Consider the following 71,028-nt stretch of genomic DNA (forward strand, 5'->3'; position numbering starts at 1 on the left):
CAAATCTCTGGTACCAAAAATACCTGGATGACCAGCCAACGCGGAGCAATGAATTTCAGACATCATTCTCTTCCTCCATTGATCAGGAACATACAATTTTCCCATAGGGCAACGTTCAGGTTTGTCCTCCTGAAATTCCTCCAGGGCACATCTCAAATCGGGTGAGATGGCGGAAAGAACTACACCCTCATTTAGAATGGTAGTAGGCTCGGTCACAATAAGAGAATCCGCAAAGAAACTCCTAGAAAAGGTGTCCGCCTTGACATTCTTAGTGCCAGGAAGAAAAGAGACCACAAAATTTAACCGCGTGAAAAACAAGGCCCACCTAGCCTGTCTAGGATTCAAGCGTTTGGCTGATTCATGATAAATCAAATTCTTGTGGTCGGTGAGAACCACAACTTGATGTCTAGCTCCCTCCAACCAATGTCTCCACTCTTCAAATGCCCATTTCATGGCCAACAATTCCCGATTCCCCACGTCATAATTACGTTCAGATGGGGAGAATTTTCGAGAAAAGAAGACACAGTGATTCATTTTAGAAGTCACCGGATCTTTTTGGGACAAAACGGCTCCTGCACCAATCTCAGAAGCATCTACCTCCACCTGAAATGGGAGTGAGACATCAGGTTGCCGTAGAACCGGAGCAGAAGTGAATCTCCGCTTAAGCTCCTGAAATGCCGAGACTGCCTCTGGAGACCAATTCACCACATCAGTGCCCTTCTTGGTCAGATCCGTCAGTGGTTTGACAATACCAGAAAAATTACTTATAAATTTACGATAGAAATTAGCAAAACCCAAAAACTTCTGGTGAGCCTACAAAGAAGTGGGCTCAACCCAATCATAAATGGCTTGTACCTTGGCCGGGTCCATTTCAACAGCCGACGGGGACAAAATAAATCCCAAAAATGAAATCCTCTGTACACCAAAGAGGCACTTCGATCCCTTAACATACAGGGAATTTTCCCTCAAAATCCAGGACACAATCCAGACATGTTCCACATGAGATTCCCAATCACTGGAAAAGATCAAAATATCATCCAGATAAATGATCAAAAACTTATTCACAAAGTCCCTGAAAATATCGTTCATAAAAGATTGGAAGACAGAAGGGGCATTAGTGAGACCAAAAGGCATCACCAGGTATTCAAAATGTCCCTCCGGAGTATTAAACGCAGTCTTCCATTCATCTCCGTGCTTGATGCGAATAAGATTATATGCCCTCCTGAGGTCAAGCTTGGTAAACCAGCAGGCACTTTTAACTCTGGAAAATAAATCAGAAATCAGGGGTAAAGGGTACTGATATTTAACAGTGATTTTGTTAACCCTTTCGCGCCTGAGCCTGTTTTTGCCTTCGTGACCAGGCCAATTTTTTCAATTCTGACCAGTGTCACTTTATGAAGCCATAACTCTAGAACGCTTCAACGGATCCTGCTGATTCTGACATTGTTTTCTCATGACATATTGTACTTCAGGATAGTGGTAAAATTTCTTAGATATGAACTGCGCTTATATGTTAAAAAAATCGAAATTTGGCAAAAATGTTGAAAATTTTGCAATTTTCAAACTTTTAATTTTTATGCCCTTAAATCAGAGAGTGATATCGTACAAAATAGTTAATAAAGAACATTTCCCACATGTCTACTTTACATCTGCACAATTTTGGAAACATAATTTTTTTTTTTTTAGGAAGTTATAAGGGTTAAAATTTGACCAGCGATTTCTCATTTTTACAACAAAATTTACAACACCATTTTTTTTAGGGACCACCTCACATTTGAAGTGAGTTTGGGGGGTCAATATGACAGAAAATACCCAAAAGTGACACCATTCTAAAAACTGCACCTCTCAATGTACTCAAAACCACATTCAAGAAGTTTATTAACTCTTCAGGTGCTTCACATGAATGAATGGAATGTGGAAGGAAAAAATAAACATTTAACTTTTTTTCACAAACATTTTACTTCAGAACCATTTTTTTTATTTTCACAAGTGTAAAAACAGAAAATGAACCACAAAATTTTTTGTGCAATTTCTCCCAAATACGCCGATACCCCGTATGTGGGGCTAAACCACTGTTTGAGCACACGGCAGAGCTCAGAAAGGAAGGAGCGCCGTTTGACTTTTTCAATGCAGAATTGGCTGGAATTGAGATAGGACGCCATGTCGCATTTGGAGAGCCCCTAATGTGCCTAAACAGTGGAAACCCCCACAAGTGACCCCATTTTGGAAACTAGACCCCTTAAAGAACTTATCTAGATGTGTCGTGAGCACTTTGAACCCCCAAGTGCTTCACAGAAGTTTATAACGTAGAGCCATGAAAATAAAAAATCATTTTTGTTCCACAAACATGATCTTTTAGCCCCCAATTTTTTATTTTCACAAGGGTAACAGGAGAAATTGGACCCCAAAAGTTGTTGTCCAATTTGTCCTGAGTACACTGGTACCCCATATGTGGAAGAAAACTACTGTTTGGGCACACGGTGGGGATCGGAAGGGAAGTAGTGACGTTTTGGAATGCAGACTTTGATGGAATGGTCTGCGGGTGTCATGTCGCGTTTGCAGAGCCCCTGATGTGCCTAAACAGTGGAAATCCTCCACAAGTGACCCCTTTTTGGAAACTAGACCCCCCCAAGGAACTTATCTAGATGTGTGGTGAGCACTTTGAACCCCCAAGTGTTTCACTAAAATTTATAATGTAGAGCCGTGAAAATAAAAAAATCATTTTTTTTCCACAAAAATTATCTTTTAGCTCCCAATTTTTATTTTCACAAGGGTAACAGGAGAAATTGGACCCTAAGAGTTGTTGTCCAATTTGTCCTGAGTACGCTGGTACCCCACATGTGGGGGGGGACCACTGTTTGGGCACACGGTGGGGCTCGGAAGGGAAGTAGGGACGTTCTGGAATGCAGACTTTGATGGAATGGTCTGCGGGCGTCATATTGCATTTACAGAGCCCCTGATGTACCTAAACAGTGGAAACCCCCAATTCGAATTCCAACCCTAACCCCAACACACCCCTAACCCTAGCCCTAACCCTAGCTCTAACCCTAGCCCTAACCCTAGCCCTAACCCTAGACCTAGCCCCTAGCCTGCCTACCTGCTTTTTTTTTCTTTACTTTTTTTTTTATTTTTGTGTTTTTTATTTTTTGTATTTTTGACTCATAGTAACGCCACTTCTCCTCTGATCTCACACAGGCAGATGATCAGAGGAGAAGCAGCGTTACTATGTGACAAGATCGTTGCCCGGCACATAGTAATGCCACTTCTCCTCTGATCTCACACTGACAGATGAGCAGAGGTGAAGCAGCGTTACTGTGTGACAAGATCGCTGCCTGACACAGCTGTGCCAGGCAGCGATCTAGTCACACTGTAACGCTGCTTCACCTCTGCTCATCTGTCAGCATGAGCTCAGAGGAGAAGTCACGTTATAATGAGGGAGATCGCCGGGAAACAAGCAGCTTTCCCAGCGAGCTCTCTCATTGGCTGCTGTGACGCGACGTCATCAGGACCTGAACCAATCAGGTCTCGATGACGTCGGGGGTCCCAGCATGCATTGTGCACCGGGATCCCCGCGTTATAAGGTATGAGGGGGTCCCGGGGGGGCACAAAACTGCCGACAGTAGATAAATGTCGGCGCTGCACAAAGCCCAGCAAGCGCCAACGTTTATCTACTGTGGGCGGTCGCGAAGAGGTTAAGGAAACGATAGTCAATACAAGGCCTTAATGAACCATCTTTCTTGGCCATAAAAAAACCCAGCACCTAAAGGTGAAGAGGATGGTCTAATATGACCCTTCTCCAACGACTCCTTGATATAAGATCGCATAGCATCATGTTCAGGTACCGATAAGTTGAAAAGCCGACCCTTGGGAAATTTACACCTGGGCATTAACTCAATTGCACAGTCATAACTCCTATGAGGAGGCAAAGATGCAGGCTTACTCTCACTAAATACATCAGAAAAATCAGCCAAATAATCAGGAATATCATGAGACTGGGGAGAGGTGGAGAAAACAGGAGTGTCACTAAGAACACACTGACAACCCCAACTCACCACAGACACAGATTTCCAATCCAAAACAGGATTATGAGTTTGCAATCAGGGAAAACCCAGAACAATAGTATCATGCAAATTATGCAACACCAAAAATTTACAATTTTCTTGGCGGTCCGGGGTGACCCGCATTATCACCTGGGTCCAAAACTGGGGTTCATTCTCCGCCAAAGGAGTAGCATCAATACCCCTCAAAGGAATATGAGTCCGCAGGGGTATCATGGGAAAACCACAGCGTTTAGCAAAGTCTAAATCCATCAGATTCAAAGCTGCTCCTGAATCTTTAATAGCCTTAGCGGAAAATGTAGACAAGGAGCAGATCAGAGTAATTGCCAAAAGGAACTTAGGTTGTACACTGCCCACAGCAAATGTGTGCGCAAAACGTTTTTCTCATTTAGGGCAGACAGAAATAGTATGAGAGGCGTCTCCACAGAAAAAACACAGCTTATTGCGCCTTCTAAACTCCTGACGTTGTGCTCTAGACAAAACCCCATCACATTGCATGGGTTCAGACGTTCGTTGAAAAGGCGGCAACGCCTCTCGGGTAGTTTTATGCTCACGTAAATGCTGATCAACTTGAATGGCTAACGACATAGAATCATCAAGACCAGAGGGAACAGGAAATCCCACCATAACATCTTTTACGGTTTCTGCCAAACTCTTCCGAAAGAGCGCTGCTAAGGCACCATCATTCCATGTAGTAAAGACCGCCCACTTTCGGAATATTTGACAGTATAACTCTGCAGAATCCTGACCCTGGTTCAATGCCAATAGGGTTTTCTCAGCTTGATCAATAGCATTAGGTTCATCATACAACAACCCCAAGGCTTGAACAAGTGCATCCACATTAGTCAGAATAGGGTCTTCAGGTGTCAGAGAAAAAGCCCAGCTAGGAGATGACAATTTTAACCTGCTGCACAGAGATCCCCTACGGGTAAGGCTTCAAGGCAAGAAATAGTTTACAATTATTCTTAAAATTCAAAAATTTAGACCGATCCCCAGAAAACACATCAGGAGTAGGGATTTTTGGTTCAACAGCAGATGATTGAGCGAGATAGGCGGAAAATCCCCGCACTTCAGCAGTGAGCTGCTCAACACGATCAGATAATTGCTTAATCTCCATTAAAGAAAAAATCCTCCTACGTCCCCATAGAAAAAGAGGAAAAATTATATATAAAAAAAAAAATTCTGACACTTTTTTTTTTTCTTTTTACAATTCTCTCCTGCTTTTGAGTACCCTAGAATCTGCGGTTTAGGCTGGTGATTATGTTATGATTGGGTCACCGAAGAGGAAAGCAAGACCAAGCTAAGCCACAGAAAACCAGAGAGGTTGGTAACTAAGCGGATTGCAGACCCCTGATCCTATCCACACAACTAGCAGTAGCCGTGGAGTGTACCTACGATGATCCTAGATGCCTCGACACAGCCGGAGAACTAAATAAGCCTAAAGCAAGAAAGGGGAAATCTAAACTGCTCCAGAGCAGACCCCAAAGGAATAGATAGCCCCCAAACATATATTGTCGGTGAGACAAGATGAAAACACAAACGCAGATAGGAAAATACACTGAGCAAACGATGGGGCCCACACTAACTAGACAGGACAGGAAAGGAAAGACTCTGTCTGCAATCACGCAAAAAAACCTGCAAAAAATGCCCAACACGTCTGATAGAAAAATACTGAAGTCACTACACTTCGCCCACTATATCAGCACTCTGGTATATTCTGAAAGCAGAGCAAAAAGAGGCCAATCTAATAAGGGACAAAAACAAACTGGCACAAGCAGTAACATAAGGATGGAAATTCAGCACAGCCCCAGCCAGAGCTGGCTGAACACAGAAAACTGAAATAGACAAAACCAAATCAAATGTGAACAATAGCAAAAGAACATTTAGCTGAGCATGCAGGGACTGAGCTGGAAACTAAGACCTCAGGAGGCAGGAAAAAATCACCAGCAGGGATAGAGGGAGTCGGCTGTCTTAAATCCAGTCAGAAACTCCAGATCTCCAGTCATCCTCCTCATTATCAGTTGGCAGGCCTCTGTTAATTAGATCCGCTCCATTACCTCCAGCAACCACCAGAGGGAGCCCGGAAAGAGAACTCGCGACCCCTCTGTCAATATAACCAGCTCCACTACCTTCACTAGTAAACAGAGGTAGGCCAGAAAGCGAATTCACAACAGAGAGCGCTGACGTGGTGAATTGGTCTCCAGAGGCAGACGCGGCATTTCAGCAGCTTAAGCAGAGATTCACCTCTGCTCCAGTTCTACGGCAACCCGATGTTTCACTCCCATTTCAGGTGGAAATAGATGCTTCTGAGATTGGTGCAGGAGCCGTTTTGTCTCAGAGATCCTGTAACCTCTAAGATGAATCCCTGTGCCTTCTTTTCTCGAAAATTTTCTCCATCTGAACTTAACTATGATGTGGGGAATCGGGAATTATTGGCCATGAAGTGGGCATTTGAAGAGTGGAGACATTGGTTGGAGGGAGCTAGACATCAAATTGTGGTCCTCACCGATCACAAGAATTTGATTTATCTTGAACCAGCCAAACGCTTGAATCCTAGACAGGCTAGGTGGGCCTTGTTTTTCACACGTTTTAATTTTGTGGTCTCCTTTCTTCCGGGCACTAACAATGTTAAGGCGGACGCCCTTTCTAGGAGTTTCTTTGCGGATTCTCTTGACGTGACCGAGCCTACGACCATTCTAAATGAGGGTGTAGTTCTTTCCGCCATCTCCTGATTTGAGACGTGCCCTGGAGGAATTTCAGGAGGATAAACCTGAACGTTGCCTTATGGGAAAATTGTATGTCCCTGACCCGTGGAGGAAAAGAGTAATGTCTGAAATTCATTGCTCCGCGTTGGCTGGTCATCCAGGTATCTTTGGTACCAGAGATTTGGTGAGTCGGTCTTTTTGGTTTCCTGCCTTATCTCGTGATGTCAGGAATTTTGTGCAGTCCTGTGGGACTTGTTCTCGGTCTAAACCCTGTTCTCGTGCTAGTGGTTTGTTGATGCCCCTGCCGGTGTCCAAGAGGCCATGGACCCATATCTCAATGGATTTTATCTCTGATCTCCCTGTCTCTCAGAGAATTACTGTTATTTGGGTGATCTGTGATAGATTTTCTAAGATGGTCCATCTTGTACCACTCCCAAACTTGCCATCTTCTTCAGAGTTGGTGCCCTTGTTTTTACAACAAGTGGTTCATTTGCACGGGATTCCTGAGAACATTATGTCGGACAGAGGGGTCCAGTTTGTTTCCAGATTTTGGAGGGCTTTTTGTTCCAAACTGGGGATTCAGTTGTCTTTCTCCTCTGCATTTCATCCTCAGACCAATGGGCAGACTGAGAGAACAAACTAGACTTTGGAGTCTTATTTGAGATATTTCATATCTGCTGATCAGGATGATTGGGTCTCATTTTTGCCCTTGACTAAATTCGCGCTAAACAATAGGGCTAGCTCTGCCACTTTGATGTCTCCATTCTTTTGTAACTTTGGGTTTCATCCTTGATTTTCTTCAGGGCAGGTAGAATCTTCTACCTGCTCAAGTGTGGATTCTGTGGTAGAGAGAATGCAGCAGATTTGGGACCAAGCAGTGGATAAGTTGTCCAACTCTCAGGAAAAGGCCCAACGGTTTTCCAACCGGCATAGGACCATTGGTCCCCGGTTTAAAGTGGGTGTTATGGTTTGGTTGTCCTCAAGAAATATTCCCATGAATATTCCCATCTCCAAAGCGAAGGTTTATTGGACCTTATAAGATTTTGGAAATCCTTAACACCGTTTCTTTCCGTTTGGCTCTTCCAGTTACGTTTAAGATTCATAACGTCTTTCATAAATCTTTGTTGAAAAGGTTTGTGAAGCCAGTCATTCCCATGGCAGCACCCCCTGACCCTGTACTGTTTAAGGGTAATTTGGAGTATGAGGTAGAGAAGACTTCAGTACTTGGTCAAATGGAAGGGTTATGGCCAGGAGGATAATTCTTGGGTCTCTGCTTCTGACATCCATGCCAAGAGATTGATTTGTGCCTTTCACCGGGCCCATCCTGATCGGCCTGGTGGCGTGGATGAGGGTTCGGTGATCCCTTCTCAAGGGGGGTACTGTTGTGAATTCCCTTGCTCGAAGTTCTGAGCTGAAGTTCCCTCTGCTCCCTCTGGTGGTTACTGAGAGTAGTGGAGCTGGCCAGGTGGATGGAAGTTCTCCACCTGACGACAATAATTGGGAACCTGGGATTCCTGGCTGGGAGCATATAATTGAGCTGGCTGCACTTGGAGGTTGCTTGTGATTTTCTCCATGTGCATTTGGAGTTCTTTTGTCCCCTGCCTGATCTTCATGGTTCAGCTAAGTGATTCTTTTGCTAATCCTTTGCATCTAATCTGATTGTGCCAGTGTTTTGCTTTCTGCTTGGTTGCTAGGGTTCAACGTGCTCCCTCCTGGGGGCAGCGCTGGGCCCTGCTTCATATGTTACAGCTTGTTCAGTCCCCTGTTATGTTAGTATCTTTTTGCTTTGCTTCCAGTTTATACCAGAGTGCTGATCTAGTGGGGGTGAGGTCGTGTGACCTCAGTTTTTTTTGTATATCAGAAGTGTTGGACTTTTTCAGGGTTTTGTGCGTGATTGCTGACAGTATCTTTTCTGTCCTGTCCTGTCTAGACAACTTGGGCCCCACCATTTTCTGTCTGTTCTCTGTCTGTGTTTGTGTCTCATCGACAATATATGTTTGGAGGCTGTCTATTCTTTTGGGGATCTGCTCCGGGGCAGTTTAGATTTCACCTTTCTGTCTTTAGGCTTAGTTAGTTCTCCGACTGTGACGAAGCGTCTAGGGCATCGTAGGAATGCTCCACGGCTACTGCTAGTTGTGTGAATAGGATCAGGGGTTTGCAATCCGCTTAGTTACCAACCTGTCTTGTCTTCGGGTGGCTTAGCCTGTTCCTGCCATCCTCCTCAGTGACCCATTCATAACATCATACCTTCTGGGAGCATCACACAACACAGAACCAGACCCCAATCAGAGGACAATAAAGCTTTCACACTCCTTATCTATGAACTGTTCCAATATTTATGTTTATCCCTCTCCCATAATGACAATTCTGCTTCATGTCACTTGTCTTATCTATTGCGTTTTTTCTGTGTGGTTTTGTGCATAAATATGATTCTTCAGATGTTGTATTAGTCTTTGCCTGATGAAGAGACCTGAGTAGTCTCGAAAGCTTGCAATTTGTTACCATCTTTTGAATTAGCCATTAAAAGGTATCAACCACTGAGGAGTCTCAATTCTAAATATTTTTCTATCTACTGGCTAACACGGTACAAAGATATTTATCTTTCCTGTGTCAGTGTAGTCCTTGTTGTGCCTTTATCGGCCCTAATTAATGAGTCCCTGATGTTGGGTTCCTGCTTGAAACAAGGTAAAAGGGGTTGTTGGAACTCTGGTATATCCGGGTGTGCTGTCTGTAATAAATCCCAATGTCTCCTGATGGTTCTGTGAATGATATAGGAGTATGTTGTGAGTTCATGCTCACCAGTTGTGAGTTCCCCTTCTGGACTCCCTCTGGTGGTGACGGGAGGTGGTGCGGCTGGTTTGATCGGTGGAGATCTGCCACCTGAGAATGAGGATGACGATTGGATCTCAGGATTCTCAGATTGGATTTAAGACAGCCGACGCCCTATTCAGTTGCTGGTGATTCCTTCTGGCTTGTCAGCTCTTGGTTTTCAGCTCTGTTCAGTCATCTAAAGCTAAGTTTTTCTGCTAATGTTCACACTTGATTTTGTTGGTCTATTCAGTTTTTTGTGTGGTCTGCCAGCCCCGGCTGGGGGCTGAGCTGAATTTCCACTCTTATTTATCAGTATTTTGCCAATTGGCTTTTTGTCCCTTACTAGTTCGGTCTCTTTTTGCTCTGTCTCAGAATATTCCAGAGTGCTGATATATAGTGGGAGAAGTCTAGTGACTTCAGGGTTAATTTTGCTATCAGAAGTGTTGGACATTATTTTTGTAGGGTTTTTTGCAGGTTGCAGACAGTGACTTGCCTTTCCTTTCCTGTCTAGTTAGCTTGGGCCCCATCATTTGCTCAGCCTATTTTCCTGCCTGTGTTTGTGCCTTCATCTTGTTTCACCGTCAATACATGTGTGGGGGCTATCTATTCCTTTGGGGTCTGCTCTGGGGCAGTTAGTTTTCCCTTTTCTTGCTTTAGGCTTATGTAGTCCTCCGGCCGTGACGAGGTGTCTAGGAACATCGTAGGCACGCTCCACGGCTACTGCTAATTGTGTGGTAAGATCAGGGATCTGCAATCTGCATAGTTTCCAACTTCTCTGGTTTTCTGTGGCTTAGCTTGTTTTGTTTTTCTCCTCGGTGACCCATTCAAAACAGGAGTAGTTGTGATATTTATGAACGAATGGTATCCATTTTAGCTTCTCTTTAGGTGTCGGGGTAGTAGTGGTAATTCTTTATTTAGTACAAATGATGGATAGCCCCGTTCTTCAAATTTTTGCTACATTTTGTTAAGTCTTTGTTGCTGTAATGTAGGATTATGAACTATTCTATGGACTCTCCCAAACTGTGACTTCGGAATAGAATTTTTCATATTGGTTGGATATGCACTTGTGTAGTACAACAGGCTTTTACGATCTGTTGATTTCGTATACACGTCAGTGTTCAGAGATTCCTGTGTGTCCTTCAGTACCGTAGTATCTAAAATGTTGACCTGATGAAAATCCCTTGTCATAGTAAAGTGGAGGCCTTGCCAGGATGAATTGAGTCGAAATATATTGAGGGATTCAGGTGAGCTGCCCCACATGCAAAAAATATTGTCATTGAAGCACTTCCAAGTGATTGCATTGTCTTTGAAAAGGGATCATTATAGACCACGGTGTCCTCAAAGTGCACCATAAAACAAATGACATATGGAGGAGCCACATTAGAACCCATGGCCGTGCCCTTATTATTATTTATTTACACTCACTGGCCACTTTATTAGGTACACCATGCTAGTAAGGGGTTGGACCCCCTTTTGCCTTCAGAACTGCCTCAATTCTTCGTGGCAGAGATTCAACAAGGTGCTGGAAGCATTCCTCAGAGATTTTGGACCATATTGACATGATGGCATCACACAGTTGGCGCAGATTTGTCGGCTGCACATCCCTGATGCGAATCTCCCGTTCCACCACATCCCAAAGATGCTCTATTGGATTGAGATCTGGTGACTGAGGAGGCCATTTGAGTACAGTAAACTCATTGTCATGTTCAAGAAACCAATCTGAGATGATTCGAGCTTTATGACATGGCGCATTATCCTGCTGAAAGTAGCCATCAGATGTTGGGTACATTGTGGTCATAAAGGGATGGACATGGTCAGCAACAATACTCAGGTAGGCTGTGGCGTTGCAACGATGCTCAATTGGTACCAAGGGGCCCAAAGAGTGCCCAGAAAAAATTCCCCACACCATGACACCACCACCACCAGCCTGAACCGTTGATACAAGGCAGGATGGATCCATGCTTTCATGTTGTTTACGCCAAATTCTGACCCTACCATCCGAATGTCGCAGCAGAAATCGAGACTCATCAGACCAGGCAACGTTTTTCCAATCTTCTACTGTCCAATTTCGATGAGCTTGTGCAAATTGTAGCCTCAGTTTCCTGTTCTTAGCTGAGAGGAGTGGTACCCAGTGTGGTCTTCTGCTGCTGTAGCCCATCTGCCTCAAAGTTCGACGCACTGTGCGTTCAGAGATGCTCTTCTGCCTACCTTGGTTGTAACGGGTGGCAATTTGAGTCACTGTTGCCTTTCTATCAGCTCGAACCAGTCTGCCCATTCTCCTCTGACCTCTGGCATCAACATGGCATTTCCGGCCACAGAACTGCCGCTCACTGGATTTTTTTTCTTTTTCGGACCATTCTCTGTAAACCCTAGAGATGGTTGTGCGTGAAAATCCCAGTAGATCAGCAGTTTCTGAAATTCTCAGACCAGCCCTTCTGGCACCAACAATCATGCCACGTTCAAAGGCACTCAAATCACCTTTCTTCCCCATACTGATGCTCGGTTTGAACTGCAGGAGATTGTCTTGACCATGTCTACATGCCTAAATGCACTGAGTTGCCGCCATGTGATTGGCTGATTAGAAATTAAGTCTTAACACACAGTTGGACAGGTGTACCTAATAAAGTGGCCAGTGAGTGTATATAGCACCATTGATTCCATGGTGCTGCACATAAGGGGTTACATACAAATTACAGATATCACTTACAGTAAACAAACTTACAATGACAGACTGATACAGAGGGGAGAGGACCCTGCCCTTTCGGGCTTATATGCTACAGGATCGTGAGGAAGGAGACAGTAGGTTTGGGGGTTGCAGCAGTTCCCGTGTTTGTTGAGGTGATATCTCCAGTAGTGGTGAGGAGGTAGTGGGGTCATTGCAGGCTGTAGGCTTTCTTGAAGAGGTGGGTTTTCAGGTTCCGTCTGAAGGATCCGAATGTGGTTGATAGTCGGACATGTTGGGGCAAAGAATTCCAGAGGATGGGGGCTATTCGGGAGAAGTCTTGGAGGCGGTTGGGTGAGGAGCGAATAAGTGTGGAGGAGAGAAGGAGGTCTTCGGAGGATCGGAGATTACGTGAGGGAAGGTATCGGAAGATTACTTCAGAGACATATGGGGGAGACAGGTTATAGATGGCCTTGCACTGTAGGTCAGTATTAGTAATTTGAACTGGATACGCTGAGGGAATGGAAGCCAGTGAAGTGATTTGCAGAGGGGAGAAGCGGAGGAGTATCGAGGACAGAGATGGATTACTCGGGCAGCAGAGTTAAGGATGGACTGGAGAGGTGCGAGGGTGTTAGCAGGGAGACCACAGAAAAGGATGTTGCAGTAGTCGAAGCGGGAGATGATGAGGGTGTGCACAAGCATTTTAGTAGATTGACGGTTGAGGAAAGGACGGATTCTGAAAATATTTTTGAGCTGGAGGCAACAGGAGGTAGAAAGAGCTTGGATGTGTGGTTTGAAGGACAGGGCAGAGTCAAGGGTTACTCTGAGGCAGTGGACTTCCGGTACTGGGGAAAGCGTGATGTCAATAATTGTGATAGATAGGTCAGGTAAGGAAGATCTGTGAGATGGAGGAAAGATGTTGAGTTCGGATTTGTCCACATTGAGCTTGAGGAAACGAGAGGAGAAGAAGGAGGATATGGCTGATAGAGACTCCGGGATTCTGGACAGCAGAGAGGTGATGTCTGGCCAGAGAAGTAGATCTGAGTGTCGTCAGCATAAAGGTGGTACTGGAATCCATGTGACTTTGAGTTGACCTGGGCCAAGGGTATAAATTGAGAAGAGTAGGGGTCCTAGAACAGAGCCTTGGGGGACTCCAACAGAGAGAGGGTGGGATGAAGAGGTGGTGTGGGAGTGGGAGACGCTGAATGTGCGGTTTGAGAGGTATGAGGAGATCCAGGATAGGGCGAGGTCTTTGATGCCAAAGGAGGAGAGGATCTGTAGTAGGAGGCAGTGGTCAATAGTGTCGAATGCAGAGGACAGGTCTAGAAGCAGGAGTATAGAGTATTGTCCGTGTGCTTTGGCTGTAAGTAGGTCATTAGTAATTTTGGTCAGGGCTGTCTCAGTGGAGTGATGGGGGTGGAAACCAGATTGTAGATTGTCAAAGAGCAAGTTAGATGAGAGGTGGGAGGAAAGTTCAGCGTGGACGTGCAGCTCCAGGAGTTTGGAAGCGAATGGGAGCAGTGATATCGGGCGATAGCTGGACATAGCGGTTGGGTTGAGGGTTGGCTTTTTAAGGATAGGCGTGATTCTGGCATCTTTAGAAGCAGAAGAGAAGGTACTGGATGTTAGAGATAGGTTAAAGAAGTGGGTTAGGGATGGTATAAGTGTGGTGGTGCGGTTGGGGAGGAGGTGGGATGGGGTCAAGTGCACAGGTTGTGAGGTGCGATTTGGAGAAGAGGCGATTAAACTCCCCTTCAGTGATGTTGGAGAGGAAGGTTATGGGGTTTGGGCATTGGTCTGGTATACAAAGGGGTTGTGGTAGTTGAACAATGAAGACTTGCCTTGTTTGGTACATCTTATTTTTGAAGTGTGTGGCAAAGTCTTCAGCAGAGATGAGGGAGGTTGGAGGGGTTAGTGGTGGGCGGAGGAGGAAGTTGAAAGTTGTGAAAAACTGTTTGGGATTGTAGGATAGGGAAGATACGAGGGTTGTGAAGTAGGCCTGTTTAGCAGAGGTGAGGGCAGATTTGAAAGTGAGTGTTGCCAGTTTGAATGCAGTGAAGTCGTCTTGCGAATTTGTTTTCTTCCAACGCCCTGGACACTTGTCTGAGCTTTTTAGTGGTGTTATTGTGCCAGGGTTGTCTGTTGGTACGTCGCATTCTGCCATGAACGAGAGGGGCGACCGTGTCAATAGCTGATGCGAGAGTGGCATTGTAGAAAGCAGTGGCACTGTCTGTGTCTTGAAGTGAGGATGTGGATGCCAGTGGTAGAATAAAGTCAGAGAGCGCGTGGGTGTCTAGGTGTGCAAGGTTTCTGCGGGGGTGCGCATGTTGCTGGACATGGGCGCCAGGAGAGGAGGACAGGGATGAGAAAGTGAGTAGATGGTGGTCAGATAGAGGGAGAGGGGAGGTGGTGAAGTTAGATAGCGAGCAGAGGCGGGTGAAGACCAGGTCTAATGTATGTCCATCTGTATGGGTGGCTGAGGAGAACCACTGAGTAAGTCCAAAGGATGAAGTAAGGGACAGGAGTTTGGAGGCTGCTGACTGAAGGGTATCAGTGGGGATGATGAAGTCACCCATGAAAATTTGTAGATAAAACAAATCTTCAAATAGGAAATAATTCCTAGTGAGAACCAATGTAATAAGTTCTAAACAGAACTCTATTTTCTCTGGATCCATCAATAGATGTCGTACCCATTCAATCCCTTGTGTGTGTGGAATAGAAGTGTAAAGATCTTTTACATCAGGGTCACTAGAATTGAGATCTTGGGGACAGGGATAAGATCCCTGATGCCCCTCAAAAAAATCACCTGTGTCCAACAGAAAAGATGGGGTCTTCTTAATGTAAGGGGTAAGGATTTTTTTCTAGAAAGATGGATAATGGGGATAAAATAGATTCTGTTGATGCTACAATGGGTCTCCCCGGTGGATGCTCAAAGTTCTTGTGTATGTTGGGGAGAGTATAGAACACTGGAATTATGGGATAATTCTTAGTGAGATACTTTTTTTTATTCATATTTCTGACAAGGTGTGCCTTCCCAAAGGAGAATGGTCCATCCCCACAGCTTCTTAGCTGGCACTCCTGGCATCTGACAACCACCCCCCCCAAAAAAAAAATGAGCATCTGAACTTTATGATTTTTCTCCTGCCGACCTCACTGGGTGGCAAGCCAGAGAATGTATGCCCCTCTTTGAAGAGTTATTAAAAGCCTTCAACTCACCACATCTCTGGCTGGGGGGCTCACAGAGTGATGGCAGGGGGATTATATTTTCTATTACGAAAGTCTTTCATTTAAGACCTATCATGTGTGGTACTGGAGGGCATAAACCCTTTCCTCGGGTTCTGTTGACCCTAGAAGTTGGAAAATGCTGTTGGGCATAGCTTTAATTATACTGATTCTGAAAATTTATGTTTCATGCCTCTGGGATTATTGTGTGTTATTAAATTTGAGTTTGAATAGACAAAAGAGAGTTTAAATCCATGGTGAGAAGAGCTGTTTATAACTAGTAAGGGTCAAAAAATGACCATGTGTTGAAGGGAAGGGGAGAGATAGTGTTTTACAGAGCAGAAAGAGGGAGGGGCAAGCTGCGAGGGGGGGTCGTTTGTGAAGCATGTCATTCACCAACCAAGGAGATACAACAGACAGCCCTGGATGGGTGCTTTGGTTATTTAGGCAATAACTCTCATATTTTCCTGACAGTATTGGGGAGGTATTATCAGGTCGCACAGTGTGAGGTGATTACTTATCGGGGAGGTATTATCAGTTCGTAGTGTGTGAAGCTGTTACTTATCAGGGGAGGTATTAGGTCGCATAGTGTGTGAGGAGATTACGTATCAGGGGAGGTATTATCTGATAGCACAGTGTGTGAGGCGATTACGTATCGGGGAGGTATTATCAGATTGCACAGTGTGTGAGGCGTTTACGTGTCGGGGAGGTATTATCAAGTCGCTCAGTTTGGGAGGCGATTACGTGTCAGGGAGGTATTATAAGGTCGCACATTGTGAGGCGATTACATATTTGGGAGATATCAGGTCGCACAGTGTGTGAGGTGATTGCGTATCAGGGAGGTATTATCAGGTCGCACAGATTGTGAGATTACTAATCGAGGAGGTATTATCAGGTCGTATGTGAGGTGATTACGCATCGGGGACGTTGTCAGGAAAATATGAGTAATTTCCCATTAACCTAAATACACATCCAGGGCTGCCTGTTGCTTTTTTCTCCTTGGTTTGTGAAAGACGAGCTCACAAGCGATCACCCCTTGCAATAGCAGCCCCCCTCTTTATGCCTCTGTGAAATTCTATCCCCTCCCTTCAGCAGTATGGTCATTTTTATTACCTCTGGACAGTTAAAAGCATTTTTTCCCACCCCTATTTCCTTTGTCTATTTCAGGTCAAATTTAAAAAGATACAATAATCCTAGAGACAGGAAAAATACATTTCCAGAATCGGTATAAATAGGGCTTCGCACAACAGCGTTTTGAAGCCAGTGCGGCCATCAGAAACCGAGAAAAAAATTTTGGTCAGGCATGTGATGTTCGGTCTCAAAAGAAAGATAAATTCGCAGGGAAATATATAATGCCCCTGGCGTCACCCTGTGAGCCCCCCAGCCAAAGATATGGAAAGATAGGAGTTTTAATAACTTTTCAAAAGCGGAGTACGTCTTCTAACACACCCCACCAAGTGAGGTCAGCAAGGGAGGAGTCCCTTGGTTCTGGGCAAAAGCATAAAACTGAAATGCTCACTTGGGAAGGTGTCAGATGGCTGGAGAACCAGCTAACATCCATGCTGTGCTGATGAACCATTTTCCTTGGGAAGGTTCTCCTCCCCTTTATCGACATGTCATACCTGTGACTCAGAGTAAGTTTCTTATCTTAATCCCTTTTATTTCTGACTGTCTGTACATACTGTATTTTGTCTTCTTTTGTAATATCTTTTGTATTTTTGTAAACACTGCCGATATTTTCTGGAGTAAACTTACAAATTTACTAGTTTCGTTCTTCTTGTTCTATGAACGAACCGACACGTACTCTGTGCCAAATCACGCTACCTGTGGGTTGGTTCCTGACCCGATATAGGCTTTTGTATCAAACGAGGAACTGGTGGCAGCATAGCGTCCTCTTGGTATTGGGGAACCCTAGCAGTGACCAATCGGAGGTTTATGTGTGCTGTGTATTCCCTGCCTGGGACTAGAGATATATATACCGCCCTCACTGCAGAGTGCCTGATAGCCAGTACGTGAGAACTCAGCCTTTCCGGCGATTACATATCCTAGGTGCAGTTCCCTGACTGTCCTGAGGGTAAGGGGGGCACCAGAGAGCTGCAAGATCCAGAACTGAAAGAAACACAAGATGTGGGGTTCTAGATCTCATGACATCCATGACTTTTTAAATCCCTGACAGAGGTATTATTAGGTTGCAGAGTGTGTGAGGTTGTTACATATCAGGGAGGTATTATCAGGTCACACAGTGTGTCAGGTGATTACATATCGGGGAAGGTAATAGGTATTATCAGGTCGCACAGTGTGTGAGGCGATTACGTATCGGGAAGATATTATCAGGTCGCACAATGTGTGAGGTGATTACATATCGGGGAGGTATTAACAGGTCGCACAGTGTGTGAGGTGATTATAGATCGGGGAGGTATTATCAGGTTGCACAGTGTGTTAGGTGATTACGTATCGGGGAGGTATTATCAGGTTGCACAGTGTGTGAGGTGATTATGGATCGGGGAGGTATTATCAGGTTGCACAGAGTGTGAGGTGATTACATATCGGGGCGGTATTAACAGGTCGCACAGTGTGTGAGGTGATTATATATCGGGTGAGGTATTATCAGGTTGCACAGTGTGTTAGGTGATTACGTATCGGGGAGGTATTATCATGGTGCACAGTGTGTGAGGTGTTTACATATCGGGTGAGGTATTATCAGGTTGCACAGTGTGTGAGGTGATTACATATCGGGGAGGTATTAACAGGTCGCACAGTATGTGAGGTGATTACATATCGGGGAGGTATTAACAGGTCGCACAGTATGTGAGGTGATTATATATCGGGTGAGGTATTATCAGGTTGCACAGTGTGTTAGGTGATTACGTATCGGGGAGGTATTATCAGGTTGCACAGTGTGTGAGGTGATTATAGATCGGGGAGGTATTATCAGGTTGCACAGTGTGTTAGGTGATTACGTATCGGGTGAGGTATTATCAGGTTGCACAGTGTGTTAGGTGATTACGTATCGGGGAGGTATTATCATGGTGCACAGTGTGTGAGGTGATTACATGTCGAGGGAGATATTATTAGGTTGCACAGTGCATGAGGCGATTATGTATCGGGGGAGATATCAGTTCTCACAGTGCGTGAGGTGATTACATATCGGGGAGGTATTATCAGGTCACACAGTGTGTGAGGCGATTACTAATCGGGGAAGTATTATCAGGTTGCACCACGAGCGAAATTCTTACCGTCGAACTTTAATCATATTAGACTGTTGAGCACGTTATTTTGTATTAAAACTTAAAGGGAACATGTCACCCATATTTAGTGATATCATGTAAAGATATCACCCAATCCTGTGTCCCATAAGGATTCTATTATGACTTTTGATCCCCCCCTGACCCCACACCTTTGATGCATAAATACCTTTTCAATCACTCTTCCGATGTATGTAAATCACCGCGGTCCGGTCTGATGGGCGTGGCTTACCCCCCCCCGGCTTGCTGGATGTAATTTCATCTGTGAATATCACAGATGCCGTAGTGTTTTCGTGCCTGTGTGGGCAAAGCATATAATCACTACTGCGCATGCGCCGGTATTTTTCCCTGCCGTCTATGCCCCGGAAGTCTTCACACGCCAGAGACGCTCTTCCTGGACGCTGGATACCTGAGAAAAGGCCTGAGCAGTGCGTTCAGTAGATGATTTTCTTCCTCAGGTTCCAGGGTAATGCGCACTGCTCAGGCCTTTTCTCAGGTATCTGGCGTCCAGGAAGAGCGTCTCTGGCATGTGAAGACTTCCGGGGCATAGACGGCAGGGAAAAATACCGGCGCATGCGCAGTAGTGATTATATGCTTTGCCCACAGTTGGGCAAAGCATACTGCGCAAGCAGCCTTATCCATGCGCAGGCGCGAATACACAACGGTATCTGTGATACTCACAGATGAAATTACGCCTACCAAGCCAAGGGGGGGGGGGAGAATAAGCCCCGCACATTGGATGGGACCACGGCGATTTACGTACATCGGAAGAGTGATTAAAAAGGTATTTATGCATCAAAGGTGCGGGTCGGGAGGGATCAAAAAGTCCTAATAGAGTCCTTTTGTCCTAATAGAGTCCTTTTGTGACACGGAATTGAATGATATCTTTACATGACATCACTAAAAATGGGTGACAGATTCCCTTTAAGTTGGGTATTTGGATTCGAGGGGGTTGATGGCGCGCAGGATGCTGGGAGATGTAGTGTTGTACGCTGTTTAAAATATTTTGACGCTGCCTTGAACTTTATTTCCTGGCATATGCCGCGGGTTCAGCGCCGCCCATGTAAAGCAGTGGTTAACGGGATTTGTAGTGCGCTGATGCTTCTATTGCTCCCTGTTAAGCTGAGTTTGGGCGAAACATGACTACATTTCCCAGAGAGCCCGGCACTGCGGCGTCACTCCCCCTTGCCTCCTGTCGGCGGCTACGGAAGAGCTGGAAAAATGGCGGCTCCTGGGGCCATCGGGACGGGCTCGGCTTCCAACCCACGCAAGTTTAGCGAGAAGATTGCACTGCAGCGCCAGAGACAAGCGGAGGAAACGGCGGCTTTCGAGGAGGTTATGATGGATATCGGCTCCACCCGGGTACGTCCCTTGACATATCGCGATAACTGAGTCCTGTCATTCTGTTCTCATGTAAACGGAGAGCAGGTGAGAGGAGAGAGAAAGTGACGGGCGTCAGGCTGGTGAGAGGAGAGAGTGACGGGCGTCAGGCTGGTGACAGGAGAGAGAGAGTGACGGGCGTCAGGCTGGGGAGAGGAGAGAGAGAGTGACGGGCGTCAGGCTGGGGAGAGGAGAGAGAGAGTGACGGGCGTCAGGCTGGTGAGAGGAGAGAGAGAGAGAGTGACGGGCGTCAGGCTGGTGAGAGGAGAGAGAGAGAGAGTGACGGGCGTCAGGCTGGTGAGAGGAGAGAGAGAGAGTGACGGGCGTCAGGCTGGTGAGAGGAGAGAGAGAGTGACGGGCGTCAGGCTGGTGAGAGGAGAGAGAGAGAGTGACGGGCGTCAGGCTGGTGAGAGGAGAGAGAGAGAGTGACGGGCGTCAGGCTGGTGAGAGGAGAGAGAGAGAGTGACGGGCGTCAGGCTGGTGAGAGGAGAGAGAGAGAGTGACGGGCGTCAGGCTGGTGAGAGGAGAGAGAGAGAGTGACGGGCGTCAGGCTGGTGAGAGGAGAGAGAGAGAGTGACGGGCGTCAGGCTGGTGAGAGGAGAGAGAGTGACGGGCGTCAGGCTGGTGAGAGGAGAGAGAGAGAGAGTGACGGGCGTCAGGCTGGTGAGAGGAGAGAGAGAGGGTGACGGGCGTCAGGCTGGTGAGAGGAGAGAGAGAGAGTGACGGGCGTCAGGCTGGTGAGAGGAGAGAGAGAGGGTGACGGGCGTCAGGCTGGTGAGAGGAGAGAGAGAGAGTGACGGGCGTCAGGCTGGTGAGAGGAGAGAGAGAGAGTGACGGGCGTCAGGCTGGTGAGAGGAGAGAGAGAGAGTGACGGGCGTCAGGCTGGTGAGAGGAGAGGGAGAGAGTGACGGGCGTCAGGCTGGCGAGAGGAGAGAGAGAGAGTGACGGGCGTCAGGCTGGCGAGGGGCGAGAGAGTGAGTGACGGGCGTCAGGCTGGCGAGAGGAGAGAGAGAGAGTGACGGGCGTCAGGCTGGCGAGGGGCGAGAGAGAGAGTGACGGGCGTCAGGCTGGCGAGGGGCGAGAGAGAGAGTGACGGGCGTCAGGCTGGCGAGGGGCGAGAGAGAGAGTGACGGGCGTCAGGCTGGCGAGGGGCGAGAGAGAGAGTGACGGGCGTCAGGCTGGCGAGGGGCGAGAGAGAGAGTGACGGGCGTCAGGCTGGCGAGGGGCGAGAGAGAGAGTGACGGGCGTCAGGCTGGCGAGGGGCGAGAGAGAGAGTGACGGGCGTCAGGCTGGCGAGGGGCGAGAGAGAGAGTGACGGGCGTCAGGCTGGCGAGGGGCGAGAGAGAGAGTGACGGGCGTCAGGCTGGCGAGGGGCGAGAGAGAGAGTGACGGGCGTCAGGCTGGCGAGGGGCGAGAGAGAGAGTGACGGGCGTCAGGCTGGCGAGGGGCGAGAGAGAGAGTGACGGGCGTCAGGCTGGCGAGGGGCGAGAGAGAGAGTGACGGGCGTCAGGCTGGCGAGGGGCGAGAGAGAGAGTGACGGGCGTCAGGCTGGCGAGGGGCGAGAGAGAGAGTGACGGGCGTCAGGCTGGCGAGGGGCGAGAGAGAGAGTGACGGGCGTCAGGCTGGCGAGGGGCGAGAGAGAGAGTGACGGGCGTCAGGCTGGCGAGGGGCGAGAGAGAGAGTGACGGGCGTCAGGCTGGCGAGGGGCGAGAGAGAGAGTGACGGGCGTCAGGCTGGCGAGGGGCGAGAGAGAGAGTGACGGGCGTCAGGCTGGCGAGGGGCGAGAGAGAGAGTGACGGGCGTCAGGCTGGCGAGGGGCGAGAGAGAGAGTGACGGGCGTCAGGCTGGCGAGGGGCGAGAGAGAGAGTGACGGGCGTCAGGCTGGCGAGGGGCGAGAGAGAGAGTGACGGGCGTCAGGCTGGCGAGGGGCGAGAGAGAGAGTGACGGGCGTCAGGCTGGCGAGGGGCGAGAGAGAGAGTGACGGGCGTCAGGCTGGCGAGGGGCGAGAGAGAGAGTGACGGGCGTCAGGCTGGCGAGGGGCGAGAGAGAGAGTGACGGGCGTCAGGCTGGCGAGGGGCGAGAGAGAGAGTGACGGGCGTCAGGCTGGCGAGGGGCGAGAGAGAGAGTGACGGGCGTCAGGCTGGCGAGGGGCGAGAGAGAGAGTGACGGGCGTCAGGCTGGCGAGGGGCGAGAGAGAGAGTGACGGGCGTCAGGCTGGCGAGGGGCGAGAGAGAGAGTGACGGGCGTCAGGCTGGCGAGGGGCGAGAGAGAGAGTGACGGGCGTCAGGCTGGCGAGGGGCGAGAGAGAGAGTGACGGGCGTCAGGCTGGCGAGGGGCGAGAGAGAGAGTGACGGGCGTCAGGCTGGCGAGGGGCGAGAGAGAGAGTGACGGGCGTCAGGCTGGCGAGGGGCGAGAGAGAGAGTGACGGGCGTCAGGCTGGCGAGGGGCGAGAGAGAGAGTGACGGGCGTCAGGCTGGCGAGGGGCGAGAGAGAGAGTGACGGGCGTCAGGCTGGCGAGGGGCGAGAGAGAGAGTGACGGGCGTCAGGCTGGCGAGGGGCGAGAGAGAGAGTGACGGGCGTCAGGCTGGCGAGGGGCGAGAGAGAGAGTGACGGGCGTCAGGCTGGCGAGGGGCGAGAGAGAGAGTGACGGGCGTCAGGCTGGCGAGGGGCGAGAGAGAGAGAGTGACGGGCGTCAGGCTGGCGAGGGGCGAGAGAGAGAGAGTGACGGGCGTCAGGCTGGCGAGGGGCGAGAGAGAGAGAGTGACGGGCGTCAGGCTGGCGAGGGGCGAGAGAGAGAGAGTGACGGGCGTCAGGCTGGCGAGGGGCGAGAGAGAGAGAGTGACGGGCGTCAGGCTGGCGAGGGGCGAGAGAGAGAGAGTGACGGGCGTCAGGCTGGCGAGGGGCGAGAGAGAGAGAGTGACGGGCGTCAGGCTGGCGAGGGGCGAGAGAGAGAGAGTGACGGGCGTCAGGCTGGCGAGGGGCGAGAGAGAGAGAGTGACGGGCGTCAGGCTGGCGAGGGGCGAGAGAGAGAGAGTGACGGGCGTCAGGCTGGCGAGGGGCGAGAGAGAGAGAGTGACGGGCGTCAGGCTGGCGAGGGGCGAGAGAGAGAGAGTGACGGGCGTCAGGCTGGCGAGGGGCGAGAGAGAGAGAGTGACGGGCGTCAGGCTGGCGAGGGGCGAGAGAGAGAGAGTGACGGGCGTCAGGCTGGCGAGGGGCGAGAGAGAGAGAGTGACGGGCGTCAGGCTGGCGAGGGGCGAGAGAGAGAGAGTGACGGGCGTCAGGCTGGCGAGGGGCGAGAGAGAGAGAGTGACGGGCGTCAGGCTGGCGAGGGGCGAGAGAGAGAGAGTGACGGGCGTCAGGCTGGCGAGGGGCGAGAGAGAGAGAGTGACGGGCGTCAGGCTGGCGAGGGGCGAGAGAGAGAGAGTGACGGGCGTCAGGCTGGCGAGGGGCGAGAGAGAGAGAGTGACGGGCGTCAGGCTGGCGAGGGGCGAGAGAGAGAGAGTGACGGGCGTCAGGCTGGCGAGGGGCGAGAGAGAGAGAGTGACGGGCGTCAGGCTGGCGAGGGGCGAGAGAGAGAGAGTGACGGGCGTCAGGCTGGCGAGGGGCGAGAGAGAGAGAGTGACGGGCGTCAGGCTGGCGAGGGGCGAGAGAGAGAGAGTGACGGGCGTCAGGCTGGCGAGGGGCGAGAGAGAGAGAGTGACGGGCGTCAGGCTGGCGAGGGGCGAGAGAGAGAGAGTGACGGGCGTCAGGCTGGCGAGGGGCGAGAGAGAGAGAGTGACGGGCGTCAGGCTGGCGAGGGGCGAGAGAGAGAGAGTGACGGGCGTCAGGCTGGCGAGGGGCGAGAGAGAGAGAGTGACGGGCGTCAGGCTGGCGAGGGGCGAGAGAGAGAGAGTGACGGGCGTCAGGCTGGCGAGGGGCGAGAGAGAGAGAGTGACGGGCGTCAGGCTGGCGAGGGGCGAGAGAGAGAGAGTGACGGGCGTCAGGCTGGCGAGGGGCGAGAGAGAGAGAGTGACGGGCGTCAGGCTGGCGAGGGGCGAGAGAGAGAGAGTGACGGGCGTCAGGCTGGCGAGGGGCGAGAGAGAGAGAGTGACGGGCGTCAGGCTGGCGAGGGGCGAGAGAGAGAGAGTGACGGGCGTCAGGCTGGCGAGGGGCGAGAGAGAGAGAGTGACGGGCGTCAGGCTGGCGAGGGGCGAGAGAGAGAGAGTGACGGGCGTCAGGCTGGCGAGGGGCGAGAGAGAGAGAGTGACGGGCGTCAGGCTGGCGAGGGGCGAGAGAGAGAGAGTGACGGGCGTCAGGCTGGCGAGGGGCGAGAGAGAGAGAGTGACGGGCGTCAGGCTGGCGAGGGGCGAGAGAGAGAGAGTGACGGGCGTCAGGCTGGCGAGGGGCGAGAGAGAGAGAGTGACGGGCGTCAGGCTGGCGAGGGGCGAGAGAGAGAGAGTGACGGGCGTCAGGCTGGCGAGGGGCGAGAGAGAGAGAGTGACGGGCGTCAGGCTGGCGAGGGGCGAGAGAGAGAGAGTGACGGGCGTCAGGCTGGCGAGGGGCGAGAGAGAGAGAGTGACGGGCGTCAGGCTGGCGAGGGGCGAGAGAGAGAGAGTGACGGGCGTCAGGCTGGCGAGGGGCGAGAGAGAGAGAGTGACGGGCGTCAGGCTGGCGAGGGGCGAGAGAGAGAGAGTGACGGGCGTCAGGCTGGCGAGGGGCGAGAGAGAGAGAGTGACGGGCGTCAGGCTGGCGAGGGGCGAGAGAGAGAGAGTGACGGGCGTCAGGCTGGCGAGGGGCGAGAGAGAGAGAGTGACGGGCGTCAGGCTGGCGAGGGGCGAGAGAGAGAGAGTGACGGGCGTCAGGCTGGCGAGGGGCGAGAGAGAGAGAGTGACGGGCGTCAGGCTGGCGAGGGGCGAGAGAGAGAGAGTGACGGGCGTCAGGCTGGCGAGGGGCGAGAGAGAGAGAGTGACGGGCGTCAGGCTGGCGAGGGGCGAGAGAGAGAGAGTGACGGGCGTCAGGCTGGCGAGGGGCGAGAGAGAGAGAGTGACGGGCGTCAGGCTGGCGAGGGGCGAGAGAGAGAGAGTGACGGGCGTCAGGCTGGCGAGGGGCGAGAGAGAGAGAGTGACGGGCGTCAGGCTGGCGAGGGGCGAGAGAGAGAGAGTGACGGGCGTCAGGCTGGCGAGGGGCGAGAGAGAGAGAGTGACGGGCGTCAGGCTGGCGAGGGGCGAGAGAGAGAGAGTGACGGGCGTCAGGCTGGCGAGGGGCGAGAGAGAGAGAGTGACGGGCGTCAGGCTGGCGAGGGGCGAGAGAGAGAGAGTGACGGGCGTCAGGCTGGCGAGGGGCGAGAGAGAGAGAGTGACGGGCGTCAGGCTGGCGAGGGGCGAGAGAGAGAGAGTGACGGGCGTCAGGCTGGCGAGGGGCGAGAGAGAGAGAGTGACGGGCGTCAGGCTGGCGAGGGGCGAGAGAGAGAGAGTGACGGGCGTCAGGCTGGCGAGGGGCGAGAGAGAGAGAGTGACGGGCGTCAGGCTGGCGAGGGGCGAGAGAGAGAGAGTGACGGGCGTCAGGCTGGCGAGGGGCGAGAGAGAGAGAGTGACGGGCGTCAGGCTGGCGAGGGGCGAGAGAGAGAGAGTGACGGGCGTCAGGCTGGCGAGGGGCGAGAGAGAGAGAGTGACGGGCGTCAGGCTGGCGAGGGGCGAGAGAGAGAGAGTGACGGGCGTCAGGCTGGCGAGGGGCGAGAGAGAGAGAGTGACGGGCGTCAGGCTGGCGAGGGGCGAGAGAGAGAGAGTGACGGGCGTCAGGCTGGCGAGGGGCGAGAGAGAGAGAGTGACGGGCGTCAGGCTGGCGAGGGGCGAGAGAGAGAGAGTGACGGGCGTCAGGCTGGCGAGGGGCGAGAGAGAGAGAGTGACGGGCGTCAGGCTGGCGAGGGGCGAGAGAGAGAGAGTGACGGGCGTCAGGCTGGCGAGGGGCGAGAGAGAGAGAGTGACGGGCGTCAGGCTGGCGAGGGGCGAGAGAGAGAGAGTGACGGGCGTCAGGCTGGCGAGGGGCGAGAGAGAGAGAGTGACGGGCGTCAGGCTGGCGAGGGGCGAGAGAGAGAGAGTGACGGGCGTCAGGCTGGCGAGGGGCGAGAGAGAGAGAGTGACGGGCGTCAGGCTGGCGAGGGGCGAGAGAGAGAGAGTGACGGGCGTCAGGCTGGCGAGGGGCGAGAGAGAGAGAGTGACGGGCGTCAGGCTGGCGAGGGGCGAGAGAGAGAGAGTGACGGGCGTCAGGCTGGCGAGGGGCGAGAGAGAGAGAGTGACGGGCGTCAGGCTGGCGAGGGGCGAGAGAGAGAGAGTGACGGGCGTCAGGCTGGCGAGGGGCGAGAGAGAGAGAGTGACGGGCGTCAGGCTGGCGAGGGGCGAGAGAGAGAGAGTGACGGGCGTCAGGCTGGCGAGGGGCGAGAGAGAGAGAGTGACGGGCGTCAGGCTGGCGAGGGGCGAGAGAGAGAGAGTGACGGGCGTCAGGCTGGCGAGGGGCGAGAGAGAGAGAGTGACGGGCGTCAGGCTGGCGAGGGGCGAGAGAGAGAGAGTGACGGGCGTCAGGCTGGCGAGGGGCGAGAGAGAGAGAGTGACGGGCGTCAGGCTGGCGAGGGGCGAGAGAGAGAGAGTGACGGGCGTCAGGCTGGCGAGGGGCGAGAGAGAGAGAGTGACGGGCGTCAGGCTGGCGAGGGGCGAGAGAGAGAGAGTGACGGGCGTCAGGCTGGCGAGGGGCGAGAGAGAGAGAGTGACGGGCGTCAGGCTGGCGAGGGGCGAGAGAGAGAGAGTGACGGGCGTCAGGCTGGCGAGGGGCGAGAGAGAGAGAGTGACGGGCGTCAGGCTGGCGAGGGGCGAGAGAGAGAGAGTGACGGGCGTCAGGCTGGCGAGGGGCGAGAGAGAGAGAGTGACGGGCGTCAGGCTGGCGAGGGGCGAGAGAGAGAGAGTGACGGGCGTCAGGCTGGCGAGGGGCGAGAGAGAGAGAGTGACGGGCGTCAGGCTGGCGAGGGGCGAGAGAGAGAGAGTGACGGGCGTCAGGCTGGCGAGGGGCGAGAGAGAGAGAGTGACGGGCGTCAGGCTGGCGAGGGGCGAGAGAGAGAGAGTGACGGGCGTCAGGCTGGCGAGGGGCGAGAGAGAGAGAGTGACGGGCGTCAGGCTGGCGAGGGGCGAGAGAGAGAGAGTGACGGGCGTCAGGCTGGCGAGGGGCGAGAGAGAGAGAGTGACGGGCGTCAGGCTGGCGAGGGGCGAGAGAGAGAGAGTGACGGGCGTCAGGCTGGCGAGGGGCGAGAGAGAGAGAGTGACGGGCGTCAGGCTGGCGAGGGGCGAGAGAGAGAGAGTGACGGGCGTCAGGCTGGCGAGGGGCGAGAGAGAGAGAGTGACGGGCGTCAGGCTGGCGAGGGGCGAGAGAGAGAGAGTGACGGGCGTCAGGCTGGCGAGGGGCGAGAGAGAGAGAGTGACGGGCGTCAGGCTGGCGAGGGGCGAGAGAGAGAGAGTGACGGGCGTCAGGCTGGCGAGGGGCGAGAGAGAGAGAGTGACGGGCGTCAGGCTGGCGAGGGGCGAGAGAGAGAGAGTGACGGGCGTCAGGCTGGCGAGGGGCGAGAGAGAGAGAGTGACGGGCGTCAGGCTGGCGAGGGGCGAGAGAGAGAGAGTGACGGGCGTCAGGCTGGCGAGGGGCGAGAGAGAGAGAGTGACGGGCGTCAGGCTGGCGAGGGGCGAGAGAGAGAGAGTGACGGGCGTCAGGCTGGCGAGGGGCGAGAGAGAGAGAGTGACGGGCGTCAGGCTGGCGAGGGGCGAGAGAGAGAGAGTGACGGGCGTCAGGCTGGCGAGGGGCGAGAGAGAGAGAGTGACGGGCGTCAGGCTGGCGAGGGGCGAGAGAGAGAGAGTGACGGGCGTCAGGCTGGCGAGGGGCGAGAGAGAGAGAGTGACGGGCGTCAGGCTGGCGAGGGGCGAGAGAGAGAGAGTGACGGGCGTCAGGCTGGCGAGGGGCGAGAGAGAGAGAGTGACGGGCGTCAGGCTGGCGAGGGGCGAGAGAGAGAGAGTGACGGGCGTCAGGCTGGCGAGGGGCGAGAGAGAGAGAGTGACGGGCGTCAGGCTGGCGAGGGGCGAGAGAGAGAGAGTGACGGGCGTCAGGCTGGCGAGGGGCGAGAGAGAGAGAGTGACGGGCGTCAGGCTGGCGAGGGGCGAGAGAGAGAGAGTGACGGGCGTCAGGCTGGCGAGGGGCGAGAGAGAGAGAGTGACGGGCGTCAGGCTGGCGAGGGGCGAGAGAGAGAGAGTGACGGGCGTCAGGCTGGCGAGGGGCGAGAGAGAGAGAGTGACGGGCGTCAGGCTGGCGAGGGGCGAGAGAGAGAGAGTGACGGGCGTCAGGCTGGCGAGGGGCGAGAGAGAGAGAGTGACGGGCGTCAGGCTGGCGAGGGGCGAGAGAGAGAGAGTGACGGGCGTCAGGCTGGCGAGGGGCGAGAGAGAGAGAGTGACGGGCGTCAGGCTGGCGAGGGGCGAGAGAGAGAGAGTGACGGGCGTCAGGCTGGCGAGGGGCGAGAGAGAGAGAGTGACGGGCGTCAGGCTGGCGAGGGGCGAGAGAGAGAGAGTGACGGGCGTCAGGCTGGCGAGGGGCGAGAGAGAGAGAGTGACGGGCGTCAGGCTGGCGAGGGGCGAGAGAGAGAGAGTGACGGGCGTCAGGCTGGCGAGGGGCGAGAGAGAGAGAGTGACGGGCGTCAGGCTGGCGAGGGGCGAGAGAGAGAGAGTGACGGGCGTCAGGCTGGCGAGGGGCGAGAGAGAGAGAGTGACGGGCGTCAGGCTGGCGAGGGGCGAGAGAGAGAGAGTGACGGGCGTCAGGCTGGCGAGGGGCGAGAGAGAGAGAGTGACGGGCGTCAGGCTGGCGAGGGGCGAGAGAGAGAGAGTGACGGGCGTCAGGCTGGCGAGGGGCGAGAGAGAGAGAGTGACGGGCGTCAGGCTGGCGAGGGGCGAGAGAGAGAGAGTGACGGGCGTCAGGCTGGCGAGGGGCGAGAGAGAGAGAGTGACGGGCGTCAGGCTGGCGAGGGGCGAGAGAGAGAGAGTGACGGGCGTCAGGCTGGCGAGGGGCGAGAGAGAGAGAGTGACGGGCGTCAGGCTGGCGAGGGGCGAGAGAGAGAGAGTGACGGGCGTCAGGCTGGCGAGGGGCGAGAGAGAGAGAGTGACGGGCGTCAGGCTGGCGAGGGGCGAGAGAGAGAGAGTGACGGGCGTCAGGCTGGCGAGGGGCGAGAGAGAGAGAGTGACGGGCGTCAGGCTGGCGAGGGGCGAGAGAGAGAGAGTGACGGGCGTCAGGCTGGCGAGGGGCGAGAGAGAGAGAGTGACGGGCGTCAGGCTGGCGAGGGGCGAGAGAGAGAGAGTGACGGGCGTCAGGCTGGCGAGGGGCGAGAGAGAGAGAGTGACGGGCGTCAGGCTGGCGAGGGGCAGAGAAATCTGGCAGCAGACGGGTGAGGAAATGGGTGAATGTGACAGGTGTATGCAGCGAGGTGACAGGTATGAGATGTGCGAGAAGTGGCATATCTCACATGTGATGTGTTTGTCAGCTGCAGGTTCAGAAGCTGAGGATTGGCCACATGCGGGGGTCTTACTATGGGGGCTCCCTCCCCAATGTCAATCAGATCAGCGGCGGATCCACAGAGCTTCAGGTATAGACCTCCTCCTTTCTTTACCCTCTTTCTCCGCCTTTCTTTACTTTCGGTCTTCTCCTTTCTTTACCCTCTCTATTTCTTTCTCTCTCTCTCAGGGCCCCCCACCGTTGCCGTTGGACCCACGGGGCACCCGTCATCATGGCTTAGTGGAGAGGGTGCAGCACAGAGATGCTCGGCGGATGATGTCTCCGCTGCGCCGCTACCTGCGGCAGATATCCTTCCTGTCTGTCTTTGCAGTTTCTGCTGCAATGTTGTAGGTGGTCAGATTTGCGCTGACACCAGAGAACAGTAGCTCATTCTTCAGTGCATCAGTGCGGTGTAGATGAGACTCTTGATAGTTTCCATTCTCTTCACTTTCCTTGACAATGTCACATTGACAGCTCTCCGTACGGCGCATCCTGCCTGTCTCCCCACCAGGAGGGGTCCTGGAGAAGGTAATGTGACTCCTCAGCCCAGGTCAACTATTCCACTGCTGAACACCCCAATGTCTTATCCTCCAGTCACCCCCAGAGCTTCAGTCACTATTCTACTGCTGGACACCCCAATGTCTTATCCTACAGTCCCTTCCAGAGCTGCAGTTAATATTCTGCTGTTACATCGTTTCTTATCCTCCAGTTACCCCCAGAGCTGCACTTACTATTCTGCTGTTACATCGTGTCTTATCCTCTAGTCACCTCCAGAGCTCCAGTCACTATTCTGCTATTACGTCGTGTCTTATCCTCCATGTCAGGGATTTGGGTGGGAAGTGTGTCCCCCATTTGTCAGGAATTTACATATTGTATATATGGTCTGGTGATATGTAAATCCCCACAACTGGTGTTTCCACTTTCCAGTTTCAGTTAGGAACTTGCTCTCTGGCACCCCCCTTACCCTCAGGTCAGTCAGGGAACTGCACCTGGGATAGTTAGTCACCGGAAAGGTTGCCTTGTCACATACTGGCTATTGGGCACTCCGCAGTGAGGGCGTTATGTATACCACCAGTCCCAGACTGGAAATACACACACACAAACCTCCGATCCGTCACTGCTAGGGTTTCCCAATACCACCAGGGACGCAATGCTGCCACCAGTTCCTCATTTGATACTAAAGCTTATATTGGGTCAGGAACCAACCCACACGAATCGTAATTTGGCACGGAGTACGTATCGGTTCGTTCATAGAGCAAGGAAAATGAAGCTAGTAAATTTTTAAGTTTACTCCAGAAAATATAGGCAGTGTTTACAAAAGAAGACAAAACACAGTATGTACAACATTTACAAATAAAAGGAATTAAAATAAGAAACTTTCTCTCTCAGTCACAGATATGACGTGTTGATAAAGGGGAGCGCCTTCCCAAGGGAGAATGGTCCTTCAGCACAGCATCTTAGCTGGCACTCCTGGCACCTGACACCTCCCCACAATTGAACGTCTGAGCTTTATGCTTTTCTCTTGATGACGTCACTTGGGGGGCCGAGTTGGAGAATGTACGCCCCTTTTGGAAAGTTAATAAAGACTTCTATTTGCCATATCTCTGGCTGGGAAGCTCACAGAGCGGCGATAGGAGTATCATATTTTCTATTAGGAAATTATCCTTCGTTTGAGACCAACCATGACACGTCTGCGTGTCACTGGGGGCAGAAACCCTTTTCTCGGTTTCTGGTGGCCCCAGAAGTCGCAAAACGCTGCCATGCTCGCTGTCCTTTCTGTGATTAATGGTAAAGCCATACTGCTGGAGGGCAAGGCTCCAGCTTAGTAACCTTTTGTTGGTACCAGACACGATGTGCAACCGACTGGGGGGGGGGGGGGTGGTCGGCCACCATGGTGAAGGTGCGCCTGAACAGGTAGGGCTGCAAATGTTGCAGGGCCCAAACCATGGCCAGGCACTCCTCTATGGTGAAATAAGCCACTTCCCTTGGCGGGAGCTTCCAGCTCAGGTACAGCACAGGGTGCTCTTGGTTCCCCGAGTTGATCTGGATGAGCACAGCACCGAGGCCGTAGTCGCTGGCATCGGTCTGTACTAAGAATGGCCGACTGTTGTCGACTTCCCTCAGGACAGGAGAGCTGCTCAGGGCTGTTTTCAAAGCCAGAAAGGCCACCTCACAGTCGTTTGTCCAATCGACTGTATGGGGTAGCTTTTTCTTGGTGAGGTCCGTCAAGGGCTTTGCAAAGCTACTATATTTTTGTACAAAGTGCCTATAGTACTCTGCAGTGCCCAAGAAGAACATCACCTGCTTCTTGGTCCTGGGTGTGGGCCAGGACGCGATGGCATCCACTTTCCCAGGCTCTGGCCTCATAGAACCCCCGGCTACCCGGTGCCCCAGGTAGTGGACCTCGCTCATGCCCATCTGGCACTATCCCGGCTTGATGGTCAGGTCTGCTTGGTGAATGCGCCCGAGCACCTGCTGCAGATGCTCGAGGTGCTCTTCTCAAGTGGAACTGAAGACGGCAATGTCATCCAGGTACGTCACCATGCACCTCTGCAGTCCCTGAAGCAGGTGGTTGACCATCCGCTGGAATGTGGTAGGGGCATTCTCTGTGCTAGACGGCATGACCGTGGACTTGTACAGTCCGAAGGGGGAGATAAAGGCAGACTTCTGTGTCTCGTGGCTCAGGGGAATCTGCCAATATCCCCGTCTCAGATCCATAATGGATAGCGCACGCCAGCTAACCGCTCAAGCAGCTCCTCGATGCACGGCCGTTATGGCGTTGAGCCTCCCTGTAGTCCACACAGAACTGGGTGGTCCGATCCTTCTTTGGCATCGGGACTACAGGTGAGGCCCATGTGCTCTTGAACCACCTAATGACCCCCAACTGTAACATCTCATCGATGTCCTGGCGCATGACGTGCTGCAGCTCATCCGAGATGTCCGCCGGATAGGAGCATGATTACCGGTGTCCACCTTATGGACCACTACCTCAGAAAAGATGGTCAACAGGGCATCTGCCACCTTATCCGCCCTAGTTGAGGACAGAACCACTGCCTCCGGGTACTGGGTAGCATAGTATGCCACAGTAAGGATGTAACTTTTTCTAGAGCTGCTGGGTATGGCCACTGGTCCCACAATGTCCCCACCAATTCTCTGGAAAAGCTCCTCTATCACTGACAAAGAGATCAGGGGAGTCTTAGGGGGCAGGCCCTGGCTTCCCACTCTTTTGACATGTGACACAGGAGCTGCAGTAGTTTGTTACATTGTCACGTACCTGCTTCTCGTCACGTCACCTGGAGTTGCGCCTGCAAGGGTTAAAGGGAATCTGTCATCAATTTTTTTGCCTATCAGCTGCGGCCACAGGAATCAGGGGCTTATCTACAGCATTCTGTAATGTTTCGGGTCCAGAGGGAGTCGCGGTCCGGCGCCTCCCATCTTGCAGCGATGACGTCCTCTTCATTCCTGGCCGTCGCGGCTCAAGCGGCAGGTGCACTGCTGTGCTCTGTTGAGGGCAGAGAAGATTACTGCAGTGCGCCGGAAGAGGTCCTGCGCCTGCACACTGCAGGACTCTGCTCTGTCCTCAACAGGGCAAAGCAATGTGCCGGAGCTGTGACGGCCAGGAATGAAGATGACGTCATCGTTGCAAGATGGGAGGCGCCGGACAGAATGCTGTAGATAAGCCCCTGATGCTGGTGGCCGCAGCTGATAGGCAAAAAAATTGATGACAGATTCCCTTTAATTTATCTCCTCTCACTCAGTCCAGCATTCAACCTCTGTCCTATGCTGCAATGGGAGCATAAATCGCACCCCTGCTTCATACATGCTGCCACCACTCACCGAACGCACGGGCGATGAGTCCCGAAAATACTACTACTATATGCCAATCACCAGGTCATACACTCTAAGGCTAAGTGCACAATTTGCAGAAAATTTCTGCTCAAAAACCTGAATCCCTTCCCAGAAACCGCGCCTATTTTTCCGCTGCGTTTTTTTGCACGGTTTTGATGCGTTTTTTTCCGCAGCGGTTTCAAAACGCATGGAAGAAGCCAAAACCGCGGAAAAATCCGCAAAATTAATGTGCATGCTGCGTTTTTTACCGCGATGCATTTTTTTTCGCGGTAAAAAACGCATCAATGTGCACAAAAAGTGCAAAATGCATAGAAATGACTGTGCAGCTTATTTTTAGCGGTTTTATAGTGAAAACCGCGGTAAAAAACGCCGTGTGTGAACAAAGCCTAAGGCTATGGATTCTTTTAGAGCATACAAGGTTCAAACTTATTAAAGTTTTAAGCTTTAATAGAAAGATACAGCTCTTACAATAAAAGAATATAAAAATATGGAATTAAAAGTGACATACAAATATTGGAAACAGTTATAAAAAGAAAATGGAGAAACTTACAGACATATCTTAACCTTGCAATCTGGTATCCTGCTCCCTGGGGGGGGATGAATATGAAATGGCTCACATCACCTTGGCTGTCCCTCATTCTGTGAACGGCTTTCTTTGTGTATGGTTCTAATTTATATGTTTAGCCGGTAGATCAGATTTCTAGACCAGGCTCTCATGTTAACCCCTTAAGCCCCAAGGGTGGTTTGCACGTTCATGACCGGGCCAATTTTTACAATTCTGACCACTGTCCCTTTATGAGGTTATAACTCGGAAACGCTTCCATGGATCCTAGCGATTCTGACATTGTTTTCTCGTGACATATTGTACTTCATGTTAGTGGTAAAATTTCATTCAAATAACTTGCGTTTATTTGTGAAAAAAACGGAAATTTGGCGAAAATTTTTAAAATTTCGCAATTTTCCAAATTTGAATTTTTATGCCCTTAAATCACAGAGATACGGCACACAAAAAACTTAATAAATAACATTTCCCACATGTTTACTTTACATCAGCACAATTTTGGAACCAAAATTTTTTTTTTTGTTAGGAAGTTATAAGGGCTAAAATTTGACCAGCGATTTCTCATTTTTGCAACACCATTTTATTTTTACGGACCACATCACATTTGAAGCCACTTTGAGGGGTCTATATGATAGAAAATACCCAAAAGTGACACCATTCTAAAAACTTAAGGTGCTCAAAACCACATTCAAGAAGTTTATTAACCCTTTAGGTGCGTCACAGGAATTTTTGGAATATTTAAAAAAAAAAAAAAAGGAACATTTAACTTTTTTTCACAAAAAAAAAATACTTCAGGTTCAATTTTTTTTTATTTTACCAAGGATAACAGGAGAAATTGGACTGCAAATTTTATTGTGCAATTTGTCCTGAGTGCGCTGATACCTGATATGTGGGGGGAACCACTGTTTCGGCGCATGGCAGAGCTCAGAAGGGAAGGAGCGCCGTTTGACTTTTTCAATGCAAAATTGGCTGGAATTCAGATCGGACGCCATGTCGCGTTTGGAAAGCCCATGATGTACCTAAACAGTGGAAACCCCCCACAAGTGACCCCATTTTGGAAACTAGACCCCCCCCCAAGGAACTTATCGAGATATGTGGTGAGAATTTTGAACACACAAGGGCTTCACAGAAGTTTATAACGTACAGCGGTACAATTAAAAAAATCAAATTTTTTCCACAAAAATGATCTTTTCACCCCCAATTCTTTTATTTTCCAAGGGTAACAGGACCCTAAAATATATTGTGCAATTTGTCCTGAGTGCACTGATACCCCACATGTGGGGGTAAACCACTATTTGGGCGCATGGCAGAGCTCGGAAGGGAAGCAGCGCCATTTGACGTTTTTGGCTGGAATTGAGATCGGACACCATGTCTCGTTTGGAAAGCCCCTGATGTACCAAAACAGTAGAAACACCCCACAAATGACACCATTTTGGAAACTAGACCCCCCCCCCAAGGAACTTATCTAGATGTGTGGTGAGTACTTTGAGCCCCCCAGTGCTTCACAGAAGTTTATAACGCCCGGGCGTGAAAATAAAAAAAATCGTATTTTTTCCACAAACATGATCTTTTAGTCACCAATTTTTTTTTATTTTCCCAAGGGTACAAGGAGAAATTGGACCCCAAAAGTTGTTGTCCAATTTGTCCTAAGTACGCTGATACCTCATATGTGGGAGAAAACTACTGTATGGGCACACGTCGGGGCTCGGAAGGGAAGTAGTGACGTTTTGGAATGCAGACTTTGATGGAATGGTCTGCAGGTGTCATGTTGCTTTTGGAGAGCCCCTGATGTACCTAAACAGTGGAAACTCCCCACAAGTGACCCCATTTTGGAAACTAGACCCCCTAAGGAACTTATCTAGATGTGTGGTGAGCACTTTGATCCCCGAAGTGCCTCACAGAAGTTTATAATGCCTGGGCGTGAAAATAAAAAAATCTTTTTTTTCTCTAGCAACCTTCCACGACAGCATAGGAGGAGGTCGTCTCCACGCCCTAATGGGGGACAGGAAGCACGAGAGGTTAAAAGGTCCCTCCCTCCTCCCTCTCACCAGTGTCTTTCCTGTCCCCCATGGGGCATGGAGAGGTCTGGTATATGCTGTGTGGCCGGCTGCTGCAGCGTACCTGGAGATCCAAAAAGCCGGGCAGTGGTGGTTGGTGGCGCAGCCTTCCCTCCTCCGTTCTGCTCCTGCATTCGGGACCGTTTCTTGGCCCTCCTGCGCTCCCCTTTGGGGAGTAAAGCGGGCCAGTGATCCCCAACGGAGGCCTCCTGCAGCTCTCCGGCGTCTCCTCCTCCCCTGCGTGCTGTGCAACCCGGAAGTGACGTCGCGCGCGGGTCACTTCCGGGGTACGTGGAGGGCACGCTGTCATGGCGGCCCCCATCTTGCTGCCAGTGTGCGGAGCTCGCCAGCACCTGCTGTGCCTGCTCCAGGACCCAGGGAGGAGGAGGGGGAATCAATCTAATGCGCTGAGGGCGGAGTTAACCCTTCATTAACCCGCCGGAAGACGCCGACAGGTAAGGCAAATCCCCTGCTGTCATGGACGCTTCCTGCCCTGCATCTGCAGAGCCCAGCGCTGCCCCAGCCACAGTGAGTGTTACCTGGGGGGGTCCTAAGGGTGCGATCCGGGATAAAGGTCCTTAAAATACTTCTCCCCCCCTTTCTTATAGGGAGAAAAGTCTGCCCATAAAAGTACCAATACGTCCAGCAAAACGGCCAAATGTGCCATATGCAGTACCAAACTTCCCTCTAATTGGGAGAAAAAGTTATGTCAGGCATGCACTGATAAAGTGTTCAGGGCCGAGCACCCATCATTAATTGATGAGATCCGCAGCTTGGTCACCCGTCAGGTTCAGACCTCCTTAGCCGCCCTGTCCCCACCTCCACCCCCTCCGATTATGGGCTCACCACCTTCAAAAAAACGGAGGATTCAGGTGGAGGATTCAGAATCTGAGTTGGAGAGATCATTCAACTGGAGCTCCGAAAACTGGGAGCAACCGGGGACCTCTAGGGCACCTGACGTTAGAAGGTATCTCCTTTCCACAGAATACGTGGAGGAGTTGATTGGCGCAGTACGCGCCACTATGGGCCTACAAGATGAACCTGTCACGCAAACAGCACAGGATCGCATGTTTGGGGGATATGAAGGACCTAAGCGAGCAGGCTTTCTAGTTCATAAAAGCATAGTGGACATGATCTCCCAGGAATGGGAATACCCTGAAAAACGCTACTCAGCCCCTTCAGAGCTCCGCCATAGATTTCCTCTGGAAGGAGAGGACTTTAAATGGGACATCCCGAAAATCGATGTCCAGGTGGCAAGGGTGGTAAAGAAAACGGTGTTACCGTTTGATGATGTGTCTCAGCTTAGAGATCCGATGGACCGTAAAGCTGAAAGCCTCCTGAGGAAAACATGGGAATCCTCCGCGGCCACCTTAAAATCAGGAGTTGCGTCCACTTGTGTCTCTAGGTCCCTCTTTCAATGGATTGAGGAGCTAGAGAACCGTATTTCACAGGGTACCTCAAGGAGTAACCTCCTTAACTCACTCCCTATCTTGCAGAGAGCTACGGGCTTCCTGGCAGACGCATCAATGGAGATGATCCGTACTTCTGCCAGAGCCATGGTACAATCAAACTCTGCCAGGCGAGCCCTCTGGCTGAAGACGTGGAGCGGTGACATTACATCCAAGGTCAAGCTATGCTCTTTACCCTTTAAAGGTGAACATGTCTTCGGCCCTGCCTTAGAAGAAATTCTGGAAAAAGCCACTGACAAAAGGAAGGTGCTTCCAGAGCAGAGAACCACAAGGAAACGTCTTTTTCGTGGCCTCCAGAATCAGTCATCCCAACCACGAGGGAAGGGAAAGACGGGAAGATGGAGCTACGCTAAAGGGAGAGGCAGGAACATCCTGGTCCCCCAGCAGCAGCAACAGCAATCCCAAGAAAAACAATGACTCGATCCCGGTGGGGGGAAGGCTTTCGAGTTTCTTTCCTGCTTGGCGGTTGATTTCCAACAGCCCCTGGGTCCTCAGTGTGATCAGAGAGGGCCTACTGCTAGAACTCGAATCCTATCCCCCGTGGGGTATAAGAGTCACCTCCCTACCATCTTGGGAGACCCCAGCTCTAGATTCTGCAGTTGCTACAGTCAAATGCCATCTCTCGAGTCCCTGTGAAGGAGCAAGGAAGAGGGCATTATTCCAGACTGTTCCTAGTAAGAAAGCCCACAGGAGAGTCGAGAATAATAACAAACCTAAAGGGCCTCAACCGACACATTGCATACCACAAATTCAAAATGGAGTCGGTAAAGACCGCCATTCCTCTGATAGGGCAGTCTTACTTTATGGCAACTATAGATCTGAAGGATGCCTATTTCCACATCCCCATCTATCCTTCCCACAAAGTATCTGAGGTTCGCGGTCCACCAGGGTCCAGAAAAAAAACACTTTTCAATACAACGTACTTCCATTTGGGATATCATCTGCTCCTCGAGTATTCTCCAGGATCATGACGGAGGCTGTGTCCCACATCCGTAGTCAGGGCATATGTATTGTACCCTACCTCGACGACCTACTAATAATAGGAGCCTCCTACCGCACTCTGGAACTACAGGTGACTCAGACCCTGAGCATCCTCCAGTCGTTAGGATGGATCCCGAACATAAAGAAATCTCAGATCCAACCCTCTCAGGAGGTGAAATTCTTAGGAATCCTACTGGATTCAAAAAATCAAATGTCCTTCCTCCCAAAGGAGCACCAGAGATCCATAATATCAAGTATCTCAGAGTTCAGGGAACAGAGGTCCCCGACCCTCAGGTCAGCTATGTCCATACTAGAAACTGTGACCTCCTGTATCCAGTCAGTACCTTGGGCACAGGTCCACTCCAGAGTGCTCCAGTCCCATATTTTAAGAAACTGGTATCGGGATCACACCTGTCTGAACAAAAAGGTCCAAACCCCGGGGGGTAGTGAGAGCCTCGCTGGCATGGTGGATGGACCACAAGATCCTGTGCAGAGGAATCAACTGGTCTCAGACGCCTTTAGTCACGGTAACAACAGATGCCAGCATAAAAAGGCTGGGGAGCTGTAGTGTCTCGTCACCCATTACAGGGGTTATGGAGCCAGAAAGTGAGCGCAAGATCCTCAAACTTCAGAGAACTGAAGGCAGTGGAAGAAGCTCTACTGACGGCAAGACACCTGGTCCGGGGCCAGCACATCAGAGTCAACTCAGACAATATAACGACGGTGGCCCATCTCGGGCACCAGGGTGGTACGAGATCCAGCAGCCTGGAGGGCCTCTCAAACCGAATATTTTCCTGGGCCGAAAAGCACCTTCACTCTTTGACGGCAATTCACCTGAAGGGTACCGCCAATCTTCAGGCAGATTTCTTAAGCAGAAAAAGCATCCAGCCTGGCGAGTGGACCCTGAACAAAATAATTTTCCAGAAACTGGTCGACAGGTGGGGCCTCCCGGAGGTGGACCTGTTAGCCTCAGGAGAAAATGCTCAAGTGGGAAAATACTTTTCACTGAACCCCAGGGACAGGTCCCTGGGAGTGGATGCCTTCGCCCACAGGTGGAGGTGCCATCTAGCTTACGCCTTTCCACCAGTCCCAATCCTTGCCGTAACCCTGAAGAAGATTCGGGACGATCATACCCCAACCATCCTAGTAGCTCCGTTATGGCCAAAGAGGAGCTGGTACTCTCTGATCACGGAGATGGTGGTAGACGGACCATTAATCCTACCCATGGAAGACTACCTTCTCTCGCAGGGCCCCCTACATCACCCAAACCTCCGGGGAATGAGGTTGGCGGCCTGGCTACTGAAGCCCAGATCCTGAGGGCCAGGGGCTTATCAGAGGCGGTAATAAAGACCCTACAGAAATCCCGAAAACCGGTCACTATCGCCATATATAATAAGATATAGAAGAGGTTCTCTTCATGGTATCTACCAGACTTGCCTGACCCAGAGAAACCTAACATTTCTCGTATCCTGGATTTCTTGCAGAAGGGGCTAGAGCTAGGTCTAAAACCTACCACTATGAAAGTTCAAGTGTCAGCATTAGGTGCTATGTTCGACTGTGACCTGGCCAACCACAGGTGGATAAGAAGATTCATGACATCGGCCACTAGACTTCATCCAAAGAAGCTTATAGCGGTCCCAACATGGGACTTGAATGTGGTGCTTAAGGGACTCACTCAATCTCCCTTTGAGCCCTTGTCATCCTGCACGTCTCAGCTTCTCGCCTGTAAAGTCGCCTTCCTGGTAGCAATAACTTCAGCAAGACGAGTAGGAGAGCTCCAGGCGCTCTCAGTTAGGGAACCCTACCTAACTATTAGAGATGATTCCATAGTTCTCTCTCTTGACCCATCTTTTCTGCCGAAGGTAGTGTCCGACTTCCATAGGTCACAGAATATAGTCCTCCCGTCATTTTGTCAAAACCCAGCAAACCCCAAAGAAGAGGTGTTTCATACACTGGATGTAAGACACATAGTTCTCCACTACCTGGAGTGTACCAAACCCTATAGAGTCGACCACAACCTATTTATCCATACCTCTGGCCCAAACAAAGGGAAGAAGGTGGCGAAAAACACCATTGCCAATTGGATTAGAAAGGCTATCTCTGAAGCTTACCAGACGCAAAACATCACTCCTCCTGCTGGAATCAAGGCGCATTCAACACGATCTACCTCTACGTCATGGGCTGAGAGGGCAGGCGCATCTTCAGAACAGATTTGTAGGGCCGCAACTTGGTCCTCCTTACATATATTTACTAGACATTATAGATCAGACCTTGTATCCAACCGAGATCTAGTCTTCGGCCAAAAAGTTCTTTAGGCCATTGTCCCCCCCCCCCCCCCCCCCCTAGTGGAGTATAGGTTGTTATGCCTCCTATGCTGTCGTGGAAGGTTGCTAGAGGAAATAGAATTAGACTTACCGGTAATTCGGTTTCTAGAAACCTTCCACGACACCACTATTTCCCTCCCTGCATTCTTGGACAAATTCTGAGACTCTTAAAGGAAACCGGTGCTATGGTAATCAGTTGTAAGTCACTGGTGAGAGGGAGGGACCTTTTAATCTCTCGTGCTTCCTGTCCTCCATTAGGGCGTGGAGACGACCTCCTCCTATGCTGTCGTGGAAGGTTTCTAGAAACCGAATTACCGGTAAGTCTAATTCTATTTTCCACAAAAATGATATTTTTGCCCCCAATTTGTTATTTTCCTAAGGGTAACAGGAGAAATTGGACCCCAAAAGTTGTTTTGCAATTTGTCCTGAGTATGCTGATACCCTATATGTGGGGGTAAAACACTGTTTGGGCGCATGGCAGAGCTTGGAAGGAAAGGAGCACCATTTCACTTTTTCAACGCAGAATTGGCTGGAATTGAGATCAGACACCATGTTGCATTTGGAGAGCCCCTGATGTGCCCAAACAGTGGAAACCCCCAATTCTAACTCTAACCCTAACCCCCAACACACCCCTAACCCTAATCTCAGCCCTAACACTAAAGGGAAAATGGAAATAAATACATTTTTTTTTTTTAATTTTATTATTTTTCCCTAACTAAGGGGGTGATAACGGGGGGTTTGATTTTCTATTTATGGCAGTTTTTATGTTTGGCAGCTGTCACACGCTAAAAGACGCTTTTTATTGTAAAAAATAGTTTTTGCATCACCACATTTTGAGAGCTATAATTTTTCCGTATTTTGACCCACCGAGTCATGTGAGGTCTTATTCTTTGCGGGACGAGTTGACGTTTTTATTGGTACCATTTTCGGGCACGTGACATTTTTTGATCGCTTTTTATTCCGATTTTTTGGGACGCAGAATGAACAAAAACCAGCGTTTCATGAATTTCTTTTGGGGGGGTGCGTTTACACCGTTCCGCGTGCGGTAAAATTGATAAAGCTGTTTTATTCTTCGGGTCAGTACGGTTACAGCGATACCTCATTTAGGTCGTTTTTTTATGTTTTGGCGGTTTTATGCAATGAAAACTCTTTTATATAAAAAATAATTATTTTTGCATCGCTTTATTCTGCGAGCTATAACTTTTTTATCTTTTTGCGGATGACGCTGTATGGTGGCTCGTTTTTTGCGGGACAATCTGACGTTTTCAGCGGTACCATGGATATTTATATGCGTCTTTTTAATCGCGCGTTATTGCACTTCTTGTTCGGTGGTATGATAATAAATCATTATTTTTTGCTTCGCTTTTTATTTTTTAAGGGGTTCGCTAAAGGGGTTAACTAATGGGACAGTTTTATAGGGCGGGTCGTTACGGACGCGGCGATACCAAATATGTGTACTTTTTTTTTTTTTTTTTTTTTATTTTCAAAAAATGAATTTATTGGGAAATATATATATATTTTTTTTTTTTTTTTACTAATTTATTTAGCTTTTTTTTTTAATTATATTTACACTTTTTTTTTTTTTTTTAATTTTTTTTTTTTAACTTTATTACATTGTTACAGGTGGGACATCACTGTCCTGTGACATATCGCTGATCTGTCACATCACAGATCACTGTGACAGATGAGAGATCTGTCACAGGCACTGCTGCAGACTTCCTCATGCCTGCGCTTTGCAGGCAGTGAGGAAGTCAGCTCCCTACAGGCCCCAGAAGGTCCCCGTCGCCATCTTGGATCCAGGGGCCTGTGGTTAGTTATAACAAATTATAATTATCCTCCATCCCATAGTCCCGTTCCCATATACCCATCATACATATCCACGATCCCATAGGCCCGTGCCCTTATACCCATCATACATATCCTCCATCCCATAGTCGAGTGCCCATATACCCATCACACATCCTCCGTCCCATGCCCATATACCCATCATACATATTCGCCATCCCATAGTCGAGTGCTCATAGTCCCATGCCCATATACCCGTCATACATATCCTCCATCCCATAGTCCAGTGCCCATATACCCATCACACATCCTCCATCCCATAGTCAACCATTATGACATCATAATGAGCGGCGGGGCTTGCAACCTATGATGACACCAGCGTCGCCATGGCAACCATTATGACATCATAATGATGGGCGGGGCTTGATACACACTTTTTCCCCACTATGTAGATAGGGGCAAAATTGTTTGGTGAATTGGAACGCGTGGGGTTAAAATTTCGCCTCACAACATAGCCTAGGACACTCTCGGGATCCAGACGTGTGACAGTGCCGAATTTTGTGGCTGTAGCTGCGACGGTGTGGATGCCAATCCCGGACATATACATACATACACACACTTGAGCTTTATATATTAGTTAGAAAAGGTACAAAAAAAAGGATATAAAAATGGAAATAAAAAGTAACATGCAAATATGCAAAAACAGTGATAAAATAAAAGGGAGAAAACTTATAGAAATATCAAACTTTGCATTCTGGTATTCTGTCCCTGTGGGAGGGAGAAATATGAAATGGAACACATCAGCTTGGCTGTCCTCACTGTGAACAGGTTTCTATGTTTAAAGGCCTAATTTATAGATTTACTCTGGAGATCAGATTTCTAGACCATCCTCTCATGTTAATATTGTAATTCTTGGTTTGTGACTGGATCATGGCTATTTACCCATGAATACATTATTTTCCTCTGAACAGTATTTGTGTGATCTTTCTCATAGATAGTGTCAGGCTGTAATAGGTACCTCTCTTCAAAAGAGTCTCAAGGTGTGAAATGTTTCCACTTTTTGTGTTCTCAGCAAGGCCCACTGGAAAGACTGGAGAAAGGAGACTGCCTTTCTCAGGATAACATATGTTAGGAACTTTGTGAAGAGCTTCAGTCTAAGGACATGTTAATTACTGCTGGTCACACACACATATATTTCACTACACACTCCTGTTGGGATTTTCCGGGAGCCGTCTCCCAGTACAACTTCCTTTGTTCCCAGAATACCCTCTCCTTATAAGTATCGTAGATGAGCTTCTCAGTGAGGTTTCTCAAGGTCTCCAGGCTCGCATCTGAGTGCAGAGCAGCCTGGAACTCCTGGCTGGAGGCAGCCAAAAGTGACGTTAAGGACCCTCTATGACATACTCTGGGTCTGTCCCTGGTTCAGTCATTCCTCTGACTTAAGGAGGGTCCAGAAGGCAGGACGTTAACTGCATAACTGCACTCTGCCTGCGGGTGACAGCGGCCATGTAGGCTGTCTCCCTGGGGATTACCACAGTCCCATCAGCCTGTTCGGCCATGAGTACTACCTCCTCATCCTCCCCATTACCTCAGGAGCAGTGCTATATATGGGGCAGTTACCTTCGGCCAGGACCCCTTACTGTGTGGCACTAGTCAGTTGCACGGCGTCACCTTCTTCATGGTTCCTGTGTTTCTCCCCATTCCCGTTAGGACTGTCTCATGCTCCTGTTAGGGGTTCCTCAGCCAAATCACCCCGCAGTGTGAGGTGGCTGAGAACTCCTGTACCTTCAGATACATCATTATTATCAGGTAAAGCATGCGCGTTCACATCATTAGCTGTAACATTACCCTCAATATCCGATCATGGAGGGGTAACATAGTAAGCAAGGCTGAAAAGTCATTTGTCCATCCAGGTCAGCCTATATTCCATCAGAATAAATCCACAGATCTATGTCCTTCTAAAGAACCTAATAACTGTAAGATACAATATTGTTGCGCTCCAGGAAGACATCAAGGCCTCTCTTGATGCCCTTGACTGAGTTCACCATCACCATTTCCTCACGCAATGAATTCCAGATTGTCACTGCCGTAACAGTAAAGAATCCTCTTCTCTGTTGGTGGAAAAACCTTCTCTCCTCCAGACGCAGAGAATGTGACTGTCACCTTTCTTGGTATAAACAGATCCTCGCAGATATACGGTATTTGTATTGTCCCCTTATATACCTATACATGGTTATTAGATCTCCCCTCAGTTGCCTTTTTTCTAGACTAAATAATCCTAATTTTGTTAATCTCTCTGGGTATTGAAGTTCCCCCATCCCCTTTATTAATTTTGTTGCCCTCCATTATACTCACTCTAACTCCTTTATACTCGCTCTAACTCCATTATATTCTTCCTGAGCACTGGTGCCCAAAACTGTACACCGTTCTCCATGTACGGTCTAACCAGGGATTTGTACAGGGGCAGTATAATGCTCTCATCATGTACAGTGGGGAAAAAAAGTATTTAGTCAGTCAGCAATAGTGCAAGTTCCACCACTTAAAAAGATGAGAGGCGTCTGTAATTTACATCATAGGTAGACCTCAACTATGGGAGACAAACTGAGAAAAAAAAATCCAGAAAATCACATTGTCTGTTTTTTTTTCATTTTATTTGCATATTATGGTGGAAAATAAGTATTTGGTCAGAAACAAGCAATCAAGATTTCTGGCTCTCACAGACCTGTAACTTCTTTAAGAGTCTCCTCTTTCCTCCCCTCATTACCTGTAGTAATGGCACCTGTTTAAACTTGTTATCAGTATAAAAAGACACCTGTGCACACCCTCAAACAGTCTGACTCCAAACTCCACTATGGTGAAGACCAAAGAGCTGTCAAAGGACACCAGAAACAAAATTGTAGCCCTGCACCAGGCTGGGAAGACTGAATCTGCAATAGCCAACCAGCTTGGAGTGAAGAAATCAACTGTGGGAGCAATAATTAGAAAATGGAAGACATACAAGACCACTGATAATCTCCCTCGATCTGGTGCTCCACGCAAAATCCCACCCCGTGGGGTCAGAATGATCACAAGAACGGTGAGCAAAAATCCCAGAACCACGCGGGGGGACCTAGTGAATGAACTGCAGAGAGCTGGGACCAATGTAACAAGGCCTACCATAAGTAACACACTACGCCACCATGGACTCAGATCCTGCAGTGCCAGACGTGTCCCACTGCTTAAGCCTGTACATGTCCGGGCCCGTCTGAAGTTTGCTAGAGAGCATTTGGATGATCCAGAGGAGTTTTGGGAGAATGTCCTATGGTCTGATGAAACCAAACTGGAACTGTTTGGTAGAAACACAACTTGTCGTGTTTGGAGGAAAAAGAATACTGAGTTGCATCCATCAAACACCATACCTACTGTAAAGCATGGTGGTGGAAACATCATGCTTTGGGGCTGTTTCTCTGCAAAGGGGCCAGGACGACTGATCCGGGTACATGAAAGAATGAATGGGGCCATGTATCGTGAGATTTTGAGTGCAAACCTCCTTCCATCAGCAAGGGCATTGAAGATGAAACGTGGCTGGGTCTTTCAACATGACAATGATGCAAAGCACACCGCCAGGGCAATGAAGGAGTGGCTTCGTAAGAAGCATTTCAAGGTCCTGGAGTGGCCTAGCCAGTCTCCAGATCTCAACCCTATAGAAAACCTTTGGAGGGAGTTGAAAGTCCGTGTTGCCAAGCGAAAAACCAAAAACATCACTGCTCTAGAGGAGATCTGCATGGAGGAATGGGCCAACATACCAACAACAGTGTGTGGCAACCTTGTGAAGACTTACAGAAAACGTTTGACCTCTGTCATTGCCAACAAAGGATATATCACAAAGTATTGAGATGAAATTTTGTTTCTGACGAAATACTTATTTTCCACCATAATATGCAAATAAAATGAAAAAAAAACAGACAATGTGATTTTCTGGATATTTTTTTTTCTCAGTTTGTCTCCCATAGTTGAGGTCTACCTATGATGTAAATTACAGACGCCTCTCATCTTTTTAAGTGGTGGAACTTGCACTATTGCTGACTGACTAAATACTTTTTTTCCCCACTGTATATCCAGACCTCTTTTAATGTTCCCCATGATCCTGTTTGCCTTGGCAGCTGCTGCCTGGCACTGGCTGCTCCAGGTAAGTTTATAACTAGGATCCCCAAGTCTTTATCCATGACAGATTTACCCATTTTTTTCCCGTTCTATGTGTAATGGTGATCTTGATTCCTTCTTCTCATGTGTATAACATTATATTTATCACTGTTGGGTGTCAGTGACATAATACTCAACCATTCTCCCAAAATCCGTTCCCAACAAAACGTGTTTTTGGACAAACCCACTTCGTTCACCACATTCCCAACACCCCAATCTATAAAAACCCGGGCCATCAGCAAGGTACAGTGGACACCCCCAATCCTGGTGACAGTCAGTCAGGGTTTTCCCCAGAATAATCTCTCCAGGAGCCATCAGTTCGGGTTGGAAGAGGGTTTGTTCGGCCCTGGTGTCCTTGAGGCCTATAGCGACCTTGTTCCCCACGGTGACGTTCTGCAAGTTTTCAAGGCCCTCTCACCCGCCCCACCCACAAAAAGAACTGCTGCATTAGGCCCTGGCTGGGGGGGGCTTTTCTTCTGCTTCTCCAGACATGTAGCGCTAAGGTGACCAGTCCAACTGCAGAAATAACACTTGCGGTGATAGGATGTAGGCCTGGTGTTGGCAAAAGGGACAAGGCCTCCGTTGGGTTGGCCGGTAGGGGTACTTGGGTTGGTTGATCGCTTACCCCCTTTCCAGCTGGCGTTCACCAGCTTCTGCACATCTGGTTTACAGTTGGCTTCGTTGGTGTCGGCGATCTGCGCTGCATTGTCTGTATCTTTTTGCTCCCGGTCCATCACGAACTGTCGCACCTCAGCTGGACAAAGACGCATGAACTAGTCTTTTATCATCAGGTCCCGCAGCTGCCCAAAGGTGATCACTGACAGAACCCACTCTGACCAGTGTATCCAAGGACTGAGTCCATGCACCACATCACTGTAGCTGTCTTGTGGGCCACGTTGGAGGTTCCGAAACTTTTTACGGTAGACCTCAGGAGTCAGTTGGTACTTTATCAGGGCCTGCTTGATGGCCTCCTAGTCTCCGTCTTGGTCTTGAGAGAGAGAGAAGCAAATGCCTCCATTGGGTAGCAGGCAGCTGGTACTGTCTGCAGGCTTTTTCAGATCCGAAGAATGTCCAAGTCCCCATCCTTTTCCATAGCAGAAAAGTGCTCAGGCCGGGGTTTAAGGAAATGTGCGTTGCTGGACTCACCTCTGGGCTGGGGAGACCTCCGCCCTTGGATTCGGGCTAACTGCAGCTTGTACTCCCGCTCTGCCTGGGCCTATTGCTCGTCTCTCTCTCTCGCTGGGCTTTGGCCTCTCGCTTGGCTCTCTCCTGTTATTGCTGGATCAGCTGCAGACGTCTCTCCTGTTCGCCTGCTGGGCAGTGTTGTAGAGCCATTTGCAGATAGTGGTCCATGCTACCCTATTTGCAAGTAGGGCCGGCCTGCATCGTTAAACCTCTGGTTCAGTAACGTCCATACCTTAGCTGACCTCTGTCTCCGTTGGGCTCTGGGCACAGTCTTGATCTTCTTTGAGTTGCACCAGTTCCGTGACCATTTGGCCTTTGATTTTGCCCTGGGTGTCAATGCCTTTGTATGTACATATTCCAGCAAGAGGGTTTTTTTTCTGCTGGGTGTACAAGGGCTCTCCCCTCGCAGCCATAATGCCAAATAAAATATAGGACAGAAAAACCAAGAGAATGGTAGGGCTACACACACAGTATCGTCTCAGAGCTAATAAACACTGAGTTCGATCTCCAAAACTTTTTGCACAGGGTCCTCTCAAGAACTGTGCAAATTTTTAGTGAGAGAAATGATTGCTCAAACCAGATCACTAATGCTCTATTATCCCACCGTGGCCACCAATATGTCAGGGATTTGGGGGAGGAAGTGTGTCCCCCAATTGTCAGGAATTTATATATTATATATACGGTCAGGTGATATATAAATCCCCACAACTGGTGTTTCCACTTTCCAGTTCCGGTTAGGAACTTGCAGCTATCTGGCTCCCCCGTTACCCTCAGGTCATTCAGAGAACTGTAATAATAATTAGTCACCGGAAAGGCTGCCTTGTCGCGTACTGGCTATTGGGCACTGCAGTGAGGGCGTTATGTATATCACCAATCTCAGACTGGAAATACACTCAGAAACGTCCGATCCGTCACTGCCAGAGTTTCCCAATACCACCAGGGACGCTATGCTGCCACCATTTGCTACTAAAGCTTATATTGGGTCAGGAACCAACCCACAGGAAGCGTAGTTTGGCGCGGAGTACGTGTCTGTTCGTTCATAGAGCAAGGAAAGCAAAGCTAGTCAATTTTTAAGTTTACTCCAAAAAATATAGGCAGTGTTAACAAAAATACAAAAGACGACAAAATACAAGTATTTACAACAGTTACAAATAAGAGATTAAAATATAAGAGACTTCCTCTATCTCTGTCACAGATATGACATGTTGATAAAGGGGAAGCGCACCTTCCCAAGGGAGAATGGTCCTTCAGCACAGCGTCTTAGCTCTCCTGGCATCTGATACCTCCCCAACTCAGCGCCTGAGCTTTATGCTTTTCTCTTGCTGACCTCACTTGGGGGGGCTGAGTTGGAGAATGTACATCCCTTTTGGAAAGTTATTAAAAACTTCTACTTGCCATGTCTCTGGCTGGGAAGCTCACAGAGCGACGACAGGAGTATTATATTCTTTCTCTTACAAAATTATCTTTCGTTTGAGACCAAACATGACATGTCTGTGTGTCACTGGGGGGCAGAAACCCTTTTCTCGGTTTCTGGTGGCCCCAGAAGTCGCAAAACACTTCCGTGCGTAGCTGTAATTATACCAATTCTGAAAATGTTTCCTGTCTCTAGGATTATCGTGTATTATTAAATACGACCTGGAATAGACAAAGGACCATGTGACTGGAAACAAAACCGCATTTAATTGGTCAGGAGCAGTAAAGGGAGACCAACAGCTGAAGGGAGGGGGAGAGAGTGGATAGAATTACACAGTGTAGAGAGCAAGTGAGAGAAGTCTTGCAGCTGTGTGGCTGCATTGTGGAGCTCAGGGTTACACTGCACAAACAAAATGGGGGTGGGGCAGCAGGAGCACTGGAAACTTACGTAGGATTTTAGGAATGAACTCGTATTTTCCTGACACTCCAGTCAACTCCTGAGCTGCAGTCACTATTCTGCTCTTACATAGGGTCTTATCCTCCAGTACACTCCAGAGCTGCACTCACTTATCCGATATTATTCAAAATGGCTGTTTAATCAGATGGATACTGGATTTGAATTGTCCTCCAGTCACAACCAGAGCTGCGTTCACATGTTGCCCCATCTGTGCCTGTAATAAACCCTCTTTTTTATTATGAAGGACCCCCGCCTGGGGTAGCGGCCCCCCGGACACAGGACAGCTCTTTAGGCTGCCGAACGCCCTGAACAGGTGAAGCTTTTTGTGGTCTGCCCTCTGTGCTGGAAACCCCGCTGCTCCTTGGGTGCCTCTTTGCTTTACTGCGCTGTGTGTGTGCTCCCTGCAGTCAGATGCCAGCTTCGCCCTGTCTCCTGCCTCCTTGTGCCCATCACATGCCCGTCCTGACCAACACATTCCCTGTCCTCTCCCCTCTCTCGTAGAACAAACTCTGACTCTGCCCTGCACACGAGTGTGATGAATCCCGCCTCCCAGGAGCCGTACCCCGGACCCCCAACAGGGGTCTCCTCCACCTCTCGAAGAAATGGTAAGTGACACTACCTAGTGGTAGGGAAGAGAAATGCCTGTGGTTCCAGGACTTAGCATCAATTTTAAAATTGCACTGTTTCCTGCAGTGCAGAGTATTTAAGATAAGTGGATTCCTGTCTGTATATGCAGGCAACTGGGAGGGGCTAAATGAGTTAATGGGAGTAGTTGGATATGGGGGTGCTATGCATGGTGGTAACGTATTTGGATTCTGCGCACATGGGTGCATCACGCTTATTTCTTCTGTATCTGCAGCCTTCCCATTCAGTGTCCCAGCGATACAGGAGTCCCAGGCGGACGGTGGGTACCTTCTGAGTCCGTGTGACACCAAGAAAGTGAGTGTTAACGATATGTGACGACAGAGGTGGGTGCCATGCCTGAGCATGAGTGTAAATGTGCCCCCTTTTCTCCTCTCCATAGCTGCCCTCTGCCTCTGCTCGCCCAAAATCCTGCGAGGTACCCGGGATTAAGTAAGTTTAAACCTGCGGAGGATTCCAGGGTCAGTCCACGCCGTCTATGATAGGGGCATGTCATTCTTTGTCTTCATGTTTCAGCATTTATCCTTCGGTGGATCAGCCTGCCAGCGTCCCCGCAGCCGCCTCTGTACTTAATACGGGGGGTTCTTTACCGGACCTGACCAATCTACACTTTCCATCACCCCTCCCCACTCCCCTAGACCCAGACGAGCCGGGATTAAGCAGCCTGAGTGGCAGAAGCAGCACTGGGAACCTGACCAGCACCATGACCCATCTGGGCATCAGCAGGGCTGCATTCCCCACTGGGTTCGACCCATCAGGTATACTGGTGTTTCAAAACTATGACTACCAGCATGTTCTTAGCATGCCGTCATAACTGCTTGCATCCCGACACCTGACACATCACATCCCCCGACGTTGCCCATGACCTCACACATCACATCCCTGACACTGCTTTGTCACCTCACAGGTTTACATCACCGACTGTTCTCTGTCAGCTCATATACTAGCTTACCGCTATGTCCTTGGTTTTAGGTTTTTCGCTCTCGGCCGCTGTGCAGAATCCTCTGAGCCGTCAGTCCCTGCAGTCATCGCTGAGTAATCCAAATCTGCAGACATCCCTCAGCAACGTCTCCCTGCAGACATCCTACAGCAATCCATCCCTGCAGTCATCGCTCAGCAGCCAGTCTCTGCCCTCATCCCTGAGCAATCAGTCCTTGTCTCCCTCGGCCAGCAGTCACAGTCTGCAGTCTGCCTACAGCACCCCATCCTCTCCGTCCTCGTCCTCCTCCTCCTCATTTCCTCCTCTGGCTCCTGCTTCACTGAACACCTCCCCACGTCGTAGAGTCCCTCTCAGCCCTCTCACTTTGCCAATGGCCGGCGACTCTAGGAGGCCACACCAGAAGCAATTCTCACCTACCATGTCCCCGACACTCACGTCCATCACTCAGGTAACAATCATTGCTCTATGTGCCTTCCTCTCTGAGTACCACCCCAATCCTCTCTTACATGTTTACCTTCTGTGTGTTTTGTAGGGAGTCCCCCTGGATACCAGCAACATGCCCACTGAGCAGAGACTGCCACCTTACCATTATAATCACCCTGGCCTCATACACCAGTCCCAGCATCCTCTGCACCTTTCACAGCAGACAGTGCACGACTCCCAACATCCTGTGCGCCATTCTCAGCAGTCAATGCACGACTCCCAGTATCCTCTACACCATTCCCATCAGCCAATGCACAACTCCCAGTATCCTCTGCATCGTTCTCAGCAGCCAACGCACGACGCCCAGCAGCAAACGCACCTTGCCCAGAATCCTTTGCACCGTTCCCAGCAGTTGATGAATGACTCCCAGTATCCTTTGTCCCAGTCTCAGGACTCTTCACATGAAGGGCATCCATCATTACACCATTTCCAGCAGCCTCTGCATTTATCCCAGAATCCCCCACCACAGCTGCCTATATCACCCCAACAGCCATCACAACAAGGCCCCCAATCCCTGAGCCAACATGGGCAACAAGTGCTGGGGGAGGTTTCCCAGAAGCCTTTGCCACAAACCTCCCACAAAAATAATCATGGTGTTGCGTCAAGCATGCAACCCTACTCGTATCAGCGGAACTCGGGGGAATCTTTCTTCCAGCCGCCCCTGACTGACTACGCTCTTGGTAATGTAAGTTCCTGGTCGTCTTTGTGATCATTTGTCCTAGTGGAACTCGTTGCAGCCCTGTGTGACAGCACTCTGTTCTCTCCACAGTCTCTTCTCAGTAGCCTCTTCGATGAATTTGATTTCCAGCTCTCGACTCAGCAGACTAGCGCTCTGTCTCAGCAGGTACAGTAGAGGGCACTGCTCACAGTAGATGGCGGAAGGCTCTGGACGCTCAATGTGGGGTCTGATGTGTCTCTGCTCAGTTTGAACAGTGTAACATGGTGGAGGGTGGGCGCCTGGGTGGCAGCTGTTTACCTGGAGACTATGCTCTGATGCAGAACTCGTCACAGCCCCTGAAGAGACGGAACAACTGCAGACGCCATGAGCCCATCCCCAACATCATCCTGACAGGTGGGTGTGTGCCTTCATTCTGACTGTGCCCCCTTCTGTCTGTGCCCCCTATAACCTCCTTCCTTCTCCCATCCAGCTGTGGACTCCCCTCCTGGCTTCTCCAAGGAAATCACCAGCGCATTGGCCGGGGTTCCCGGCTTTGAAATGGATTCTTCTCTGGGTTTGGAGGAAGATCTTAACATTGAGCCCCTGACTCTGGATGGACTTAATATGCTCAGTGACCCCTACGCGCCCCTGACGGACCCCCTGGTGGAGGATTCCTTCCGTTCTGACCGGCTGCAGTGAGGTTACTGTCTGAGATAAGAGAGCGGTGTCCTCCCCGTGGTGGATGTGTGGAGATGGTGGCTTTGGAGCGCCCACTAGTGGTCATCACCAGGGAAGGGGGGGTGACCCTGTGACTGGTCTTTACAGGATGTTCTACAACCTGCGCCCCTGGAATTTCTGGCCAGTTCCCTTTTAGCCCTTGCCATGCTATGCAGATTTACTGTCCCTACATGGTCGTCGGAGCTCTCCTGTCTGGTCACATGTTGCACCCTGAGACCGTACGTTCTCCGCTGCCAGTTCCCCCCATTTTTTCATCTTTTCTATATGAGAATATTTTCCTGGTTCTTTAATTATCCATTTTTCTAACCAGAAACCAGGGTTCTAGTGTAAGACGCCATAGCTATGGCTGCTGCCGACTTCAGATCTTCTCCTGTCCTGCCCCCATATTCCAGGTATGGAGCTGTCTGTCCATCAGCCATAGGCGCCCATTGTATCTCACCTGGACATATTGTGCCTTTACTGCCTCCTCTCCGTGTAACATGGCGGTCGTGTCAGCTGCTCCGCATATATCCAGGCCCACCATCGCGCCGTGCCCGCGGCTCCGCATATATCCAGGCCCACCATCGTGCCGTGCCCGCGGCTCCGCATATATCCAGGCCCACCACCGTGCTGCGCTCACCAGACTTTTCCATATTCATGATTTCTAGGTGAATCTTATTTATTGACTCCGAATTTTGCAGGCAAAACGTGGATGCGGGGGCTTATTTTTTGCCGTCACTCCCGCCCCAGTGAAGAAAAATTCTTATTTTCTCTATTTCCTTTTGTAAACCATGCTGTATAAATGTATATATTTGTACCAAGTCATCCTTTTTATAAGCTAACGAAAATAAAGGAAAGAAGAAAAATGCACCGCGCCAGCGGCCTGTCCCTGGCCCCATCTGTAACACTGCTGCCTCTAGGTGGCAGTACAGACAAATACCATAGCTAGATTCCGATATTACCTGGAGCCTCCTGTAGGTAGCGATATACAGAGGTAAATCCCAGGATTATCCCGAGCCTCCTGTAGGTGGCGGTATAAACTGTGTTCCAAATTATTATGCAAAAAGAGTTTAGGAGTGATAAGGTTAGAATTTTTTTGTTTGTCATTTACTCATTGATGGTGATGTGTGTCAGGGCTCTTTAAAGCAATTGCAGATACCTGTGCAAATTAGTTTGGCAGGTGTGTCCAAATAAAGGCAAGACTACTTAAGAAGGCTGTTCCACATTAAGCAGCCTACATTTTTTGCCAAAATGAGAAAGAAAAAGGATGTGTCGGCTGCTGAGAAGCAACAAATTGTGGAGTATTTAGGTCAAGGCATGACTACAATCAACATTGCCAAGACACTTCATCGTGATCATCGCACAATCCAAGAAGTATGTAGCTGATTCCCAGCACACACGTGTGCGTGCTGATAAGGAAAAATTGAGGACTCTTTCCAACAGGCAATTGCGTCAGGTTAAAAGAGCAGCTGCAAAAATGCCTTGTCATAGCAGCAGACAAGTTTTTGAAGCTGCTGGTGCCTCCAACGTCCCCCGAACAACAAGATGCAGGGTCCTTCAGAGGTTTGCAGCTGTGCGTAAGCCATCCTGTCGACCACCTCTATCCACTGCACACATGCAGAAACGGCTCCAGTGGGCCAAACCATACATGAAGACTGACTTCCAAACTATTTTGTTCACCGATGAGGGCCGTGCAACGCTCGATGGTCCGGATGGAGTGGAGGATGGCTGGTTGATGGACACCCCATGAAAACACGGCTAAGGCGCCAACAAGGAGGAGGTGGAGTAATGTTTTGGGCTGGAATCATGGTGAGAGAGATTTTTCGGCCCCTTTAGGATCCCTGAAGGGGTAAAGATGAACTCCATAATCTATGTGGAGTTTCTAAAACAGCACTTCCTGCCATGGTTCAAGAGGAAGAACCGTGCTTTCCGCAGCAAGATCATTTTCATGCATGATAATGCACTGTCTCATGCTGCAAATAGCACATCTGCATCTCTGGCTGCTATGGGAGGACAAACTTATGGTGTGGCCACCATCTTCCACTGACCTCAACCCCATTGAGAACCTCTGGAGCATCATCAAAAGGAGTGTCTATGATGGCGGGAGGCAGTTCACATCTAAGCAACAGCTCTGGGAGGGTATTCTGTCCACATGCAAAACAATTGAAGCACAAACCATCCAAAAACTGACATTCAATGGACGAGAGAGTTCAGAAGCTTCTTTCCAACAAGGGGTCCTATGTGCAAATGTAACATCACCTAGAATAAAGTTTTGACTTGAAAACTGTTTGATTTCATTTTGTAATAAGCTGATAATGCTTATAATTTTACAATTCACCATTTTTTTTGTTCAAAATAAAGGTAAAAAGGTTGAAAACTCTGCTGTGCATAATAATTTGGAACATGCATTTTGAGCGTGCGTTATTTTTAAAAATATACTGTTTTCATAGGCAGTTTGTTCAAAAACATTGCAATTATACTAGAATATTAGATGACTGGAAAATAACAATGACTGCAATTCATATAGGTAATTTAGAGAAAATATGAGGAAATATTATTTGCATAATAATTTGGAACACAGTGTATAGAGGTAAATCCCAGTATTATCCCGAGCCTCCTGTAGGTGACGGTACAGAAAGGTAATTCCTGTTATTACCCAGAGCCTCCAGTAGGTGACAGTATATAGAGTTAATTCCTAGTATTACCTGGAGATGGCAGCATATAGAGGTAATTCCCGGTATTACCCAGAACTTCCTGTATGTGGTGGTATATAGATGTAAATTCCCAGTATTACCCAGTCTCCCGTAGGTGGCTGTATATAGAGGTAATACCCAGAGCCTCATAGAGGTAAATCCCGGTATTACCCAAATCCCCCTGTAGATGGCGGTATTTAACGGTAAATCCCGGTTATTATTCAATGCCTCCTGTAGGTGGGTGGTATATAGAGGTAAATCCCGATATTACCCAGAGCTTCCTGTAGGTGATGGTATATAGAGGAAAATTCTGGTATTACCCGTAGCCTCCTGTAGGTAATGGTATATAAGGGTAGGAGTAGATCCCAGTATTTACCAGAGGCTCCTGTAGATGGAGGTATATAGAGGTAATTCTCAGTATTACACGGTGCCTCCTGTAGGTGGTGGTATATACCGTATTTTTCGGACTATAAGACGCACCGGACCATAAGACGCACCCCAATTTTCAGAAGGAAAATAGGGAAAAAAATGTGTCAAATGGGGGTCCGTCTTACAGTCCGAATTCAGCTTACCTGGGAAGGGATCGGGCACAGTTGGAGGAGTGGTCACGGGTCATTCAGTGGTCCAGGCTTGTGCGGTGGCGGCTCTGTGCTGGGGCAGGTTGGTTGTGATGGAGCAGCTGGGCTGGGGCTGGAGCAGCTGTGCTGGGGCAGGTGGGCTCTGTGGGGTGAGGGTGGCGGCGGCTCTGCCGGCATTTCCTCCAAGCCCGGAGGCCCCCTCACATCCCTAGCTGGCCGCCGCCATGTTGCGGTGGCCTCCGGGAACATGGATGCCGGCAAGATGGCCGCCGGTCCGGGCATGGCGCATGCGCAGGCTCAGATCTCATCCCGAGATCTCGGGGGACGAGATTCAAATCTCGGCAACGAGATCTCGGGACGAGATCTGAACCTGCGCATGCGCCGGACCGGCATCCATGTTCCCGGAGGACACCGCAACATGGTGGCAGCCAGCATGGGATGTGCAGGGGCCTCCGGGCTTAGAGGAAATGCCGGCGGAGCCGCCGCCCCTGCATCGGAGCACAGAGAGCCACTACCCCTGCACCGGAGCACAGCCCGCTGCCACCACCGCACTACAGAGCCCCGCGGCACCAGCCTCCAGCCATGATCGCGGAGGTTAGTATATTGCGACCATAAGACGCACCCCCCACTTTCCCCCAAAATTTTTTTGGGAAAAAAGTGTGGAGTAGATACAAGTATTTACCTGAGGCTCCTGTTGCTGGCGGCATATAAAGGTAATTCCCAGTGTTACCCGGAGTCTCCTGTGGATGGCGCTATATAGAGGTAAATTCCGGTATTTCCCAGAGCTTCCTGTAGATCAGTGTTTCTCAACTCCTGTCCTCAAGACCCACCAACAGGTCATGTTTTCAGGATATCCTTAGCATTGCACAGCTGCTCAAGCATTAATTCCATCACCTGTCTGAGGTGCGACAGTTTGTGATCGACTGGGAGTCAAAAGAGGCGGATAAAGCAGCGCAGATTGCCGACACCTACGAGCCAATCGTAAACTGGAGGTGTGGAAGCCGGTCATCGCCAGCTTGGAAGGGTGTAAACCATCGACCATCATCCCTGCCCCTGCCAACCGACCCTCCAGAGGCCTTTTCACCTTTGCCAGTGCCAGGCCTACATCCGATCCCCGCAAGTGTTATTTCTGCCGCCGAACTGGACACCAGCTCCACTCGTCCAGTGAAGCAGAAGAAGAACCACCCCCATCCAATGCCTCAGGGCCTAATACAGCAGTTCTTTTTGTGGGTGGGCCGGTTGGGATGGTCTGTGAAAATTTGAAGTCAGTCACCGTGGGGGAGACTGTCACTGTAGGCCTCAAGGACACCGGGGCCGGACAAACCCTCACGACCTGAACTGGTGTCCCATGAAGAATTTATCCTGGGTAGAACCTTGACTGTCACTGGGATTGGGGGAGTTCGCTGTCCCTTGCCAATGGCCTGGGTTTTTATAGATTCGGGTTCCAGGAATGGGGTGAAGGAAATAGGGGTGTCTGAAAACCTACCCGCAAACGTTTTGTTGGGAACAGACTTGGGGAGGATGTTTGCTTATGTCCCTGACACCCCTCCTAAATCTGCTACTGATGGTAATGTTAATGATGTGAATGTCTATGCTTTACCTGATAATGATGTATCTGGGGGTACAGGAAAACAGTCATGTCATGCTGTAGCGTAATATTGCTGAGGATCCCCTAATAAAAGCAAGAGTGCTAAGGGAAATGGGGAGAGGCACAGGGACCATGAAGCAGGTGATGCTGTGGAGCTGACAAGTGTCACAATGGAAGGTGACCTGGCTGATGGTAGCTGCCCCATAATTAGCACTGCTCCTGATGTGATAGGGGAGGATGGGGAGGTAGTATCTTAGCTGGGCAGGCTGATAGGCCTGTCTTATTCCCTGGGAGATGGCCTATATAGCCGCTGTCACCCGCAGCCAGAGTGCCCAGAACGCAAGCAATGCCCTGCCTTCTGGACCCTCAGCCAGAGGAATAAGTTATGGACCCAGAGCAGGTCACAGAGGGTCCCCGTGAGGATGGGACATTAACATAACTTCTGTTTTCCTCCTGCCAGGAGTTCCAGGCAGCTCTGCACTGAGATACTAACCTGGAGATGATGAACCAGGCTAAGAAGCCCACCTCCAAGACTGATAAGGAGAGGATGTTCTGAGAGCAAGGGAGGTAGTACCGGGAGACTGTTCCCTGTAAACCCCCAACAGGAGTGGTTGAGGGAGAGACAGCTGGTCGTACCCTTCCAATTTAAGGATGAGTTGTTACGAATTGCCGATGAGATGCCACTTGCCGGACACTTGGGGGTCAGCAAAACTAAGGCACAACTGTCACCACTTCTATTGTCCCAAAATGGGGACAGATGTGGTGAACTACTGTCGTTCCTGTATCACGTGTCTAGGAGTGGGAAAGTCAGGGCATGGTCCCAAAGCTCCCCTGATCTCTTTGCCAGAGATAGAGGAGCCTTTCCAGAGGATTGCTATGGACATTGTGGGACCACTGGCCATAACAAGCAGCTCTGGAATGCATTTCATCCTTACTGTGGAAGACTATGCTATCCGGAGGCAGTGGCTCTGTCCTCAATTAGGGCAGATAAGGTTGCGGATGCCCTGTTGGCCATCTTCTCATGAGGATTTCCCAGGAAGATGCTTACCGACCAGCGGACTCAGTTCATGTGTCGCTTAATGGAGGCTCTCTGTAAGAAAATACAGGTGTGACGTCTGGTATCGAACGCGTATCATGCCCAAACCAATGGTTTGTGGGAGCGATTTAACGGTACCTTCAAACAGATGTTAAAAATGCTGGTTGAGTCCCAGGGACACGACTGGAAGCGGTACCCCCCACACCTGCTATTTGCTTACCTGGACGTTCTGCATGCCTCCACGGGGTTTTCCCCAGGCCCTCCAGGAGTGTCCATTGTGGAGTATGTCATGTGCTTCCGTGACAAGATGCAGACCTTAGTGCAGTTGGTGCTTAACAACATGGCCCAGGCTGACCAAAAGCATTTCTACAACCAGAATGCCCAACAGCGGACCTATCAGGTGGGTCAGAAGGTCTGGGTGCTGGTCCCCGTACCAAAAGACAAATTTCAAGCGGCCTGGAAAGCCTCGTACGTCATACACCAACAGCTCATCCCAGTCACCTACGTGGTCACTCTAGACCACGCTGGGGGTAGGCGAAAGGCCTTCCACGTTTATATGATGAAGGCTCATCAAGAACTTGGAGCCTATGTCCTACCGGTCTGCAACCAGCCCAAGGATGGGGAGGAAGACCCCCTCCTGGACATGCTGTCCCAAGCGAAGGCTGGCGGGTCCATAGAGGATGTGGAGATAAGCACCTTGCTATCCGCACGCCAACTGTCTCACCTACGAGCAACGCTAAAATCCTTCCAGGCCGTGTTTACCAACATGCCTGGAAGGACTGAGGTAGCTGTCCAAGAAGTGGACACCGGGAATCATTCCCCAATCCGGCGGACATCCTATCGAATCTGACTAGGTGCAGCACGTCATGCACCAGGAGATCGAGGATATGGCTGTGCTTAGCCAAGTCAAATTGGGGAACCAAGAGCACTCCGTGTTGTAACCTAAGCCGGAAGCTCCTGTTGAGAGAAGTGGCCTATTCCACTATAGAGGAGTGCCTGGCCATTTTATGGACCCTGCAACGCTTGCAGCCCTACTTGTATGGGCGCACATTCAAAGTCATGACCGACCACAACTCCCTGAGTTGTCTACACACCGTGTCCGGTACCACCGGAAGGTTGCTATGCTGGAGCCTCACCCTCCAGCAGCACGACTTTACCGAACAACACAGAAAAGGCAGCGAGCATGGCAATGCAGATGGGTTATCCCAGCAGGGAGAGCCCGCAGAGATGCACCTGGAGGAGTACCAAGAGGTCCTGAGCTGTAGTTCTCTGCGGCTCTCATGCCCAAGATTCCCAGCCCTGCAGTGTGAATAAATCATAAGCGACTGCGGGGCGGGATCTCTGGTCATGCGTCCACGCAGGCACGATAGGAAGGCCAGGATGTGATGTGACAGCACGGGCAGCGCTAACTGCGCATGCCCAAGAAAATATAGTACAGCGCAGGAGTCAGGATTTCAAAAGAACGCTGAGGAGGCGGAGCAAAGACTCAAGGAAGAAATGAGTGATGGATGTGAGGCGTCTGTGTCAGAGGGCGGAAAGACCTGCCCTCAGGGCAAAATTCAGGTATTTTTGACCAATTTTAACCCCTTTCTGACATGAGAAGTACTTTCCCGTCCATGGGACCCGGGCCCCTATGCCCATGGACGGGATAGTACGTCTAGCGCGATCAGCGGCGCTCACGGGGTGAGCGCCGCTGATCGCGGCCGGGTGTCAGCTGATTATCACAGCTGACACCCGGCACTTTGTGTCGGGTGGTCACGGAGCGCCTCGACACGTTAACCCCTGGCACACTGCTATCAAACACGATCGCAGTGTACCGGGGGTTTAGGGAAGCATCCGCAGGGAGGGGGCTCCCTCCATGCTTCCCTGAGACCCCCGCTGCAGTGCCATGTGCAGCGCTGGTCCGGTGGCCTCCTCTGCAGTTCCCCAGATCCAATATGGCGGCAGGGGCCTGCAGGGAACCGGCTTCCTCATGCCTGCAAAGTGTCGGCATGAGGAAGCCTTGTGCAGTGCCTGTGTCAGATCACTGATCTGTCACAGCGATCTGTCACATGACAGTGATGTCCCCCTGGGACAGTATAATAAAGTTAAAAAAAAAAAAAAGTAAAAATAATTTATTAAAAAAAAAAAAAATCGCTAAATACATTTTTTAAAAAAAGAATATTCCCTGATTAAATTCATTTTTTGGAAATAAAAAAAACAAAACAATAAAAGTACACATATTTAGTATCGCCGTGTCCGTAACGACCCGCCCTATAAAACTGTCCCATTAGTTAACCCCTTTAGCGAACCCCTTAAAAAATAAAAAAAACAAAGCAAAAAATAATGATTTATTATCATACCGCCGAACAAAAAGTGCAATAACGCGCGATCAAAAAGACGCATATAAATAACCATGGTAACGCTGAAAATGTCATCTTGTCCCACAAAAAACGAGCCACCACACAGCGTCATCAGCGAAAAAATATAAAAGTTATAGCTCGCAGAATAAAGCGATGCAAAAATAATTATTTTTTATATAAAATTGGTTTCAGTTCATAAAAGCGCCAAAACATAAAAAAACGACAAATGAGGTATCGCTGTAATCGTACTGACCCGAAGAATGAAACCGCTTTATCAATTTTACCGCACGCAGAACAGTGTAAACGCACTCCCCAAAAGAAAATTAATGAAATGCTGGTTTTTGTTCATTCCCAAAAATCTGAATAAAAAGCGATCAAAAAAAGTCACATGCCCGAAAATGGTACCAATAAAAACGTCAACTCGTCCCGCAAAAAATAAGACCTCACATGACTCGGTGGGTCAAAATATGGAAAAATTATAGCTCTAAAAATGTGGTGATGCAAAAACTATTTTTACAATAAAAAGCGTCTTTTAGCGTATGACAGCTGCCAAACATAAAAACCCGCCATATATAGTAAATCAAACCCTCCTTTATCACCCCCTTAGTTAGGGAAAAATAATAAAATTAAAAGTATTTATTTCCATTTTCCAATTAGGATTAGGGTTAGGTCTAGGGCTGAGATTAGGGTTAGGGGTGTGTTTGGGTTAGGGTTGGAGTTAGAATTGGGGGGGTTTCCACTGTTTGGGCACATCATGTGCTCTCCAAACACAACATGGCGTCTGATCTCAATTCCAGCCAATTCTGCCTTGAAAAAGTCAAATGGTGCTCCTTCCCTTCCAAGGTCTGCCATGCGCCCAAACAGTGTTTTACCCCCACCATGGGGTATCAGCCTACTCAGGACAAATTGGAAAACAACTTTTGGGTCCAATTTCTCCTGTTACCCTTAGAAAAATAAAAAATTTGGGGCAAAAATATTTTTGTGGAAAAAATATGATTTTTTCATTTTCACACCCAGGCGTTATATCTTCTGTGAAGCACTGGGGGGTTCAAAGTGCTCACCACACATCCAGATAAGTTTCTTGGGGGGACTAGTGTTCAAAATGGTGTCATTTGTGTGGGGGTTTTCACTGTTTAGGCACATCAGGGGCTTTCCAAACGCTGCATGGTGTCCAATCCCAATTCCATCCAAAAAAGTCAAATGGCGTTGCTTCCCTTCCGAGCTCTGCCATGCGCCCAAATAGTGGTTTACCCCCACATATGTGGTATCAGCGTACTCAGGACAAATGGCACAATAACTTTTAGGGTCCTGTTACCCTTGGGAAAATAAAAATTGGGGGTGAAAAGATCATTTTTGTGGAAAAAATATAATCTTTTAATTGTACGGCTGTACGTTACAAACTTCTGTGAAGCCCTTGTGGGTTCAAAGTTCTCACCACATATCTAAATAAGTTCCTGGGGGGGTCTAGTTTCCAAAATGGGGTCACTTGTGGGGGTTTCCACTGTTTAGGAACATCAGGGGCTCTCCAAACGTGACATGGCATCCGATCTGAATTCCAGCCAATTTTGCATTAAAAGTCAAACGGCGCTCGTTCCCTTCTGAGCTCTGACATGCGCCGAAACAGTGGTTCCCTCCCACATATCAGGTATCACCGTACTCAGGACAAATTGCACAATAACTTTTGCAGTCCAATTTCTCCTGTTACCCTTGGGAAAATAAAAAAATTGGACCTGAAGTAATTTTTTTGTGAAAAAAAGTTAAATGTTCATTTTTTTTAAACATTCAAAAAATTCCTGTGAAGGACCTGAAGGGTTAATAAACTTCTTGAATGTGGTTTTGAGCACCTTGAGGGGTACAGTTTTTAGAATGGTGTCACTTTTGTGTATTTTCTATCATATAGACCCCTCAAAGTGACTTCAAATGTGATGTGGTCCGTAAAAATAAAATGGTGTTGCAAAAATGAGAAATCGCTGGTCAACTTTTAACCCTTATAACTTCCTAACAAAAAAAAATTTTTGTTCCCAAATTGTGCTGATGTAAAGTAAACATGTGGGAAATGTTACTTATTAAGTTTTTTGTGTGCAGTATCTCTGATTTAAGGGCATACAAATTCAAAGTTGGAAATTTGCGAAATTTTCACCAAATTTCCGTTTTTTTCACAAATAAACGCAAGTTATATGTATGAAATTTTACCACTAACATGAAGTACAATATGTCACGAGAAAACAATGTCAGAATCACCAGGATCCATGGAAGCGTTTCCGAGTTATAACCTCATAAAGGGACAGTGGTCAGAATTGTAAAAATTGGCCTGGTCATTAACATGCAAACCACCCTTGGGGGTAAAGGGGTTAAAACGATTATTTCTGTGGTGGAAGGGACGCTAAGTAAAAGAGCCACCTTGACAGAATGCAGCATTAGTGCTGCACAAGGTGGCTCTTTTACTTAAAAACGACTGGGGGGGGGGACAGGTTCTTAAGGATAAAGGGGGTATAGTCACTGATGGCAGTTTGCAAGAGAAGTGTCTCCTACTTGTATGTATCTCGTTTTATTTAAAACAGGGTTCCACAACTCCAGTCCTCAAGGCCCACCAACAGATCATGTTTTCAGGATTTCCTTAGTATTGCTCAGGTGATAATTGCATCACCTGTACAATACAAGGGAAATCCTGAAAACATGTCCTGTTGGTGGGCCTTGAGGACTGGAGTTGGGGAACCCTGATTTAAAAGGTCCAGCAAATCCAAAAAAAAACATCTATCAGGTTGAGTAGAACACTCAGGTAGTAAATCTGGTTTAGGGTGCAATGCCTGCAAAATAATTTTTTTGCAATATAGAAAAAGATCTTTAATCAATATAAATTTATCGGTTTTATGCATGGGTGAAAACGTAAGGCCCCGCTGTAGGACTCACCTCTCTGAATCAGTGACTACATGTTGGTAGGTTGATAATTTGTAACTGCTGGCTCTCAGGTTCTAATGTTTGTATTTTCTCCGCTGCGTTAATGGATAATTCCGCTGCCTGGTGTTTCTTCTTTCTTCTACTACGCCCTACCCTCCGTCGGTGTCTATGTTGTCTGAGCCTAAAAAATCACTCAGACTATGATCTAAATGAAATGTAGTGGATGTTTGGGTTCTTAACCCCTTAACGACCGCCGATACGCCTTTTAACGGCGGTAATTAAGGGTACTTAAACCACAACGCCGTTAATTCACGGCGCTGTGATTTAAGTGAATAGCGCCCCCCAGTGTCGGATTTTCTCCGGGGTCTCGGCTGCCAGAGGTAGCCGAGACCCCAGAGAACATGAATCGGTCGGTTTTTACCGACCCCCGCTTTTGCGATCGCCGTTATTAACCCTATAACGGCGACCGCAAAAAAAAAAAAAGCCGCAATTTTACATTTAATTTCTCTTTCCTCTGATGTGATCGCACATCAGAGGATAGAGAAATAGGGTCCCCGATCCCCCCGGTCCACTCCCGGTACCTCTCCCTTGTCCTCCGTCCCCTCCCGGTGGTCCCGCGCCCGCCGGCGTCATCCGATGGGCGCCGCCATCTTGAAAATGGCGGGCGCATGTGCAGTGCGCCCGCCGGGAATCTGCTGGCTCCGGCTGGCAGATTCCATTCATTATTTTGATCACTATGATAAACGATCATAGTGATCAAAATAATAAAAATAGTAGTACATAACCCCCCGTTTATCACCCCCTTATATAGGCGCACACAATGAAATAAAAAAAATTATTTTTTTTTCAGTTTTCCATAAGGGTTAGGGTTAGGCTAGGGTTAGGGTTAGGGTTAGGCTAGGGTTAGGGTTAGGCTAGGGTTAGGCTAGGGTTAGGGTTGGGCTAGGGTTAGGGCTAGGGTTGGGATTAGGGTTAGGGGTGTGTTGGGGTTAGGGTTGGAGCAAGAATTGAGGGGTTTCCACTATTTACCAACTTTGGGGGTCTAAAAATTGGGGTCTAAAAAATCACTTTTGTGGAAATAAAAAAGACTTTTTATTTTCACGGCTCTGCGTTTATAAACTTCTGTGACGCGCTTGGGGGTTCAAAGTGCTCACCACACATCTAGATAAGTTCCTTAGGGGGTCTAATTTCCAAAATGGGGTCACTTGTGGGGGGTTTCCACTGTTTAGGCCCATCAGGGGCTCTGCAAACGCAACATGATGCCCGCAGACCATTCCATCAAAGTCTGCATTCCAAAATGGCACTCCTTCCCTTCCGAGCTCTCCCATGCGCCCAAACAGTGGTTCCCCCCCACATATGGGGTATCAGTGTACTCAGGACAAATCGCATAATAACTGTGGGGGTATGATTTCTCCTGTTACCCTTGTAAAAATAAAAATTTGGGCGCGAAAAGATCATTTTTGTGGAAAAAAAATGGATTTCTTATTTTCACGGCTCTACGTTATAAACTTCTGTGAAGCACTTGAAGGTTCAAAGTGCTCACCACACATCTAGATAAGTTCCTTCATGGGTCTAGTTTCCAAAATGGAGTCACTTGTTGGGAGTTTCCACTGTTTAGGCCCATCAGGGGCTCTGCAAACGCAACATGATGCCCGCAGACCATTCCATCAAAGTCTGCATTCCAAAATGGCACTCCTTCCCTTCCAAGCTCTCCCATGCACCCAAACAGTGGTTCCTCCCCACATATGGGGTATCAGCGTACTCAGGACAAATCGCATAATAACTGTGGGGGTATGATTTCTCCTGTTACCCTTGTAAAAATAAAAATTTGGGGGTGAAAAGATCATTTTTGTGGAAAAAAAAATGGATTTCTTATTTTCACGGCTCTACGTTATAAACTTCTGTGAAGCACTTGAAGGTTCAAAGTGCTCACCACACATCTAGCTAAGCTCCTTCATGGGTCTAGTTTCCAAAATGGAGTCACTTGTTGGGGGTTTCCACTGTTTAGGCCCATCAGGGGCTCTGCAAACGCAACATGATGCCCGCAGACCATTCCATCAAAGTCTGCATTCCAAAATGGTACTCCTTCCCTTCCAAGCTCTCCCATGCACCCGAACAGTGGTTCCTCCCCACATATGGGGTATCAGCGTACTCAGGACAAATCGCATAATAACTGTGGGGGTATGATTTCTCCTGTTACCCTTGTAAAAATAAAAATTTGGGGGCGAAAAGATCATTTTTGTGGAAAAAAAAATGGATTTCTTATTTTCACGGCTCTACGTTATAAACTTCTGTGAAGCACTTGAAGGTTCAAAGTGCTCACCACACATCTAGATAAGTTCCTTAATGGGTCTAGTTTCCAAAATGGGGTCACTTGTTGGAGTTTTCCACTGTTTAGGCACATTAAGGGCTCTCTGAACGCAACATGGCATCCGATCTTAATTCCAGCCAATTCTGCGTTGAAAAAGTCAAACGGTGCTCCATCCCTTGCGAGCTCTGCCACGTGCTGAAAAAGGGGTTTACCCCCACATATGGGGTATCGGCGTATTCAGGAGAAATTGTACAACAAATTTTGTGGTTGATTTTCTCTTTTAACACTTGTGAAAATAAAAAAAATTGGTTCTGAATTAATTTTTTTCAAAAAAAAAGTTAAATGTTAATTTTTTCCATCCACATTGCTTTCGTTCCTGTGAAGCACTTAAAGGGTTAATAAACTTCTTGAATGTGGTTTTGAGCACCTTGAGGGGTCTAGTTTTTAGAATGGTGCCACTTTTGGGTATTTTCTGTCATGTACACCCCTCAAAATGACTTTAAATATGATGTGGTCCCTAAAAAAAATGGCTTTGTAAATTTTGTTGTAAAAATGAGAAATCGCTGGTCAACTTTTAACCCTTATAACTTCCTAACACAAAAAAATTTTGCATCCAAAATTGTGCTGATGTAAAGTAGACATGTGGGAAATGTTATTTATTAAGAAATTTATGTGACACATCTCTCTGATTTAAGGGCATAAAAATTTAAAGTTTTAAAATTGCAAAATTTTAAAATTTTTTGCCATATTTCTGTTTTTTTCATAAATAAACACAAGACTTATCGAAGAAATTTTACCACTAACATGAAGTACAATATGTCACGAAAAAACAATCTCAGAATCAGCAGGATCCATTAAAGCGTTCCAGAGTTATAACCTCATAAAGGGACAGTGGTCAGAATTGTAAAAATTGGCCTGGTCATTAAGCTGCAAACTGGCTCTGTCGCTAAGGGGTTAAAGGAATGTCCTGTTTATTTCCTGAATGTTTCCATTTATATGCCGATGCCTTGGCGTAGTCTTGTTTATCACGTGCCAATTTGTGCTTTTTACCCTCGTTTACTTCCTTTTCAAACTTAGTAATGACATCCTTCAATTTAATTTGAAATGGCTGGACTTGAGTTGCTGAGTCAAAGCCCTGCAATTGTGTCTCAATACCATTGATTTTGAGTTTTAGGGAATTCAGGAGCTCTTTGTCATGTTGAATTAACAAATTAATAAGAATCTTAGAGCACTTAGATAACTGATATCTCATATCACTTAGATGATCGCTGTTTAAGGAACCCTGTGTATGGTCCAAATGACACTTGGTAGCTATAAGTTGCTGTCATGGCATTGCATTAATCATTGCTGGCTGTATATGAGTCAGAGCAGCAGCGTCATCCAATGGGTGGCCCCACTGAAACTCTACTTCCTGCTGTTGGAACGTATGGGCGCCATCTTGACTGTTGTGGAACGCTAACTATTTAGTTGGCGCATGCGCAATAGATAGCTGCAGACTCTGCTTCCTATAGGATTAATCATACCCGGCAGGTGCCGCACACAGGTAGCGGCGCCTGTGGGGAAATTGTAAGTGCACTTACAGGGTACAAATAGGGCTCAGGTCCGCTATGTGATTACTTTCCCTGAGAAAGCAGTCTATGAGACAGCGATATGCGTTGGACTGGTGCAGGCAGGGTGTATGACGCTGTCCATCTGGTAACTAAGATTGATTCTTTACAATTATAATGGATGTCCATGGGTAGAATCATGTGGAGACATGGCTTAGAGATATATCAAAACACTGCGATTGAATATATATTTTTCTTGGCTGTGAAAATATATTATATTAAGCACACCTTTCCTTTATTTAGGTAGTGCTATCTTCATTAGTTCTATTCTTATATTTGAATATAGCATATTTTTTTTTTGCCACAAAGCTAATCCATAATCAATGGGCATATATACCTGGTGATGTTATCCACGTGATTGTATTTATGAATATTCCACTCTATTATATTGTTAATATATACTACCAACCCGGTGGTGGTTCTAATTGAGAATTTGTGCTCTTTATATATTATATTGTCATATATTTCTGCTGCACATTGTCTTTGTATGTCATTAATTGCATGTTTTTCTGTCTGCTTGGCATACCGTATATACTTGTGTATAAGCCGACCCGTGTATAAGCCGACCCCCTAATTTTGTCACAAAAAACTGGGAAAACTTATTGATTCATGTATAAGCCTAAGGTGCACAGTGAGTGGCCCCAGATAATGCTGGACATTGTGTTGTGGCCCCAGATAATGCTGCACAGTGAGTGGCCCCAGATAATGCTGCACAGTGAGTGGCCCCAGATAATGCTGCACAGTGAGTGGCCCCAGATAATGCTGGACATTGTGTTGTGGCCCCAGATAATGCTGCACAGTGAGTGGCCCCAGATAATGCTGCACAGTGAGTGGCCCCAGATAATGCTGCACAGTGAGTGGCCCCTGATAATGCTGCACAGTGAGTGGCCCCTGATAATGCTGCACAGTGAGTGGCCCCTGATAATGCTGCACAGTGAGTGGCCCCAGATAATGCTGCACAGTGAGTGGCCCCAGATAATGCTGCACAGTGAGTGGCCCCAGATAATGCTGCACAGTGTGTGGCCCCTTATAATGCTGCAGTGTGTGGCCCCTTATAATGCTGCACAGTGTTGTGGCCCCAGATAATGCTGCACAGTGTTGTGGCCCCAGATAATGCTGCACAGTGTGTGGCCCCAGATAATGCTGCACAGTGAGTGGCCCCAGATAATGCTGCACAGTGAGTGGCCCCAGATTATGCTGCACAGTGAGTGGCCCCAGATTATGCTGCACAGTGAAGTAAACATGTGGGAAATGTTACTTATTAAGTTTTTTGTGTGCAGTATCTCTGATTTAAGGGCATACAAATTCAAAGTTGGAAATTTGCGAAATTTTCACCAAATTTCCGTTTTTTTCACAAATAAACGCAAGTTATATGTATGAAATTTTACCACTTACATGAAGTACAATATGTCACGAGAAAACAATGTCAGAATCACCAGGATCCATGGAAGCGTTTCCGAGTTATAACCTCATAAAGGGACAGTGGTCAGAATTGTAAAAATTGGCCTGGTCATTAACATGCAAACCACCCTTGGGGGTAAAGGGGTTAAAACGATTATTTCTGTGGTGGAAGGGACGCTAAGTAAAAGAGCCACCTTGACAGAATGCAGCATTAGTGCTGCACAAGGTGGCTCTTTTACTTAAAAACGACTGGGGGGGGGGACAGGTTCTTAAGGATAAAGGGGGTATAGTCACTGATGGCAGTTTGCAAGAGAAGTGTCTCCTACTTGTATGTATCTCGTTTTATTTAAAACAGGGTTCCACAACTCCAGTCCTCAAGGCCCACCAACAGATCATGTTTTCAGGATTTCCTTAGTATTGCTCAGGTGATAATTGCATCACCTGTACAATACAAGGGAAATCCTGAAAACATGTCCTGTTGGTGGGCCTTGAGGACTGGAGTTGGGGAACCCTGATTTAAAAGGTCCAGCAAATCCAAAAAAAAACATCTATCAGGTTGAGTAGAACACTCAGGTAGTAAATCTGGTTTAGGGTGCAATGCCTGCAAAATAATTTTTTTGCAATATAGAAAAAGATCTTTAATCAATATAAATTTATCGGTTTTATGCATGGGTGAAAACGTAAGGCCCCGCTGTAGGACTCACCTCTCTGAATCAGTGACTACATGTTGGTAGGTTGATAATTTGTAACTGCTGGCTCTCAGGTTCTAATGTTTGTATTTTCTCCGCTGCGTTAATGGATAATTCCGCTGCCTGGTGTTTCTTCTTTCTTCTACTACGCCCTACCCTCCGTCGGTGTCTATGTTGTCTGAGCCTAAAAAATCACTCAGACTATGATCTAAATGAAATGTAGTGGATGTTTGGGTTCTTAACCCCTTAACGACCGCCGATACGCCTTTTAACGGCGGTAATTAAGGGTACTTAAACCACAACGCCGTTAATTCACGGCGCTGTGATTTAAGTGAATAGCGCCCCCCAGTGTCGGATTTTCTCCGGGGTCTCGGCTGCCAGAGGTAGCCGAGACCCCAGAGAACATGAATCGGTCGGTTTTTACCGACCCCCGCTTTTGCGATCGCCGTTATTAACCCTATAACGGCGACCGCAAAAAAAAAAAAAAGCCGCAATTTTACATTTAATTTCTCTTTCCTCTGATGTGATCGCACATCAGAGGATAGAGAAATA

The 71,028-nt window shown here is 49.4% G+C and overlaps 1 protein-coding gene across 5 annotated transcripts; it reads left to right on the forward strand.

The window, feature by feature from the left end:
* Positions 1-16,982: 16,982 nt before the first annotated feature.
* Positions 16,983-54,208, forward strand: CRTC2 (CREB regulated transcription coactivator 2). Of its 5 annotated transcripts, none has more exons than XM_073564645.1 (15): positions 16,983-17,092; positions 19,826-20,065; positions 29,619-29,720; positions 29,819-29,935; positions 30,096-30,157; positions 50,138-50,206; positions 50,395-50,498; positions 50,753-50,832; positions 50,918-50,967; positions 51,052-51,293; positions 51,508-51,923; positions 52,008-52,643; positions 52,728-52,802; positions 52,883-53,030; positions 53,107-54,208. In XM_073564645.1, exons 2-15 carry the CDS (start codon positions 19,925-19,927, stop codon positions 53,313-53,315), a joined length of 2,451 nt encoding a protein of 816 aa, XP_073420746.1. In that variant the 5' UTR covers positions 16,983-17,092; positions 19,826-19,924; the 3' UTR covers positions 53,316-54,208. The 5 variants fall into 5 exon arrangements, with proteins under 5 accessions (XP_073420746.1, XP_073420742.1, XP_073420745.1 ...); XM_073564641.1 differs by having other exon boundaries at positions 16,986-17,092; positions 19,860-20,065; XM_073564644.1 differs by having other exon boundaries at positions 16,986-17,092; positions 19,860-20,065; positions 52,958-53,030.
* Positions 54,209-71,028: the final 16,820 nt, after the last annotated feature.

Source organism: Dendrobates tinctorius, unplaced genomic scaffold, assembly GCF_039654945.1.
Source record: "Dendrobates tinctorius isolate UK_male_01 unplaced genomic scaffold, ASM3965494v1 ptg000468l, whole genome shotgun sequence".
Lineage (NCBI taxonomy): Eukaryota > Metazoa > Chordata > Amphibia > Anura > Dendrobatidae > Dendrobates > Dendrobates tinctorius.

What these genes read in the sequence shown, in the direction of transcription:
- CRTC2 (XM_073564641.1), top strand. Translation starts at nt 16,993, where the DNA reads ATGGCTGGAGAACCAGCTAACATCCATGCTGTGCTGATGAACCATTTT. An exon ending in TGGATATCGGCTCCACCCGG is followed by an intron (nt 20,066 to 29,618) that starts GTACGTCCCTTG and finishes TGTGTTTGTCAG; the next exon opens with CTGCAGGTTCAGAAGCTGAG. An exon ending in TGCGAGGTACCCGGGATTAA is followed by an intron (nt 50,968 to 51,051) that starts GTAAGTTTAAAC and finishes TTCATGTTTCAG; the next exon opens with CATTTATCCTTCGGTGGATC.